At 34.3% G+C, this 72089-nt stretch overlaps 2 protein-coding genes across 3 annotated transcripts; one reads left to right on the top strand and one right to left on the bottom strand.

The window, feature by feature from the left end:
• Positions 1 to 33334: 33334 nt before the first annotated feature.
• LOC111391624 lies at positions 33335 to 34127 on the top strand. The gene has a single exon (XM_023016877.1). The coding sequence runs from the start codon at positions 33456 to 33458 to the stop codon at positions 33918 to 33920; it is 465 nt and encodes a 154-aa protein (XP_022872645.1). The 5' UTR covers positions 33335 to 33455; the 3' UTR covers positions 33921 to 34127.
• A 26359-nt stretch (positions 34128 to 60486) lies between these two features.
• Positions 60487 to 71335, bottom strand: LOC111386916 (citrate synthase, mitochondrial). 2 transcript variants are annotated; one of them, XM_023011428.1, is made up of 20 exons: positions 71245 to 71335; positions 70883 to 70942; positions 70623 to 70685; positions 69634 to 69675; positions 67401 to 67466; positions 67200 to 67265; positions 66934 to 67047; positions 66649 to 66712; positions 66060 to 66142; positions 64171 to 64220; positions 64010 to 64087; positions 63737 to 63865; positions 63574 to 63616; positions 63305 to 63391; positions 62448 to 62549; positions 62233 to 62340; positions 62076 to 62126; positions 61557 to 61630; positions 61030 to 61081; positions 60487 to 60933 (listed from the first exon to the last, which is right to left on the bottom strand). In XM_023011428.1, the coding sequence occupies exons 2-20, from the start codon at positions 70934 to 70936 to the stop codon at positions 60841 to 60843; spliced, it is 1419 nt and encodes a 472-aa protein (XP_022867196.1). In that variant the 5' UTR covers positions 70937 to 70942; positions 71245 to 71335; the 3' UTR covers positions 60487 to 60840. The 2 variants fall into 2 exon arrangements, with proteins under 2 accessions (XP_022867196.1, XP_022867190.1); XM_023011422.1 differs by lacking the exon at positions 71245 to 71335 and having other exon boundaries at positions 70883 to 71081.
• Between the last annotated feature and the right edge of the window lie 754 nt (positions 71336 to 72089).

The following is a 72089-nucleotide window of genomic DNA, read 5'->3' as shown; positions in this document are numbered from 1 at the left end:
AGGATATTGCAACATTTGACGGCCGTTGCAAAAGACGGTCTATTGCAACGTTTGTCTAACGTTGCAATAGACAGGCCACATTTTTTTTTATATCCACGCTTAAACACTACTAAAAATTCTGTTCTTTGATTGATAAGTCATTCAAAACTAACAAGCATGTACCATCAAAATAATAAACTAACAAACATGTACTTATTAAATTTGTAAAATATTCAACACATAATATTTTCCAAAATTAAATTAAAAGTCTCCAAACATGTACTACAACAATGTAATTAGGAAACTACAAAAATCGAAAATTAATCTTGAAACCGTCTTCATGTTACTCGATCAACGGCCAATGGAACAATTTCTGTCCAACGAGCCTTGCGTCAATTTCACTTGAAAAAGAAACTTGTTGTTGGAGAAAGATCGGCCTGCAATCAACGAGTTCCGTACAAGTATTTTTAGCCAACAACCACTAAATAACAAATAAACATTCAAATAGCAAAACTTCTCATTTTCATTGAGACATACTTAATTGTGAAAAATCAAGACAATCACAAAGGCATTTCCGGCTTAGCACAAAATCATGTAGCCCACACATTAACAAATTACTCACTACAAGAATTCTAGCCTCAAATCATGTTTCGATCATTCAATAACAAAAGACTTATTGAATAAAACCTAAGAATTAAGCCAACTAACCTATTAACCCTCACTGGCAAAATCTCACTAACTAACCAACCATTACATGTAACCACTTTAAATTTACCAACCAAAACTAAATACTATTTGGGATGGAAAGAAAATGGAAATAGAATGCGTATATGTTATAAATCCAGAAAATATACCTTAATCCAAAAGTCTAATACTGCTCTTTGGCCAAGCAATAGTACTTCCCATGGCTTCATTAAGAGTGCGGAATTCATCTAACAAAGGCTATTAGAATTCGAGTCGATCTTAGAACTCTGAATACTCAAATATATTTGCACCTCGTGAGCGTAATGAAATTTTAAATCTGATCAAAAGATATCTCTTTATACACGAGAATAAGAAACACGACTAACTTATAAGTTGAAAATTCTAATTACGGTACATTGATAGATAAAAATTTGACTATTATGAAATTACTTCGATTAGAAATTCTAATTTATTTAACTTTTTGATTATTAACCAGGATAGTAACAGGTACGGACAAAAAACTTTTAACAAAAAAATTAAAGAATTGTAATTAACTTATTTATTTAGCAGGGTGATTTTCTTTCAAAAGATTTTATCACAGTATATTTGTGATTTTGATATTCATGTTGCAAAATGATATTATTGGTTCAAAGGTCTATACCCTATGAGGTTACACCAATGATACCTAACCTTCAAAAATTGGTGCAAACAACCCAAACCTTCCACTTAATGGTGAGAATTAGTCCTTTTGGACGACTTCCATTTAATCATCAAACCTTTGATAAAATTACTAAAATAATCTTATTGTTAGTTAAATAAAAATTTTTCGTTTGATAAAAATACTCATTTTTAAAAAGTGGCTTTGGCGGGGGAAAAAGGAACGTAAATTATTTTTGGGACTTCCTAAAGAACTGGGCTTAAAGAAGCGGCCTCTTGGCTCTCTCCTCAAGTTTGATTCTATATTTACTTTATGATTTAGGAGGAGTTTCTTACAGACAAGAACCTTTAAATTCATCATTCTTCTTTCTTAGACCTTGATATCCCTCTCTCTTTTTTATTTATTTTTTTTTTTTTGCACTCTTAGACTGGCGAATATTTTGTGTTATCACTATTTTGCTTTACAATCACCTTCCCTGGATTTTATGTTGGGGAAAGGGAGAGCTTAAGCATTACAATTCACATATGGACTGTCATGGATGGGGACAAAGTCGTTGCCGTGCGAAGGCAGGTCCCTCTCATACTGTCATGGGCTTTAAGCATTCACAAGTGCCAGGGAATGACTCTTGACAAGCTCCATACGGATCTCAAGCGTGTTTTTGACTTCGGGATGGTCTATGTTGCACTTTCACGAGTAAGACTCTTGAGAGGCCTTCATTTGGCAGGTTTTGATCCCTCAAAGATTAAGGCACATCCAAAAGTTTTGCAGTTCTATTCTAAATTTTCTGGTAAGCAGGATGAGCAAGGGGAGGATTCTATAGCTGACAAGAATTAATTTTTTAGCATAAATTTGCTTAGTTTTTAGGATAAGATGCTTAGACCAATATCATAGTTCTTGAATCAAGTGTCATTATCAAAAAAGAGCATGGCCTTTTACATCATCTTGATTGGAACATAATATTCATGTGAAGATTTAACGACATTCCAGGTTATGGCCTTGACTAGCTCGCAAATAGCTGATTGCAACACTTTGCTTACAATGTTCTGCATTTACACAATATATTTGCTAATGATGAAGGAAGCTTCATCTTTTCTTGTGCTCAGGTAAAAATTTAATTGTAATTCACATAGTTAAACAGCGACATCATTTAATTTCTCATACCACAACATAGTTCTATATTTCAATTATTCCTCGATCAACAGCATGTAAACACAAAGAAAGGCACTTTCGTGAAAAGGGAAATCCACTTGGTATTATGGAATCATAGTCTTAACATCTCTGGTACACATTAGTTAATTCAAAAACTAGAGCCTATTTTAGAAACAATAAACCTAATTCAAAGATTGTAAGTAATTATTAAACCAGAGACCAATATGATTTACGTTTGTTTACCTATATATTTAAGAGTAAATCGAGACTTCAGTGGACAGGACAGGAATCACCAAATTGAACTTGAGGGCTTCATCAAATATAGAATGCATTCATTTAGCAATTCAAGACTAATTTCATATGTTAAAATGAAAAAAAATACAACAATGTCAAAACACAAAACACAAATAAAAAAAGTTAAAGAATAGAAAAAATTGCAACAATATATAAAATACAAATCAGGGGGCTTCACCTTCTTCTTCTACCGTCGAATTGCCGGTAGAAATGTGGACTCCAAGCTCTGCTGTTGGCTGCCGTGTTCTAGGGCTCGAAGGTGATACCAGTTGCATGAGTGCATGACCTGCGTCTAGGGCTCGATGCTTGATCGTTGGAGGCCAGTGGCGGTGGAAATGTCAAATGTAGAATCGATTCGTCCCTAAGCAGTGAGCGGCAGATCGAGATGTCACTGAGAAGCTCAACTTCGTGTCGAGGCCCACAGAGAAAGAAGGAGTAGAAGTGGACGAGAACTTGGGAAGAATGGATTGAAAATTGGGTAGGATTCGTTGGGATGGATTAATGAAACCTTTAATAAAAAGGAAAAACCTTTCGCAACGTTTTTTTAAATGTTGCGAAAGCCAAAACCTTTCACAACGTTTTTTGCTTGCGCAATGTTTTAAAAACGTTGCAAAAATCAAAACCTTTCACAACATTTTAAAAACGTTGCAAAAAGCAAAACCTTTCGCAACATTTAAAAAACGTTGCGAAAGGCAAAATCTTTTTTGCAACACTAAATAAACGTTGCTAAAAGCAATATTAGCAACATTTATTTACAAAATGTTGCCAAAGCTCAATTATATTAACTTTTGGCAACATTCACTTATTAAAATGTTGCCATAGGCCCCTTTGACAACACTTACTGATAAATGTTGCTTTTTTAATGTTGCAAAAAGTGATTTTTGTTGTAGTGGGTGGTCATGCAATAGCATATTGTGATTGTTCAAAACTTGTAGGAATGCAAAATACATAGTTTGCTCTGTAACTAATGTAGTTCATTAGAACCCCTCCAATTTAGTGTTTTTGGAAGGTTGCAATTTGGTAGAAAACCTACTAATTTGGGTGATTTTATTTGGGTTTTGATTTTTTTTTTTCCTTTTTTTCAGTGCCACGTCAGTCGGGATGTAAAATCTGTCAACTATCCCTGTTTATGTAGCGCGATCGTAAATGGTAGATGGATGATGGTTTCAAGTGCATTTTCATTAATTCATTTGTCCTAATTCCCAAAGCAACAATATATTGATTATATAATTATTTTCACTATTTGTTGGTAAATAACTCGGACTAGTAAATAACGTTCATAAACCTCTCAAATTTAGGCGCTTGTTTGATAGTCTTGCGTGGTTATCATGGTGATTAAATTGTTCATGGTCCCATCCACTACACATTAAGTATATTATGAATCTCCATTCCCAAATTTAGATAAATTTCAATAGAGACATTATGATATTATCAAAATAAAGTGTTCGACTCTATTTATTAATCATTTTAAATTGAAATTTAATGCACTTAACAATCTAAGTATTCAATTTATAATAATAACCGTGATCATGGCATATTTTATTGCTTGATTGAAATCTAAATAAAAAAAATACTTGTATAAAATAAATCAAATATTTAGATATTCAAAAAAATAAATAATCAAAATATACCCTCAAGCATATATACTACATAAAATATCATCCTCAACAATCATATATATGGTCATAAAATTGTTGATATCATTCAATGAAAAAAAAAAATTTGGTCGTTCCTTAATTGACAAAGAGGTGTTGACAAATGTATTCAAAGATAGAAAAATATATTTGATCATTAAATGTATTATTTCAACAATTAAATAACAGGCCTTAAAAGATTTCTATTGACAACTGATTCTTTTTTTAACAATCACTTGTTTGGTTGTTGTATCAACGTATTTTCGTTAAAATACAATGAAAACAGCCAAATTTTAGTTGCCTTTCATTTCAACAACGAAAAAAATGGTCGTTAAAACTTAATATTGATAACTAATTTTATTTCAACAATTGCTTGATTTATCGTTGTATTAATTATTTTATCAACTAAAATTTAGTTGCCTTTTTTTACAATGTAACCTTTGAAAATTTTAGTTGGTAGGCTTTTAGTAAAATGTTCTCCAAGGTTATATGTACATGCTATCTAGATTGCCCACCACTATATCTCCTTGTTGAACAATCTCTCCAATGAGGTGATACATGTATGTGTTTTCCACATTGACGATTTCTCGGTTCCTTAGAATTTTCTACGGTCCCACTATATCACAATACAATGTCATAGGTTGTGATGTTGAGTGAACCCCTTTTGCCATTACTTCATGAACTAGACGACCTCTTTTGTAATGTCTCGAAATTTCATTGAAAAGATTTTTATTTTTTTGTATACTATATTTTAATGTTTTGAAATTTTAGGGACTAAAGCATATATAAAGTAAATTTCGATATTATTTGGCTTAAAATGTAGATAATGACGGAGCAATAATAAGTATATGAATATTGGCCTCGTTGGATAGGTCGTAATTAATCATACATGTTATACTCGAGAAAAAGTTATTTTGGATTAGTGGAGCCTAAGTTATCAAGGTCCAAAGATATAACCTTAAATTATTATTATTATTAATTGAGTATGCATTGGATTGGGTAGTTCATGTGTAAAATGTAATCAAGGTGCAGTGTTCTATATCCCGTTTAATTATTTTTTTACATGTTGATGAATTTTGTACTCATAAAAGTTAAAGTTATGATATGAAATGCTATAATATGAATGATATGGCCATTTTCGGTACAATGATATGATATGATATAACATGAGTTCTTATCGGATTTTCGTACATGTTTTGTTGCAAATGAATATACGTAATTTGCATTTTAAATAGAATTTCGAATTTAAAGTTATTTTTCTTCCTATCGATTTCATTGTTAGAAAGTGACTGTATATGCTTTTACTATTTCGTTCATCTCAAAGATTAGCTTTATGAAGTTTTCTGTGACATTCTCATAAATTATAAAAGCATGTGGTCAAAGCAAATGTCACATCGCCTTTTCTTCACTTGTCTACCTTGGATTTCCCAACACATGATGAAAAGAATTGGAGACTTCCATGTTGGTAGGGAATGACAGTTCTATGCATACAGTGTGCATTTTTCTCCTTTCTGAATTTAGTTTGTGGTTTCTAGTTACCATGCGAATCCAATTAAATTGATTATTTGTAATAATTGTAAAAGGAATTTATAACACTACTTACATAGAAATTAGTGACAATTATTATTCATTCATAAGAAATTAACAGATTGGTAAAAATTTATTTTTAACCTTTAGTAGTGATTTAAAATACAATAAAAAATTTGGGCCGTTGCTGTTTGGTATCAGAGCATAGGTTTAATTTCCTGTAGACCCATGTATATTCTCATAATTTGAAAAAAAAAATGGAATGTGAACAGTGACGTCACTGTTCATAGTGTACAGTCTTGAAAAAAAATTATATTTATTGTTGATTGTTTAAATAGTTTATGTGTGTATGTATTTACATTTGTAGACTTGTTAGAAATACTTTCCTTAGAATAAATTTTATTTTTAGCCACAATAATCACTAAATTATTTAGTTACTAGATTTTTCAAATGGGTGAATTTTATAATAGTCATGCACTAGTATGTGATATTTTCTAGTAGCTAAAATTTCGATGTAATCCCCATGTAAAAAATAAATAAATATTAAATAAATAAATAAATTTTGATGATATCACGTTTTTAATGTTACGTGTAATATAATGTATATTTGTTTCTTTGCGTAATATTTGGTAAAGGTTAATATTTTTCGGAAGATTTATGAATTTAACGATAATAATAATTTAAAGTTATTAAATATATGAATGATCTTTGGCATTCAACGACCACCAATCGACCACCCTCTGACGACCCTAAAGTATGTAAAGGGGTAAGAAGATAAATGTACTTAGACAATTTGCATAATTTAAATATTTTAAATTGCATATCTTTAAATTTTTAAGGTTATTTTTCTTGTTAAATTTATGATATGCATACGATAAAATAAGTATAACTTGTTAGACTTAGTACTGGAATGTAACTGGTAACTTTAAATTAAATTTTAGGAAATGGCACCACCTACTCACACGAACTTGATGCGCGATTTACTACGAGAGGTACAAGAACTTAGCTGACAGAGCCAAGCATCCCCGCCACAGAATATACCGCCACAACAAAATGCACCTCCATTTGTCCCGAGAGCTATCTCAGCGGTTGAGCAATTTCGTAGGTACAAGCCTCCGACTTTCGATGGTGGTTCTGACCTACTGGCGGTTAAGGAGTGGATTAGAGGTCTGGAGTGCATCTTTCGACACATGGCTTGTACGGATATACAGAAAGTGCTATGCCCAGAATTTATGTTTGTTGGAGCAGCTAGTCATTGGTGAGAATCTGTCTCACTCACGCACTAGGACGGAAGAACAGCAACGTAACTTAACTTGGGAGTAGTTTAAGGATGAAGTAATGGCAAAATATTTTCCACAGGCTTTGAGAGACTTCAAGGAATCAGAGTTTCTACAGCTCAGGCAGGGAGACTTGTCGCTTACTGATTACGAAAGGTAGTTTGAGCAGTTCTCAAGATATGCCCTGCATTTAGTGGATACTGAAGTTAAAAAGATTAGGAGGTTTGAAAATGGACTGTGCCCAGAGATCGCATGATCATTATGTCCCATTGTTTCACATCATATCGTGAGATGTTGGAGAGAGCCCATTGTATTTCATATTAGAGGACCATATTTGGATAGTATGCTTAGCAGAGTAGGGAGTCATTGGGAAAAAGAAAGTGGAGTGATCAGAACAAGAACAGTCTAACTGGTAAAATAAAAGGCCAAGCACAAGAGTTTGTATTGGTGGGATGAGTGGGAGTATTACACCCTATCCCAAGTGTACTAAACTCCACAGGGGTGAGTGTTTGCTTGGAAAGAACATGTGTTTCTTGTGTGGTAAGCCGGGACACATTGCTTTCAAATGCACAGAGCCTCCGAAGAAGAAGGATGATGATCAAGACAAGAACAAGAAAGGAAATGCTCGAGTTTTTGCATTGAATTAGCATGAGGCGGAGCAGGATCCGAAAGTAATAACACGTATTCTATTATTATCTTATGTACCTACTTACGTACTTTTTGATTCTGGGGCTACCAATTCTTTTATCTCTGCATCATTCGCTGCTAAGTCAAACTTTGTATTTGAGAAAACGAATTATGAATTAAAGGTTAGCATTTCTTCAGGAAGAACTCTTTATACAAATCGAATGACTAAGTCTATGAAGTTAGAGATTGATGGGAAAATATTACAAGCAGACTTATACCTTTTGGAGATGAAAGATTTTGATGTCATTTTTGGCATGGATTGGTTGGGACTTAATCACGAGACCATTCGATGTCACGAGAAAGAAGCATTATTTCACAGACCGGGAGAGGGAGAATTTCGTTTCTTCGTAGCAAAGTTTAAGTCTTTACCTCGTCTTGTATCGGTTATTCAAGCGAAAAAAATGTTAAAAAAAGAGTCATGTCAAGGATTTCTAGTTAATATCACTAGTCCCCAACATACAAAAATGACTGTTAATTATTTTAACATTGTACGAGATTTTGTAGACGTATTCCTAGAAGATTTACTAGGCACTCCATAAGATAGGCAAGTGGAATTTACAATTTATTTGGTTCCTGGAGCAATACCAATATCCAAGGCACCGTACCGAATGATACCGAAAGAACTTCAAGAATTAAAGTTGCAATTAGAAGAGTTGTTGGGCCAAGTGTATTTCCTTGGGGAGCTCCTATACTTTTTGTTAAGAAGAAAGATGGGAGTATGAGGATGTGCATTGACTATCAAGAATTGAACCATCTGACCATAAAAAAATAAGTACCCATTGCCAAGAATAGAAGATTTGTTTGACCAGTTAAGGGGTGTAAGTTTCAAAGATCGACATGAGGTCAGGGTATCATCAGCTAAAGATCAGGGCAAACGATATACCAAAAACTGCTTTCAAGACTCGTTATGGACACTATGAATTCACTGTCATGCTTTTTGGTTTAACCAATGCTCCAGCGGTATTTATGGATCTCTTGAATCGAGTGTTCGATCAGTACTTAGATCAGTTCGTCATAGTATTTATTGACGACATACTTGTATACTCAAAGGATAAGAAGCAATATGAGGAACAACTTCGAAAGATACTTGAAACTTTGAAGAATGAGAAATTATATGCCAAGTTCAAGAAGTGTGAATTTTGGCTTGATCGCGTCGGTTTTCTTGGTCACGTGGTTACCGCCCAAGGAATTGAAGTAGATTCTGCTAAAGTGGAAGCAGTAACAAATTGGCCAAGGCCGACCAGTGTGGGTGAAGTCCACAGTTTCTTGGGATTGGCTGGTTATCATAGAAGATTCATTGAAGGCTTCTCAAAACTAGCAGGGCCAATGACTCAGTTGACAAGAAAGGGTGTTAAGTTTTAATGGACAGAAAAATGTGAAAAATGTTTTCAAGAACTTAAATAGAAACTAGTTTTAGCTCCAATATTGACGATACCATATGGCTCTGATGGATTTGTGATTTACAGCGATGCCTCCAAACAGGGTTTGGGCTATGTACCAACGCAGCATGGAAAAGTAGTTGCTTACGTCTCGAGACAGTTGAAACAGTATGAGCAAAACTATCCAACTCATGACTTGGAACTTGCAACAATAGTTCATGCCTTAAAGATATGGCGTGATGTGATACGGGTTTTGCCAAAATGAACCAAAGCATTGGAGTTTGATTGGAAGAAACCTAAACCAAGTTTGGGTCTTCGGGAAGCTAATACAGGTGGCACAATTGATGGATTGAGGCATAGAGCATACTATGTTGAAGTCCATGAGCTAAGTGACAACTTTCGTGTTGGGGTCGAAGTCCGGAAGCCTATGAAACAACGTGATTCAAGCAGCCGAAGAAGGGACCAAACCATAACTCCATGCGATCGTGTCCTGTCGTAGGCATGCGGTTTCACAGGTGGCTACCGAAACTCGAGAGGCGGCAACATCTTCAACCATGAGACAGCACCAAGTTCTACCATGCGGTCGCATGGGCAAAACTGAATACGCGAATTTCCAACTTTTGCGAGAATTTTAATTTGATTCAATTTCTTATTTTTGGCAAGTTTCATTATTTTAGGACTCTAGAATTTCGTGGTTTCCTTGTTTCCTAGGTTAGTATAAATTATTTTCTATCTTTCATTATTGAACAGACTTTGATTTTAGAATTAATTCAGAGAGGTGATTTGCTTCCAAATCTTTGTTCTTCAGGACTTACAACTTATCAAGGGATCTGGTTGGCGTTTCTCATGGCGTTCGCAACCTTGGGTGAGTTTCTTAAATTGTGTAATTAGGAGGCCTTCGATTTAATATATTGTTGATTGCCTAATTCATCGTTTAGGAATTAAATTCGTAAACTTCGAATCAAATTGGCATTCTTGGAATTGGTGTTACTCTTGTGTGGGTCCGATAGTGTTTGTTGCTATCCGAGTTCGCATCAGGTGGTATCAGAGCTTAGGCTCCAGGTTCGAAGTTATATCTTTCAATTTGTCTTGTTTAGTCAGTTTCGTTGTTTTTCTTTCATTCTTGTGTTCTTCATCGTTCTTCGTTAGAGTCTTATTTTAGATCCGTCAAAATACAAAATAATAATAATAATAATAATAATAATAATAATAATAATAATAATAAATTCAAAGTTGTTTTTGGGTTCATCTAGAGTCCAAATTCAATTTCGTTTGTTGTGTTAATGTCCTAATCATTTTTCCTTCGTAAGAGTCCACACAATTTTTTTTACTGTTCACGTCTGTACTGTCGTCACTGTTCATGTGTCAAAAAAAAATTTTTTAGTCCCTCCAAAAAAATTATTTATTGTCTTAGTCCTTTAACTTCTTGATTATTGAGTCTTGAACAATTAATTATTATTCCACGAGTTCAAAGCCACCTATTGTTCTTGAGAACACAGACTGGAAACAACTGAGAGGTAAAAGGCTGAGTGGTGAGATTATTTGAGGGAAAAAGCCTAAATTGAGTGATTTCCAAGCGATATAAAAAGTGAGGAATATAAAATTTAGTATTTAAGATGTCTTGCAGCGAAAGGTCAAACTCAAGTTGGGTTGGTACTCGAACAAATATGCCGGAGGATGTGATGTGTAGGTTTGAGCGAATGTTGAAGGATATGGGTGATAGGATAGAAAGGATTGATACATCGGTTACCAATTTGCGTATGGAACAATAGGTTGAGGTGCCTAATGCTAAGAGACCGGGACGGCGGGAACCGAGGGTGGAATTGCATGATGAATTTAGTTACAGTGGTGATGTGGATGACGTTGGGATCAATGGAGTTGAATTGGGTGGAATGAGGAATAGAGGAGACATGTTTGAACGTCGAGGTCGAAATAATTATGGAGATGACGTGGATGGAGGTATGGACAACATCAAAATGTCTATTCCGCCATTTAAGGATAGAAGTGACCCAGAGATGTATCTAGAGTGGGAGAAAAAGTTGGAGCTTATCTTTGAGTGTTATAATTATTCGGAGGAGAGAAAAGTGAAGCTTGCAATTTTGGAGTTCACTGATTATGCCATCGCTTGGTAGGATCAGGTGATCACTTCAAGGCGAAGGAATGGGGAGAGACCAATTTGGACATGGGATGAGTTGAAGGCAGTTATTAAGTAGAGGTTTGTACCTAGCCATTACCATAGGGAGCTTTATCAATGGTTGCAGGGGTTGTACCAAGGGTCGAGAAGTGTCGAGGATCACCACAAAGAAATTGAAATTTTAATTATTCAGGCTAATGTGGAGGAGGACTAGGAAGCCACCATGGCGCGTTTCTTGAATGGGATGAATCGGGACGTTGCTAATTTGTTTGAGTTGCAACACTATGTAGAACTTGAAGACATGTTGCATGTGGCAATGAAACTGGAGTGGCAATTGAAGAGGAAAGAGTCGGCTAGGACTCCATCGGGTCATAATTCATCTTGGAAGCCTAGAGGGGAAGAAGAAAGGTTGATGTGGCTATGGCAAACAATAAAACCAGCACACCAAAGGCGAATGAAGAGGTTGTTGGCAATACTACAAACAAGGTGGGTTTACAAAATACTAGAAGTTGAGACATTACATGCTTCAAATGTTCAGGTAAGGGGCACATTGCATCTCAATGTCCTAATAAAAGAGAAATGATTTTGAGTGCCCACGGGGAAGTGGTTAGTGATAGCGATGGAGATAGGATGCCCAAGCTAGATGATGTTAGTGGTGGTGAAGTGGTAGAGTATCCGGTGGACGGTGAAGCACTTATGGTTATGCGCGCACTCAATACTCAAATCAAGGTGGAAGGAGAGAAGCAACAATGGGAAAACATCTTCCATACCCGATGCCATGTTGCAAACAAGATATGTGGGTTAATAATTGATGGGGGGATGTTGTACAAACGTTGCTAGTACTAGGTTGGTTGAAAAATTATGTTTAACTACAATTAAACACCCTAGGCCATACAAATTACAATGGTTAGATGACCGTGGAGAGACTAAGGTGAATAAACAAGTAGTAGTTAATTTTTCTATTGGGAGTTATAAGGACAAGGTGATGTGGGTCATATTTTGTTGGGTAGGCCATGGCAATATGATCGAAGGGTTAGACATGATGGGTCTAGAAATTGGTATAGCTTTGAAATGGGTAGAAAATCTATTACACTTGTACCAATGATGCCACAACAAGTGTATGATGATCAAGTGAGGTTGAGAGGTGAGAATGTGAGAAAAAATAAAGATAAACAAAACGAGAGCTCGAGAGAAAATGGAGAGGTGGCTAGGAATGATAAAAATCGAGTGGGGCCACAAGAAAGAAAATAATGAGTGCTTGAGCGGAGAGAAAATTATAAAGCGAGTTTTTTCGAGAAAAAATGTGAGTCTGAGCGGGAGTTGGAGAGGCCTAACACATCCCTCCCTATTTTGTATAACTCTTTGATGCAGGACTATGAGACGTTGATGCATTCGGATTTTCGTTAAGGGATAACACCTTTTCAGTATCCAGTCGATGCATCGCATTTGTAGAGCATCATGAACTTCAACGATAGGACTATCTTTTATGGTGTTACGGGGTTCAAAAATATCAATCAAGGAGTGGACAAGGGCCAAGTATTTGACCAGGTGCATATTCGAGGTCGAATTCTCTCGAAGAGGGAGGGGATGATGTGATACGGGTTTCGCCAAAACGAACCAAAACATTGGAGTTTGATTGGAAGAAACATAAACTAAGTTTGGGTCTTCGGAAAGCTAATACGGGTGGCACAATTGATGGATCAAGGCACGGAGCATACTATGTTGAAGTCTATGAGCTAAGTGACAACTTTCGTGTTGGGGTCGAAGTCCGGAAGCCTATGAAACAACGTGATTCAAGTAGCCGAAAAAGGGACCAAACCAAAACTCCATGCGATCGCACCGTGTCACAAGCATACGGTCGCACAGGTGGCTACCGAAACTCGAGAGGCGGCAACATCTTCAACCATGAGACAGCACCAAGTTCTACCATGCGGTCGCATGGGCAAAACTGAAGACACGAATTTTCAATTTTTGCGAGAATTTTAATTTGATTCAATTTCTTATTTTTGACAAGTTTCATTATTTTAGGACTCTAGAATTTCGTGGTTTCCTTGTTTCTTAGGGTAGTATAAATTATTTTCTATCTTTCATTATTGAACAAACTTTGATTTGAGAATTAATTCAGGAGGCGATTTGCTTCCAAACCTTTGCTCTTTGGGACTTCAAGGGATCCGGTTGGGATTTCTTATGGCGTTCGCAACCTTGGGTGAGGTTCTTAAATTGTGTAATTAGGAGTCTTCAATTTAATATATCGTTGGTTGCCTAATTCACCGTTTAGGAATTAAATCTGTAAACTTCGAATCAAATTGACGTTCTTGGGATTGGTGTTACTCTCGTGTGGGTTCGATAGTGTTCGTTGCTATCCGGGTTCACATCATGGCGTCATTATCTTTATGGTGGGAAGTGTGAAATTTATTAAGACCACAAAAGTCTCAAATACTTTTTCACACAGAAGAAATTGAATATGAGACAGAGGAGATGGTTGGAGTTAGTGAAAGATTATGACTGCACAATTCATTACCATCTGGGTAAGGCTAATGTTGTTGCGTATGCCCTAAGCAGAAAGACAGGATCACAGTTAGCAGTTCTACCCACGGTGCAGAAATACTTGATAAGGAACTTTGAGAAACTAAGATTAGAAGTTATCATACCGTCAACTCAGACTACAGCGATGATTAAAGCATTTATGATTCAACCTATACTTCGGGATCAAATTAGGGAAGCGCAAGATAAAGATCCATATCTACAGAAGATAAAGACTGAGATTGGTACAAACAAGCATATAGGATTTGAAGTATCTACAGATAAAGCATTGCCTTTTAAAGGAAGATTGTATGTACCTAAGAATGAGAGTATAGGAAATGAGATATTGGAAGAGGCTCACTCCACCCCATATTCGGTACATCCATGTGGTTAAAAAATGTATTGAGATCTTCGAGATACATTTTGGTGGAGAAACATGAAGAGAGGAATTGCTCTATTCATTGAAAAATGTATTATCTGTCAACAGGTCAAGGCAGAACATCAAAGGCCATTAGGACTACTGAAACCGTTGGATATTCCAGAATGGAAGTGGGAACACATAATGATGGACTTTGTGGTAGGCCTCCGAGGTCAGCAAAAGGTCACAATACCATCTGGGTAGTGGTGGATCGTCTGACTAAGTCATCCCATTTTCCACCAATCAATGTAAACTTCAACATGGAACAGTTCACATAGTTATACATCAAAGAGATAGTCATATTACATGGAGTCCCAGTCACCATTGTTTCAAATAGAGGCCCGAGGTCACATCTAGATTTCGGAAAAGTTGGTAGCAGCCATGGGGACGAAGTTGAAGTTTAGCACTGCTTATCATCCTCAAATGGATGGACAATCGGAAAGAACCATCCAAACTCTGGAAGATATGTTGAGGGCATGTATTTTAGATTTTGGTGGTAGTTGGGAAACACACCTACCTTTAGTGGAGTTTGCTTACAACAATAGTTTTCAGGCCACTATAGGTATGGCCCCATATGAAACTCTTTATGGTAGAAAGTATAGATCCCCAATCCATTGGGACGAGGTTGGGGAGAACAAAAAGTTGGAACCTGAAATCATTGGACGAACAGTTGAGGCAGTTGATAAAATTAGAGTAAGGATAAAGGCTGAACAAGACCGTAGAAAATTTATCGGACAGGAGAAGAAAGGATTTAGAATTTCAAGGGGACGACAATGTTTTTTTAAAGGTAGCACCAATGAAGGGCGTATTGAGATTTGGAAAGAAAGGGAAGTTGAGACCGTGGTTCATTGGACCTTTCAAGATCCTTGAAAGGATTGGTGTTGTGGCTTACCGACTTGCCTTACCACCTGAAGTTGTAGCAGTGCATAATGTGTTCCATGTTTCAATGCTCAGAAAATATGTCCATGATCCCAATCACGTGGTAAGTTACCGAGCCTTGGAGGTACAAAAAGATCTATCATATGAAGTCCAACAATGATTTTGGATAGAAAAATACATCAACTCAAAAATAGAGAAGTTCCCCTGGTCAAAGTATAATGGCGAAATCATGGGCGAGACGACCCAACATGAGAGAAGGAAGAGAAGCTTAAAACCAAGTATCCAGAGCTCTTCGATTAACTAAGTTAAATTTTCGAGGACAAAAATATTTAAGAAGGGGAAATTGTAATGTCCCGAAATTTCATTGAAAAGAATTTGCTTTTTTTGTATACTATATTTTAATGTTTTGAAGGTTTAGGGACTAAAGCATATATAAAACCCCTATTTTTTACCCATTCTTTTCTCATTAAAATGAAAATTATGACCGTTATCCATCACATCAAGCCACCAAATTTGAATTACTATTTATTATGTAGGGTCCATAACGACTATATTTTTCATTCTCATTTTTGAAAAAATGATAAACAATGCCCCCAAAGTAAATTTCGATATTATTTGGCTTAAAATGTAAATAATGACAGAGCAATAATAAGTATATGAATATTGGGGTCGTTGGATAGGTCGTAATTAATCATACATGTTAGACTCGAGAAAAAGTTAATTTGGATTAGTGGAGCCTAAGTTATCAAGGTCCAAAGATATAGCCTTAAATTAATATTATTATTATTATTATTAATTGAGTATGCATTGGATTGGGTAGTTCACATGTAAAATGCTTGGTATAGGATATGAAGGTGCAGTGTTCTATGTCCCATTTAATTATTTTTTTACATGTTGATGAATTTTGTACTCATAAAAGTTAAAGTTATGATATGAAATGCTATAATATTTATGATATGGTCATTACCAGTACAATGATATGATATGATATGACATGAGCTCTTACCGAATTTTAAAGATATGAGACGTTTAGATCGGGTCGCGTTGGAACGTGGTGGTTCGATGGTGTGTTTGTATCTTGTTTTGTTGGATAAAGATTTAAGTTAGCACGTAATTTTATTTATTTTACAATTATTGCAAAAGACATTTATTTATAAATAAATTTTCGTAAATGTTTTGTTGCAGATGAATATACGTAATTTGCATTTTAAATAGAATTTCGAATTAAATGTTATTTTTCTTCCTATCGATTTCACTGTTAGAAAGTGATTGGATATGCTTTTACCATTTCGTTCATGTCAAAGATTAGCTTTATGGAATTTTCTGTGACATTCCCATAAATTATAAAAGCATGTGGTCAAAGCAAATGTCACATCATCTTTTCTTCACTTGTCTACCTTGGATTTTCCAACACGTAATAAAAATAATTGGAGACTTCCATGTTGGTAGGGAATGATAGTTCTATACATGCAATGTGTAATTTTCTCTTTTTTGAATTTAGTTTGTGGTTTCTGGTTACCATGCAAACCCAATTAAATTGATTAGTTGTAATAATTGTAAAAGGAATTTATCATACTACTTACGTTGAAAATAGTGACAATTATTATTCATTCATAAGAAATTAATAGATTGGTAAAAATTTATTTTTAACCTTTAGTAGCGACTTAAAATACAATAAAAAAATTTAGGTCGTTACATCTTTAGCTACTTGTAGGCATCTATATCAATTAGGGAATAAAAAATACATGATTGGTTTATACTCTACCAATTGATGGCCACGCTTTCCTATGTGAGTATTTTTTATGTGGCCTTTCTTAAAACCTTATCAAATTGAGAGTTTGAATGAGTTTAATCCACTGGAACCAAATCTTTACTTGAATAGAAAAATATATCGCCTCTCATTCTTCAAATATACTTGAGTATATGCCTTGATGTAGTTAAATGCTCTAGTTCTAGATTAGATTGATATAGACTAACGTAGCATACATGAGGCTTTCTATCACATGTGTATAAGGGATCTACCTCATATGCTCCACCTCACTAGGAATCCTTAAAAATACGTATTCCATGTCTAAAGGATGAATGTCCTTTCTTGGAATCTTACATGGAAAATATTGACAAATGCTTTTTTAATATATAAAGCTTGAGACAACACTATTTGCATGTTCTTATGAGCCCTAGGGACCAATATACCTAGAACATAGTTGGCTTATCTATGTCCTTTATATTAAATTGTTGAGACAACCATTCCTTTGTTGATGACAATGCTTCTACGTTATTCCTAATGAGTATGACATCACCCAACATTAAGTAAAAGAAAAGTTACTTATCACATTCTGATGCATTTGTGGACGCAATGCTCATCTATATTTTCATCGAAATCATTAGTCCTAATAGTTTGATGAAATCTGATATTCCAAGACTATACATTTGTTTAAGCCTACAAATGGATTTTTTTGTAGCTTGCATGCTTTTTCTTACAGCCCTTGTTGGGCAAATTGTTGCCAAATGACCTCTCATACAATAATGTAACTTGGTATATTTTCTCAATTGGCATTGACCAAATAACCGAATATAAAGTCAACACCTCAATGAAGATGACCCGATCAAAAAAACAAATGGGTCATTAGAAGCAACCTAATTTATTTAGTGATGCTCATGGCCCAAACCCTTTCTCCTGGGTTGGCTTACTTAGTGATACTGAACCCACTTACTCAACTATATTAGGCTTCGGCCCATTGTTGTCACCTAATGTGTGTTATATATATGTATCCCTTTCCCCACTTGGTTTTGATCGTGAGCTACCGTATCCCTTTCTTTGTGACATTGTATCTCCCATCTCCCTCTTCTCATCTGCCTTTGTGGCCATCCTTTTGTGGTTGTGTTTACACCCTTTGTGGGTAAACTTTAGCAACCGAAGAAATAATCTGGTCAGAGCATTTTTGGGCCGATTATTTTTATTGAGGTCGTTGATGTAGGTGAAGAATTGAGCTCGGAGCAACCTTTGGAAACAAATCTTCTGCTATATATTTGGTATCAAAGCCATTGGTGTAAGTTTTTCAAACCAAAACTCGAGCAAAATCGCCCAAAATTGATTTCCTTTCAAAATGACTAAACCTGCAATCTGGATTTCTTGTTAAATCGAGAAGCTTTTGGGCAAACGGATTTCAAAGTCTTACTATACAGGTAGAGGGTCCACTGGGTATGTGGCGCTTAATGGTGAAGACCGCCACGGTAGCTGCACGTGGGACTTTCGTTGACGGCTCATCGGGAGGATTCTAAAGGAGTTTCCTTGGGCAGTTTACTTGCTTTATCATTTTGAACGTACTAATAACTTTGTGTTTCAAGCTATATAGAAAATTTTAGACAATTTTGCCCTTGGACGCTCGGCTTGGAATCATTGGCCAATCGTGTTGGTACTTTTATTGAAACTTTAGTGCGAATAGCGGTGGCTTTAAAGTAGCAATTCACATCTCTCGAATTTATGGAGCTTCAGATGTGGTCCACTCTGATAAATTGGCTTATCCTGGTTAAATTTCAGCTAACGCATTATTGTGTGCGGTGACAATAGGATAGGAGATTACTATGTGGGGTAACCATTACTTGTACTAGAAATTAGGAATTACTTGCTTTTATGTGATTGAAGTATTTATTTTGAAAAAATCTCTTTAGTATCTTTGTGGTTCTTTGGTTGAAATTGTTTTGGTTGACATACTTTTTTGTTGCATCATCAATTTCATTAGAATACCTAGACCGTAGCTATTTGGACGGTAGCGGATCTTACGAAACCCTAGAAATCTAGAATGGTGTATATTTTTTGTACCCTAGGATTGTTTTGTGTATGATTATGTGCATTTCTGATTCGATCATGAAAAATGACAACTCACAATTTTGATTTGAGAATTTTTAATGGAAAATGTGATCTTTCAATATGACAACAAAAGATTAGAACTATTTTTTTCCAACAAAAAGTTTCAAAGGCCATTGAAGGCAATTACTTTGTTGATTTTTCAAAAGAACAAAAAGAAGAAGCTGATAAGCTTGCTTATATTTCAATCATTTTACAATTGTCTGATGCTATTTTGAGAAAAGTGCGAAAACTAAAAACCACTAAAGAACTTTGAAAAAAGTTGGAGGAATTATATTTGCTCAAATATACTCCAAATAAGCTTTATTTACTTGAATGTTTTTTTAGCTTTAAAATGGATCTTTCAAAAGATCTTGATAACAATTTAAATGTGTTTATCAAGCTTATTTGAGATATTGTCAATAGTGAAAAATGGTCTTTGAAACCTACAAAGCTATAATCTTGTCTAACTCTATACCTGTTACTTATAAGGAAGTTAAGAACGCGATTTAGTACGATAATGACACTTTGACACCCGAAATTATCATTGACTCCCTGAGAAGTAAGAAGATGGAGATTAAAGTTGAAAAACATGATAGGAAAGGCTATAAGATTTACACGATGAGGGTAAAACTCAATTTAGGTAAAACAATCGTGATGGGTTCCATAGTGGTGGTGAGTCAAGTAATAATTGATGTAAAAAGAAGGGCAATGGTAGGTCTAGATCAAAATCTAGGACCAAAGTTAAGAAATGTTATGGTTATGGGAACACGGGGTGGTACGTGCTATTGTAGACACCCCAAATTAAAACATATACTTCTTAAAATTAATACAGTAGTGGAAGTAAGGGTCGATCCCACGAAGAGTGATTAATTTATTTTCTATACTAGATTAACTAAAATGGGGGTTTTGGTTTTGAAACAATCAATTATTAAGAAAAAGAATTAATATTAAAGCAAATCAATGAATTAAATGAAATCAATATAACGAACCTTGATCTAAGTCAAATCCGTCGTAGAAAATTTACAACTAGTCATTGATCCACAAATAATTATTTGCTCACAATTTTAGCATTCATTGTGGGAAAATCATTTTCTATTTCTGAAACGATTTCCTATTTCTCCTTAGTTTTAATTAATTAGAAAGAATCGATCTAGTTAATCCTAATTATCTAACAATCCCAGACAAGCGTGAAGATTTAATTCAATAATTGTTTCATTTAATTCAATAATTGTTTCATGAACTAAAGAAATAAATGAATTAGATAACACAAGCACACGCAGTTGCATTTAACATAGATAAATATTCTTCCTAAGATTTAATAATTTTCGAAGCAGCAAATCATTACTCCTATTTACTTCACAAGTTAAATTTATCAAACAATTACGGATTTGATGTTTAGCTTAGCTATAGATTGTGGAGAATAATAAACTAGTGTGCATCCTAGAAATTAAACACAACCACCATAAAAATAAGTGAAGAAGAATATTTGATACTAAACAGATGAATTAAAGAATAAAAATCAGGTAGATCTCACAGTTATAATTGTTCCAAGGCTTCCGTCTCCTTCAATCAAGCAAAGAGAATTAGTTAGAGATCTAGAGCACAAAAAGAGAGAAAAGTGGGTTGGGGGCATTATCTAGGTTTGGACGAATTTCGGGGGTTAATATATTGTGCACAAGATTTGTTTTCACGAGTAGTTGAATGAAACTGGAAAACTAAAAATTGCATCCCGGATTTACTTAATGCGACCGCAAGGATGAAACTTGTGTTGTCACAAGGAAGAAATATTTTTGGCCACAAAATTCTCTGAATGCTTGTGTGCAATCGCATGGATTTTGAACCATATGAATGCATGGTTCAACCATTTTTTTTTTTGCCCCGACAGTTTTTAGTATTTTGGTCATAACTTTATCTCCCAATATCCGATTGAGGCAATTGAAAGTGCGTTGGAAATCTAACAAAAAGAGATATAATTTTGGTTGAGGTAAACTTTTTCGAATTTAGACGTTTACTATGCCAAAAATAAGTCTCAAACAGAGGCTAGAAATCTATAGCATAACTTTTTCGCCTGAAAGTTAATATGTGATAACACTTCGACTATATTTCATCTTTTTGACTTATTTCCTCATCTGATTGATCCCTAGCAATCTTGAATCTTCATTCCATCTCCCATCTCATCTATGGATTATTTGCAACTTGGTTCTTGAACTTTTACTTTCTTCTATAAGGGTACTAAGTACATTTAGCCGTTAAATAATTACAGCACAAGTATTAATGGATGAAAATTACGACATTTCATGTCTTATCATGGGGCATTTTATAAAAGACTATTGAAAAGAGAAAAGTAAGCTAAAGGGTAAAAGAAAGATGAAGTAAATGTGTTGGCTTCTGCTTCCAATGTTGATGATGGTGAAGTTTATAGATTACAAGTTTTGTTGGTTACTTGTTGAATTGAATCTAAGTGCCAATCCTCGTTTGAATAGTAGATACTTGATTTTGGTGTTTTTTTTTTTATGTAACATCACAAATGGATTGGTTTAAAACCTTCATGAATCAAATGATGGGAATGTTGTGTTATGTGACAATTCTACTTATACCGTTGTTGAAATTGGTGATATTATCTTAAAGTTTGATGCTGGTTTTTTATATACTTTAAAAGATGTTAGGTACATTCATGAACTGTTTAGGACTTGAAAAGGCTGGCTTCACCTTTAAAATTGGAAATGGAGTTCTAAAACTAGTTAAGGGTGCACTTGTCTCCATTAAAACTAAAGGTATGCTTAAATATGTGCATTCAGACATGTGGGGTCCTATTAGTAATCCCACTTCAAGTTGGAATATGTACTTCTTATCTGTCATTAATGATTACACGAGAAAAGTGTGGGTTTATCTTCTAAAAAATAAGTATGATGCTTTTCACAGTTTTAATAATTGGAAAAGACAAGTTGAAAATCACACTAGAAAGAGGATTAAGTTTTTGAGAACTGATAATAGTCTAGAGTTTTGTAACATTGAATATGACAATATGTGCAAAAAAATGGAATAATAAGACATAAGATTGTTTCTTACACTCTCTAGAAAAATGGGTAGCGAAAATGATGAATAGAACCATACTTGATAAAATGCGTTGTATGATATTAAGTTTTGGTATCCCAAATTCTTTAGGTGAAGTTGTTATGATTGCTTGTTATTTAATTAATTTGACTACATTTGCTAAATTGAAAAATGGTACTCTTCAGGAAAAATAGTCTGGTAAACTAAGTGATTATTATATACTTAGAACTTTTAGCTGTGTTGCATTTTCTCATCACAGTGAGGGGAATGCTTGAATTAAAAGCCAGAAAATGTGTTTTTCTAGGTCAACCCAAGAGTGTCATGGGTTATAGGTTATGGGACAGAATCCAAAAGGGGCGTTAAGATCATTGTGAATAAAAATGTCATGTTTAGTGAGGTTGAGATACATTGTCTTAAGATTGAATTTATACCTGTGAATGAAGAAGAGAAAGGTGAAGAGAGAGATATTAGTTGAAGGTAGAGTTATAAAGACTTAGCACATATATCCATGCCACTCCTAATGAGGTGGGAACTCAAGTTTAGCAACCTGAGGTGGAGAATAGAGAAGACGTAGTGATAGAAGAGCATCCTGAGAAATAGAACCCTTTAATCGATTATAATTTAGCTGAGGATAGAGATAGAAGATAGTCGAGAGCACCTATAAGATTTGGATATGAGTCTGAGTTAGCTTTTGCTCACCTAAGCTATGATGAGTTAGTTGATAGAGAGTCAAAAACTTTTGAGGATGAGATTAAAAGTTAACAATCTGAAGAGTAGTTTAAGGCAATAAAAGAGGAGATGAGTTCCTTAGAAAATAATTGAAGTTGGGAACTAGTACCTAGACCTTAGAATAATTCTATAGTTAACTGTGAGTGGGTTTCTAAGGTTAAAGAGAGTACTAGCACATCTGAACACTTAAGATTTAAAGGTAGGTCGGTGGCCAAGGAGTATACACAAAAGGAAAGGTTGAGTATAACGAGATTTTTTTTCACCAGTTGTTAAATACACCACTATTAAAGCTATGCTTGCATTAGTTGCACAATTTGACTGGGAACCTAAACAATTTGATGTAAAAATTGTTTTTTTTCAATAGTGAACTTGATGAGCAAAACTTTATTAATCAACCAAAAGGTTTTAAAGATAAAATAATACCTAATCATGTGTGTTTTTTAAAAAGGCCTTTATATGACTTAAACCAATCACCTAGATGGTAATATAAAAGATTTGATTCTTTTGTACTCATTATAGGGTTTTAAATGAGTAAACTAGATCATTGTTTGTATTTTCAATATGATGATGTTAATAATGATTGTCTTTTTATTACTATATGTGGATGATATGCTCTTAGCTGGTTCATCACCTAAATGGATAGGCAAGATAAAAACAAAGTTGAATGATGAATTTGACATGAAAGATTTAGGTAAAGCCAAGAGAATTCTAGGTATAAAAATTGAAAGAGATAGGTCAAATTCTCCTTTGTTTTTGCATTAGTCCTTTTATGTTTCAAATGTACTGAAAAGATTTAGCATGCATGATTGCAACCTCGTACATTACTTTTAGCTAATCATTTTATATTATCTAAAGATCTGGCTCCATGTGATGAAAAAGAAATAAAATAAATGAGTAGGATTCCATACTCTAATGTAATTGGATCTATTATGTATTTGATGGTTTGCATTAGATCAGATTCCACACTTTAGTGTGATTGAATCAGAATATATTGCTACCACTAAATCAATTAAAGAAGTTTTGTGGCTCAGAGATTTATTTCATGAACTTTATGTTTTAAATGATCATGTTATAGTATATTCAAATAGTTAATCTTTTATACATCTATGAAAAAATCCTATTTTTCTTGAACACACCAAGCACATTGATATTGGCTACAATTTATTAGAGATATTGTCTCACAAGGAGTGGTAAGACTTGCAAAGATACATATACAATATAATCTTTCAAACATGGGCACTAAGATATTGCCATTGGTAAAATTTAGAAGTTGCAAGGACTTTCTAAACATCAGTGGAGGTAACTAATTTTCAATTTTATCGGTTAACACTTTTGGAATTGGTACTAACAAGTAATAATGTTTCCTTGCAGGTTTATTGACACCAAGGTGGAGGTTTGTTAGGCAAATTGTTGTCAAACAACCTCCCGAGTAATGATGTAACTCGGTATATTTTCTCAATTGGCATCGATCAAATGACTGAATGAATGATGCCTCAATGAAGACAACCCGACCCAAAACCAAGTAGGCCATTAAAAGTAGCCTACTTTATTTAGTATGCTCATGGCCCAAAACCTTTTTCCTTGGTCGGCTCAATTAGTGATACCGAACCCACTTACTTATCTATATTAGGCTTGGGCCCACTACTATGACCTAATGTATGTTATATATATACAACCCTCTCCCTACTTTGTTTTGATCGTGAAATTAAATCGAATGCAGAAAATTTTTTGGCCGAAGCCCCAAAGGTACCATAACCCTTTTAACACCTAATTTCCCGTAGAGCATCCAATAAAATAGATATAGCTCGGTTGCACTATAGAGCCTTTAAACCAACAATAAAAGTTACAAAGTTACAACAACATTCGGATACAATTTTCAAGGACTTATCTCTATCACAAGCTCAACAAATTTGCCAGAAATCACACAAGAAACCACAGATCTCTTCTCTTAAAATACAACACGAGAACCCTTTCATTCTTTTCTATTTTCACTCAAGAAAAATACAAGTATCAATGGCTAGAAAACATTAGAACAAAATCTCGAATGAGATTTCAAGAGAAAGAATCTCATATTGAAACCCTAGCCAATGAGAGTTAAAACTCTCTAGAACATTCTCTCACTAAAGTTAAGAAAATGAAGAATTTCATCCATCTCACACTGAATCGGCATCCAAGAATATAACCATACCAATAGATGCATTCAATCTAACGGTCATTACTTGGATAGATGTTAGCATCCGGTGAAACTTTCCTACTTACAAAAAATGTGCTTTGATAATACGTCTTTCCTTCTGAAAATTAGAGAGCACATCAACCAAGGTTCGATTCTCAACATTCTCCACCTTGCTACCTTAATTTTTAGGTCATAGTGCAGCCAGGGCTCCAAGTACCTATAATCATCACAACGTATCAATAGATAATATCTTTAAACAATTCCTAAACTTGTTTAGAGTTATTATCTTTGTTCCCATATCAGAGGGATTAATTGAGTAGAAACTTTGCCAGTTTTCAAAATTCCTTTCGAAATTATGTTTCTTATAAAATAATATTTAACGTCTATGACTTTAGTTCTAGCATGAAACATGGGGGTCTTATGCAGATGTATAGCATTTTGGTTATCAGAATACAAAATTTCATTTTCACCAACAAAATCAAGTTCTTTTAGCAGTCTATTTAACCAAATACCTTCTTTAGAGACACCAGAAGTAGCAATATATTTCGCTTCAGTTGAGGACAAAGCTACAATCTTTTGAAATTAAGATTTTCAACTAATTACAGTACCACATAGGGTAAAGAAATAGGATGAAATTGATTTTCTATTATCTCTATTTCTAGCAAATTTTGAATCTGTATAGAACTTTAAGATTACCCCTTCTTTATTCATTTTGAACACAAGACCATAGTTTGATATACCTTGCAGATATCTTAAGAGCCATTTTAAAGAATTCCAACGTTCTTCGCTAGGGTTACTCATTAATCTACTAAGTATGTTAATACTAAAAACAAGATCAAATCTAGTCTATACCATCAAATATATAACAAATTCAATCACATTCTTATAAGGAATTTTTGACATTCTATCGAATTCCTCACTAGTTTTAGGGCAGAAATTAGAAGAAAGTTTAAAATGATTAGCAAGTGACAAAATTATAGGTTTGCAATCAAACATGTTAATTTTTTTTCAAAATTTTATCCACGTAGTCACGTTGATTCAAAAATAACATGTTTTTTCTTTGTTTCTAAAAATCTGCATTCCAAGGATCTTTTTGGCAACCCCAAGATCCTTCATATCAAACTTAGAATTAAGTTTCTATTTAATGTACTCAATTTTAGATTTATCACAACTGGCAAGTAGCATATCATCAACATAAAGTACTAAGTATAGAGAATTTTTACCTCTATTACCTCTATAATAAAGGCATGTATTATAATTGTTTCTTTGAAAAACAAGTTTTAAGACAAAAGTGTCAAATCTTTTATATCGTTGTCTTGGAACTTGTTTTAAATCATATAAAGATTTCTTTACCAGACATACAATATTTTCAAAGTCACCTTTTATAAAACCAATAGCTTGTCTCATATAGATTTTTTCATCTAAATTACCATAAAGGAATGTAGTTTTGACACCTAACTGATCAATTTCCTACTTAAATTAAGCAACAATTGCAAGAATGCATCTAACATGGTGTACTTAACAGCAAGGGAGAAAATTTCATTATAATTTACACTCTCTTTTTCTGTAAAACGTTTTGTTACAAGTCTAGTGTTATATTTTGTTTTTCACTTTTTCTTCTTTTATTTTGTAAATCCATTTACAATCAATCAATTTATGATTCTTTGGCCTTTCAAACTAGTCCTAAGTATTGTTTTTAAGGAGTGAGGACATTTCATCATTCATTGCAACTACCCATAATATGTAGCCTTTTACATTTTCACCATAACCCAATAAAACACATTTGAGTGATCTAGGTTTTAATTTTCCAAAATTTTGATGAGCATATGCAGCACAACCAAATATTTTTAGGTGTGAATAGATAACAAGATTTTTAGACTACACAGATTCAAGAATATCAAAATTTAGAGCACTAGTGGGATTTTTATTAATAAGGTATACAGCAGTTTTTACAGCTTCACCCCAAAATAATTTAGGTAAGCCTAAGCTCAAAAGCATGTATCTTACCTTGTTTAATAAGGTCCTATTCATTCTCTCAACTATGCTATTTTATTGAGGGGTATAGGGGATTGTTTTATGTCTTAATATGCCACATTCTTTACAGAAATTATTAAATTCATAATTACAAAATTCCATACCATTGTTAGTTATCAAAACCTTTATTTTATTGTCAGTTTGGTTTTCAATTTGTGTTTTTCAATCCTTAAAAACAGAAAAAGTTTCATCTTTTAACTTTATAAGAAAAATAAGATTTTCCTTGAGTAATCATCAATGATTAAAAGATAATATTTAAAGCTAGATAGGGTGCACACAAAAGTAGGACCCCACAAATTAGCATGCAAACACTAAATATTTGTTTAGATTTATGAATTCCAGGCTAGAAGATAAGCTTGACTTGTTTTCTTATTACACATTGTTCACAAGAGCCAATATCACCAAGATTTTGATTTTCAAACACTCATTTATTTTGTAAAGCTTTTAGACTTTTCTTGCTAATATGGCCAAGTCTTTCATACCATAATTATGCAAAGGTAAAGTTTCAATTAAAGCAGCTGCAGTCAAGCAAAGTAAAGGTTTTGCTTTAAGAACATAGAGACCATGTCTCTTAAGGGTACTAATGATTAAGTCATTGCCCTTAAAAATTTTTATATGTCCTTGACCCAGTTTAGTGTCATACTCCATATCATTCAACATTCCTAAAGACACCAAATTCCTTTCTAAGTCTAGAGCATTACTACTTCTTTCAAAAATAGGACATTACCATTTTCAAGTAACAGTTTTATGGTCCTGTCCCATACAGGTCATATTATTACTGATTATAACTTGCCCACCAGTTTTTTTTCAAATTCAAGAAAACAATTCTTATTTGGGTACATGTGGAAAGAACACCCTAAGTCAAGGATCTACTCATCTCCTAGCTTCTTTCCAACATTAACAATGACCAACCCATTTTCAACCTTGTTTTTATTGTAGACTAAAGCATCATTCCCATCATCAACTTTCTTTTCTTTTGTTTCATTTTTCTTTTTATAACAGTCTTTAATAAAATGGCCCTACCACAGTAGAAATATTTCTTATCCTTAGCCTTGTTTTTCACTCCATTTGTTTTTACTTTCATTAAAGGTCTTAGAGTAATAATTAGGTTTACTAGAAACCTTTCCTCTTAACAACAGAGTATCGCCATTATGATTCTCTTTAGTTTCATATTTAATTTCTAGTGCTTTATTCCTTAGGGCATTCAAAATCACATCAGTGGTAAGTTTAGCCCTCCCATATTCTGAAGAAACCTTGATGTCTCTATAAATGTCACTAATGGAGTTCAACAAAACTACATCCAGTTGATCTTTTGAAAGTTTTTCATAACAGTTGGCTAAGTCTTCGGTCAATTTAGTGAACCTATTCAAGTTGTCATCCAAATCAATTGAGGGAACCATTTTAAAAGAAAAAGTGTTGCTTTAACAAATAACATTTGTTTGGGATAGTCTTAGTTACATATTGGGTTTTAAGTTTGGTCCAAAGTTCAAAAGCAGTTTTGATTTCACCAATAGTTCTTATCACATTATTAGATAGGTACAAGAAAATATTACTTTAGGTAACCTCTTTAAGTTCATTTTTCTTTGTAGGAACATGTCAGGGGGCCAACTATCATCTAAGGCCTAACATATCTCATTTGCATGAGGATAGCTTCCTTCTTTTGACCCCACATATTAAAATCACATTTTTCATCAAATTGTATAACCTCAAACTTAGTAGAAGCCAATTTAGTACAACACAGAGTACACATGTATCAGTCAAAAGAATACAACACAACAAGTTTTAATCACGTATCAGAGTAACAAAATTTTTTTTTACTAGTTTTAACACAGAAAGGGCATGGAAACCAAATCAATCTGAAGAACACATTATCAAAGATCACAAAATTATGCTTCAGTGATTTCTCCTACAAGATCATCCTAATACAGACTCGTACTAGATTTATTTCAGATTCCCAAGGCCTTTGGACAAAGATTAGTTTCTAGGGGATCTCAGTGTATTGTAAATCAAGGGAAAAATCTAGACATCTTATATTTTGAAAAGCAAATTTTACAAAATTGAAAAGATCTCACCCAGTGAGTTTATAAAAGACTCAATATCCTTCAATTCTGCTAAGTAACATATCCAAATTTATGTGATCCAAGATGTAGGAATCATGAGCGTAAGTCCGAATGAAGACCCGTTGATTATTATGCGATCAAGAGTAAAACAAGTTAAGAGGTTATGGGGATGCTCGTCAAAGCCACTATTAATGACACCATGTTCGGGATGCAAAATTGAGCAAGTTTCATGTTGGGGTTGAAGGCCGAAAAGCTTTGGATCAATGTGATATAGGTGGATGATATGGAAGATATGGAAAATGAGTAGTGTGGATTAAAATGGATATAACTTTTAGCTTGGGTGTCGGATTTTCGCTCATGAGAACAATTCAAAATCCACACGAAATTTCGCACGAGAAGAAGGAAGTCAAAAAATAAATATGCGATCGCATAAGCTGTTACTGAAACAAAACAAAGGCTGACTATTTGTTCTATGCGAATGCATTGATTTATACTATGTGACCGCATAGTACAAATTTCTGGATGCATTATCAATTTTTGGTAACTTATCTAGTTTCCATAAAATTTGATTCTAATTATTATTTTTGGGTATTTGAAGCATAATTTCCATCCAAAACAATATTTTTAGGGTTGGTATAAATACTTTCTCATATTGATTGTAAGAACAACTTTTGACATTATTGAGAATTAATTTGAGAGGCAATTCTTGATTTCCAGTTTTGTTCTTCTTAGAACAATTTTGAACTTATCAAGATGCTTCCTTGTGGTGTTCAAATCCAGGTATGAGTCTTTGGTTGCGTGATCAAGAGGTCTTTCATATTTCTATTATTGTGGGGTTGCTTGGTTTGTCATCTTGGGATTCAAATCCATAAACAGGGGTTAATTCTTGGCTTTTCCAAGGTTCGACAATCTTTTGTGGGTTCATTAGTGATCGTGCTAACCGGGTTCGCATCACAAATATTAGATCCACTGTAAATCGGTCCTTTCTTCCAAGATCCATGTATCTTGTACTCAAATTAGTGCTCTAATACCACTAAAAAGGCCCAAACACAATATTAAACACAAGATATAGTTGTTCTATATCACAGCACAAAGTAAAACTCGCAGAAATTAAATCGAACACAGAGAATTTTTCGGCCAAAACCCTAATGGTTCGGTGACCTAATCTCCTGTTGAGCATCCATTAAAATTGATATAGCTCGGTTGCACTGTAAAGACTTAAAAGTAGTAGCAAAATTGACAAAGTTAAAACAATATTTAGATACAATTTTTAGAGACTTATCTCTATCAAAAACTCAATAGATCTACCAGGAATCACAAAAGAAACCCCAGATCTCTTCTCTGAAAATACAGCACAAGAACCCTCTCGTTCTTTTCTATTTTCACTCAAGAAAATACAAGTATTAATGGTTAGAAAACATTAGAACCAAATCTCAAATGAGATGTTCAAGAGAAAGAATCATATACTAAAACCTTAGCTAGCGAGAGTTAAAACTCTCTAGAACTTTCTCTCATTAAAACCAAGAAAATGAAGAATCACATCTGTCTCACACTGAACTGGCATCCAAGAATAAAACCATACCAATAGATGCATTCAATCTATCGGTCATTACTTAAGACAGATGTCAACATCCAATTGAACATTCCCACTTACAAAAAAGGTGTTTTGATAATACGTTTTTCCTTCTGTAAATTAGGGAAAGAGTTTGATTCTCAACAAAATTCTTTCTTGTCATATTTCAGTTGTAATAGGAAAAACCATGGACTATTGGACAACCTATAAACATGCATGATTATGATCTTACTTCCGTCTTACTCATATTTCCTTTTGGCACATGTATTGAACATCCCAGCATGTGAATGTTACACAAGTTAGGTTTTTGATCGATTCTTGGATTTTTAGATCAAACCAATGATCTGATTTGATTTTTAAAACATTTGTTACTTTTTACCCTTTCTAATTATTTCTAAACATAACGTAATTTAAGGTGCCAAACATGCATAATAGCCTCAATGATTTTCATCAAAGTTTGAAAAGTAAATTGTAGAAATGTACGACGGATAGCAATTTCCTACGAACGGTGGGCATGGATTCATCACTAATTCCCATTGATCAGGAGAAAGACTAATCGCCTAAACCTCTTTTAAGCTTCGGCTAAACACTTTTCTCATTGAAGAGTTGGATGGAATGAAGCTTCTTCTCTCTCTCTCCTAAAAAAAGTCTGCCCACCAACCTTGCTTTCTTTCTCTCTGTTAAGGAAATTGGTAGTGATGTGTACAAATTTTGTACGACCCGATCACTCACGACCTCATGCTCAAAGTCATGATAACTTCAAAAACTCTTCTAGGGCTAGTACATCCTCGAGTTTATGTGATTGGGCTCGAAGTCACTCTCTCTTTAGATTAGAACATCCTAGGGCTCGTGTGAGTGTGCTCAATCTCGGCCTTGAAGCCTTTGGACATATCGTGTCCCTCATTATCCTTTTTTCCTCTCTTTATATCTGGATGTTCCTAATTTTGGTATTCCCCATGATCACTCCCCAATGAGTGAGCTCAAGGTATTCTGACGTACGTGTCTCCATTCGTCGGAGTTAAGGCTCCTTGGGGACAACCTGAGGAGGTTATTTAGTTCTATTAATGAAATAATTGATGTTGGTAATCTAATAGGACTCTATCATCAAAGTTTTTTGCTTATCCGAACACTCTATCTCACAACTTTTATCAAATTACAACTTTTAGGTATGGAAATACTCTCAAACAGTTTACAACGCTTTAATCAAATAAGGATGCTTAATTGACCTATCCTAGGAGTGCATTACTTAATCCTACTACAAGTGTACTATATACCTCTATAAATATAAAGCCTCGGATCATTATTTAGGTATGCTTTTACATTCAATTTATAGCCTTATGCTTATATGTTTCCCTCTCGCTAACTTAAGTATCGGAGGGCGACGAAGTCATATCTTGTTGCTTTGTTTCATGTACCGGAGTTTTTGTCCATGTGCTTCTTTTGTCCTTAAGCTAGGGAATCAACATGTGCAGATTTTTGGCAGCATCAGGTAGAATATACAGAAAGTTAAGGATTGGCTATAGTTGTATCGGTCCAGCTCTTTCTTCTCTCGTCTCAATCAAGAAAAGATAAAATATCGATGTTAGTCTTCTTAACATATCAAGTCTAGAGTGCAAGGTCTCCATCATCTACATGGACTTACTTTTCTTTCAATTTGTAGGAATTTGATAATATATAAACCGAAAGATCGGGGTATGTGAATGTGTATCCAAGTAATAATTGAATAATTAGAAATTTCTCATACGCTTACCGTTAAAAGGATAACAAGAATCTGTAATTATATATTCCAATAGTGAAAAGTCAACGAAGAAAAGTCAATGCAATATGCTGGCTTAGCAGTGTCCCAAGAATTAAAGAACACAGTTGGATAAAAAAAATCTAATTGATGACCACGTCAACGAAGAAAAGTCAATTCAATGTGCTGGCTTAGCAATTTCCTAAGAATTAAAGAACACAATTTGATTTAAAAAAAAAAAAAAATCAATTTTTTTTTAATAATCAAGTGATTCTCCTAATGTTTTTTCTTCACGCGATCAAAGTCATGTTTATTTCTAACTTTTTAAAGCTATATTTAGCTTTAATAATTTACCATTACTGGGAAAAAGAATTTCTTATGCACAACTTTATTAAAGATAGAATGTGAATCGCTATGTTGATTTTTCCCATGATCTCGTCAATTTATCATGTTTGGGCGGACAACAAAGTATTATAAATTAATGTGTATTATGTTTGGCATATATTTATAATTTTTTTTTTTTTGTAAATATTCAATTTCTTTACACACTTGAGAGATCTACAAGTACTATTCATTTATCCACAATTCATGTATGTCTATTTAATATTTAAATCATTTATATACAAGTTTCATACATACTACATAAAGATGAAAAACCAGAGTTTTATTAATAAGTTTAGTGGGAGAAAAAATGAAGTTTTATTAATGAATAGTTTATAACAAGTGACGACGACGATATGGCAGAAATTAATAGATCACTCACTATAAAACTGACTTTTCGACAAGATAATGAAAAATCGAGCTCGCAGAATGTATCCCTATACATAACAGCTGGTAGGGCAATGCAACTTGTCACATATATTAACCCTCTATATCTATATATATATATATATATATATATATATGGGCCATTTCATGGCTGCTATTCGTGCGATTACTATCTTCATGATCAATGCCTTAATATTCCTCGCTCTCTTCAACACACTTCTCATCCCTCTCACCCCTTGACTGTCTTCCCAAAACCGATGTATTCGAGTAAATCATTTTCGTGCAATGCATGTGGATCAATAGGCAATGCCTTCAGTTTCAGTTGTGCACACTGTGAATTTGATCTCCATATTCACTGTGCAAAATTGCCAGCCAAAATACTTCTTGAAAAGCACCCGCATGAACTCAATCTCTTATTCCACTTCCCTTATGAGGATAAAACCGTTGTCTTTGAATGCGATGTTTGTCAAGTTAAGATGAACAGAGATCATTGGTTGTATTATTGCGCTGATTGTGATTTTGCGGCGCATTTAAATTGTGCTACAGGTAAAGTTGCTCGAAAGGAAGAATTGAGTAGTTCATGTAATAAATATTTGAAGTCTGCTACTCGCAAAGTTGAGGACATTCAGGCAGTCGATAAAGCTCAAGAAAGGGTAATGGCAGCTAGGGTTCAAGCTCTGCTGATGGCTCAAGGGAGGAATGCTGCCCTCGATTTGATCTGACTCTGGATCTCGCCGCCAAAAGTATTATTATTATTACTATTGATATGCTTTTAATGTTTCAAAATAAATGCCTCTCACTTCTCAGTGTCGGAAATGAGAGTTTCTATGTGTTTTGTGAACTTTAATTATGTTACTTTCAAGTGTAAAATGGTCCCAATGGGGCTTAGTTTAAATAAGTTTGCCTCTGTTCAATTTTCTACTTATTTATTTCTTTTGTGCAGTAACTTACAGAATTCTCAAACGTAGCAAATTAATCGATGATTGTGTAGTAAGATAATTATGTTTCTGAGTATATAGATTAAATAATATTGTGACTTTGGTGGGATAAATTGTATAGGAGGTCACCCAACTTTTGCTTCAACTATAATTAGGTCATTGAATTTCTATTGGCAACAAGCTAATTAGTTAACTACTAGCAATTAAATCACCCAAATTTTATTTCATCAATGTATTTAACATAAAATGTTTGAGTGATCATTAAAACTAACTTTTACATACTTGTCCATCCACATGAACTCGCTACATCAGCCATTTAGCCCTTGTCTCAAGCCTCCTTTCTTCCCTCAAAATACATTATTGAACAGTAATTTGATCTCATTTCAACTGCACATTTTTCAATAAAATAATATTACGCTCCAATAAAAAAATTTCCTTATTTTTAAATCACATATTCTCTATCATAACAGTCTCAAACAACCCTTTAAGAAACAATTAAAAAAAATAAAGGACAAAGCTATTTGTACATTAAGTATTACACCCCATTTGATAGAAGTACATGGCTGAAAATTTTAACAATAAAGGGTTCGTTTGATTGTAAAGATAAAATTTGGGTAAAAAAAAGAATTCCAAGGAATTCAATTGCCTTGAAATTGTTTTCCAAGAAATTGTAAATTATTGTGTTTGATTGGTATAATTTTCCATGTGAAAACTGTTTTGAAATAAAAGTATAATTTTGTGTTCGTTTGACTTTGTTTTACATGAAAATTATCAATTAAAGGGAATTTTTTTTACAATAATTCTTAAAATTTGTTTCCATTACCCAAAAAAAGAAAAAAAAAAAAAAAACGTCAACTACCTTTCCCACAAAAGCTAGAAAACTACAATCTCCAAGAAATCCAAGAATTTAATTTCCATGGAAAATATAACACTATCAAACAAACAAAAGTTGAAAATTGGCATTCTAATTCCATTTTCCCTAGAAAATTAGTGCCTAACTAACGGTGCCTAAAACTTTGTGTACAGTCTTCGTTACATGCCATTTGAAAGAGTGGCATGGCAGCTGAATTATTTGAAGCAACCTGCCTCCTTTTTTTCCCATTTCAACACCCAATATTCCACACTATATATCAAAACCCCAAAATCTCATCCCTATCCCACACTCCAAATCCGAATATTGTAGAAATTGCTACTTTATTGGAATTCTGGCGTCGTGGTCTAAATAATTTTCTGTTGGAAATTATGTTGGTGGAATGATACCAAATTTACGGGTACCGTATATGCATTTTAGATATCGTATATGCAGCATACTGTATATGCAATATACCGTATATGCAGCATATCGTATATGCACAGATTGTATACCGGATTTGCACAAACTTGATTTTACGCATACAATAAGATTAATACCTGGTTTTCTCATACCGATTTATAATATTAGTTAATTGCAAAATAAACTAAATTATTATAAACCACGATATATTAATCTAATTTAGAACTAAATTATATTAAGTTATGTAAAATACGTTAATTTAATAAATCTAAATGGGAAAGCTGAAAATTAACAGAAATTTCAGAGAACAAAAAAATTAACAACATGTTTATAATTTCATATAAACTTTTAACCTGAGACCTGTGTAAACACAGTGTCCTTAAAACAGATTCGCCCTCTCACCGTACGTACTTGAGTTTTAATCCGAGCGTTTGTTTTTCAGAATACAACGGTATATAGTAGAATCTAAGCACTGCAGATACTACTTTAGCGAACTGATCTAGTATCCGAACAATATTACTACAAGAACAAGACCTTATTGGACAAGGAATGTAGAAAAGAAGAAACTGTGTATGCAGGAATGTAGATGAGATTTTCGAATGTGTTAGATTTGCTGGAGAATGAGCTTTTTTATAAGCATACTACCCATTAACATTGTGACCATTGGGAGTCCATTGGAATTACTTCCCATTAACACTGTGACCATTGGGAGTCCATTGAAATTTTTGCAGTTTAGAAACTCAAAATTCATTGAAGAAAGTCAAAAAAAATTGGCAAAACATGAGCTCTCCAATGGGGCCATTTTTACCTTGTTCAGTCCGACATTTGTGTGCGCAGGTCGTGCCCGCACCCAAGTTCAAGGTTCGAAGGCCATTTCAGTTTATGATTTACACCCCCCTGCGCGTGCATGTGGAGAGAGCTTCTATGCTACACATGATTACACATCTCCAAAGCATAGCCATATATAAAGTGGTTTGAGTTTCCTTGATTTTCCTATGTGGGATAAATGCATTTTTCCCACAAAATCAACTTCCAATGACCAACTTTGAGCTCCAAATTTTCATTCACCCGAGCTTCATTTTTGGCAAATAAATACATGAAATCGATGTTCTCGCGGAGGACAACACATATCAACTTTGATATTCCACATTGGACCAACGAGTCCCATCGAAAATTGTGCCAAAAGTGAGCCGCTCACTCAATTTTTTCCAACAATCCCCCACATGAATGAAAATTGGGAGAGACACGAAACGTGAGATACAAGACTTGGTGATAAAGTTCAGCGGTAGAATTCTGCATAGGATAGGTAGGTGTTACCCTTTGAACCTTCCCTTGTGAAAGCATATTTACTTCACTGGCTGACCAGTAGACGCGATGTCCTTGAACTGTTCTGCCATTTGTGTAAACGATGATATTCCTCACACAGGATTCCTCCTAAAATAATCCAGTTCTCATTATTCGTTTTGGCTATGAACATATGCCTGGTTCTGTGGGAGTTCTTAAGAATTGAGCCCCACACAATTCTCTTAGAAGCGGTCCCACTTCTCTCTCACATAGGTGATTTCTTATTACAAATAACCGCCATTACTTTGCTCGATTTACGACGCATGAGAATCATTACAAGCATATTGCTTAACCTTCATCCTTACGGGTATCACTGTTACATCATAGGAATGGACAGGAGGTAATACCCCCACAGTGATTTTATCATGTCTTTATAGTTAGGTTTTCCCATTGAACCTAGATCTTGGGATCTCCAGTCAATTAGATTGTGTTTTCCTTTGTAATGACTTATTCTTTCAAGGGCTTAAGTCTCATTCCTTTTGATGATTTCATAACTAACTCTCTATTTAACCCTTTGGTTAGCGGATCCGCAAGGTTATCTCTTGACCTTATATAGTCAATAGTGATAAGTCAAGTTGAGAGTAGTTGTCTTATGGTATTGTGTCTACGATGTATATGTCTAGACTTGCCATTATTTATGTTACTCTGTGCCCTTCCTATTGCCGATTAACTGTCACAATATATGCAAATTGCTAGCACAAGTTTTGATCATCTTGAAATATCCTCTAAGAAGTTACGCAATCATTCAGCCTCTTCACCACATTTATCTAAAACTGTAAACTCAGATTCCATCGTAGATCTGGCTATAACCGTTTGCTTAGAGGATTTCCACGATATGACAGCACCACCCAATGTGAACACATATCCACTTGTGGATTTTGAGTCTTTTATATTAGATATCCAATTAGCATCATTGTATCCTTCAATGATTGCTGGATATCTAGTATAATGTAGTCCATAGTCACGAGTCTATCTTAAGTACCTTAGTACTCTTACAATTCATTTTCAGTGATCAGCTCCTGGATTACTCGTGTATCTACTCAGTTTACCGACTGTGTAGGCTATGTCTGGTCTAGTACAACTCATTAAGTACATTAGACTTTCGATAACTCTCAAGTATTCTACTTAAGAGATACTTTCTCCTCTGTTTTTAGACAGATGTTGACTCGTATCTATTGGTGTTCTAGTCAAGCCAGTATTATCCTTATGAAATTTTCCTAAAATTTTGTCCACATAATGTGACTGACTTAGAACAACCCCATTTGATGTTCTTGAGATTTTCACTTCAAGTATAACATCAGCTAAACTCATATTTTTCATGTCAAATCTCGGGTTTAACATATTTTTAGTGGATTCAATCATCTTATTGTCACTACCAACAATAAGTATGTCGTCAACGTAAAGACATAAGATGACATATCCATCTTTAGTGTCTTTGACGTAAACACATTTGTCACATTCATTGATTTTAAATCCACTCTCAATCATGACATTGTCAAATTTTTCATGCCATTGTTTTGGTACTTGTTTCAAACCATATAGTGACTTCACCAGTTTACAAACTTTCTTTTCCTGTCCTGGTGATGAAAATCCCTTAGGTTGTTTCATGTAAACTTCTTCTAAATCTCCATTTAGAAAGGCAATTTTAACATCCATTTGATGTACTTCAAGATTTCGCAAAGCGGCAATCGCAAGTATCATCCTAATAGATGTTATTCTCGTCACTGGAGAGTACGTATCAAAGTAATCAAGGCCTTCCCTTTGTTTATAGCCTTTAATTACTAATCTGGCCTTATACTTCTCGATAGTTCCATCTACTTTCATTTTCCTTTTGAAAATCCATTTGTAGCCAAGTGGTTTGCTTCCTGGAGGAAAATCCACTAGCTCCCATGTATGATTTTGCAGTATGGAATCTATTTCACTTTCAATTGCTTTTTTCCATTGAGGTCTTTCCGAGGAATTCACTGCTTCTTGATAACTTTAAGGTTCACTTTCTAGCATATAGGTCAGAAAATCAGAACCATAATATTTTTCTGTCCTTTCCCGTTTGCTGCATCTAACCTTGGTCTCTTCTTCTAATTCTTCGTTCTAACTATTTTCAGTCATTGTCTCATATGTTCGTTTAGAGGAGCTTGCTTCCTTTTTGGATCTGTATGGAAATACTTCTTCAAAGAATGTAGCATTCTTTGATTCGATTATCCTGTTTTTGTGTATGGCTGGAATTTTTGAATCATACACAAGAAAGTGATACGTACTACTATTATGTGCATAGCCAATGAAGACACAGGCTATAGTTTTTGGGCCTATCCTTACCTTCTTTGGTGATGGAACAACCACTTTAACAAGACACCCCCATACTCGCAAGTGTTTATGGGTAGACATTCTTTCTTTCCATAACTTATAAGGGGTCTTTTCCGATTTCTTTCGGGGCACCTTATTTAAAAGGTAATTTGCTGATAACATAGCTTCTCCCCACATGTTCTGAGGTAACCCAGAACTTGCGAGCATTGCATTCATTGTCTCTTTTAAGGTACGATTTTTCCATTCAGCAACACCATTTTGTTGCGGTGAATAAGGGGCGATGGTTTCATGTATGATTCCGTGTTGTGCACAGAATTCAGCAAATGGTGCTTCATACTCACCATCTCGATCACTTCGCATCACCTTAATTTCCTTATTAAGTTGATTCTCAACTTCATTCTTATAGAGAATAAATTTCTCTATAGCTTCATCCTTGCTTTTAAGCAGATATACATAGCAGTATTTTGTGCTATCATTGACAAAAGTAATAAAATACTTGTTGCTACCTCTTGTTTATACAAGTTTTAGATCTCACACGTGGTTCTGTGTTCTGTTCAATTAATTTAAACGATGACCTTATCAATTTTGTTTCAACACAAGTTTCACACTTATGTTTGGAATTGTTATTGAACTTAGGTATGCAGTTAGAGTTAACTAGTCTTCGTAAAGTATCATAGTTAACGTGTCCTAGTCTACCATGCCACAAATTGGAAGACTCAAGCAAATAAGCAGAAGAACTTGCTTTATTCATTTTTGGTTTCACAACCATTACATTGAGTTTAAACATATCGTCAGAAATATAACCTTTTCTGACAAACATTCCACTTTTTGAAAGAATGACTTTGTCTGACTCAAAAACAATGCGGAAACCATGCTTATTCAATAGCGACGCGGACACTAAATTCTTGCAAATTTCCAGCACATAAAGCACATTGTTGAGAGTCAGTTCGTTTCCCGAGGTCATCTTCAGAACCACTTTTCCTTGACCCTTGATTTCAGAAGTTGCTGAATTTCCCATGAACAACTTCTCCCCGTTCTCAACAGCTTCGAACGTATCAAACATCTCTTTATCAGAGCACACATACCTTGTAGTACCGGTGTCAATCCACCACTCTTTAGAGTTTGAACCCATCATGTTTACTTCAGAAATGACTGCTGCGAGATTCAGCTCCGACACATCTTGTGCCATGTAGTCAACCACGTTCGTTTCTTTCTTGTTCTTCGGTAATCTACACTCCGAAGACTTGTGACTCACTTTGTCACAATTGAAGCATTTCCTTTGGAATTTCTTCTTGACAATTCCACCTTTTAGTTCTTGCTTGGTTCTTTTGCCACCGGATGGCCCATACTTGTTTTTGTAGTTTTTACTACTTTGACCAAGCTCCACAACATTGGCTTTGGCCACACCAGGATTGAACCACTTCTTCTCGGAACTCTTGTTGTCTTCTTCGATTCAAAGTCTAACAACGAGTTCTTTGACTTTCATTTCCTTTCGTTTGTTTTTCAAATAGTCTTGAAATCTTTCCACGCGGGGTGCAATTTTTCTATAATTGCAGCCACCTGAAAAGTTTCACTCAACATCATTCCTACGGCATGAATTTCGTGAATGATCACTTGGAGTTCTTGCACTTGACTGATAACAGTTTTGGAGTCCACCATCTTATAGTCTAGGAATTTGCCGACTATAAACTTTTTAGCCCCGGCATCTTCAGTTTTGTATTTCTGGTCCAAGGACTCGCACAATTTTTTAGCAGTTTTCATGGTGCTATACATATTGTACAGCGCATCTACTAGGCTGTTCATGATATAATTTTGGCATAGAAAGTTCGAATGCTTCCAAGCATCAAGTGCGCTCAATGCTTGCACATCTCTCTCGCTCTCATTAAGTTTTGGAGCAGTTTCAGTCAAGAATCTCGCAAGATTCAAGGTGGTCAAGAAAAAAAGCATTTTCTGCTGCCACATTTTGAAATTCGAACCATTAAATTTCTCCGATTTTTCTCTATGATTAACTGGAACAATTACAGTTTGGCCAATTTGGCTCACAACATGACTTGGCATTCTAGTCATAGTTTGAGCCACAACGGAGCTTGGCCCTTGAGCCACTTTACAACCCACAGCCTGATTTTCAGCAAGAGCAGTTTGGATCACATCCATGTTGGTTGGTTCGGTAGCCATTTTTGAAAATGAAACAAATATTAGTTTCTAATAAACAACTTGTTTATCTCAATAAAATAAAATAAACAATTTATTTACTACCAATGTGTATAAAATCTGTTTTAAGTTTGTTGAGAATTATGTTAGTGGAATGATACCGAATTTACGGGTATCGTATATGCAATTTTAGATACTGTATATGTAGCATACCGTATATGCAATATACCATATATGAAGCATACCATATATGCACAGATTGTATACCAAATTTGCACAAACTTGATTTTACGCATACAATAAGATTAAATACCGAGTTTTCTCATACCGATTTATAATATTAGTTAATTACACAATAAACTAAATTATTATGAACCACAATATATTAATCTAATTTAGAACTAAATTATATTAACCACAATATATTAATCTAATTTAGAACTAAATTATATTAAGTTATGTAAAACACGTTAATTTAATAAATCTAAACGGGAAAGCTGAAAATTAACAGAAATTTTAGAGAACAAAAAAAGTAACGACATGTTTATAACTTCATATAAACTTTTAACCCGAGGCCTGTGTAAACACAGTGTCCTTAAAACAGATTCGCCCTCTCACCGTACGTGCTTGAGTTTTAATCCGAGCGTCTGTTTCCCAGGATACAACGGTATATAGTAGAATTTGAGCCCCGCAAATACTACTCTGGCGAACTGATCTAATATTCGAACAATATCACCACAAGAACAAGACCTTACTGGACAAGGAATGCAGAAAAGAAGAAATTGTGTATGTAGGAATGTAGGCGAGATTTTTTAGTGTGTTAGATTGCTGGAGAATGAGCCTTTTTATAGGCATACTTCCCATTAACACTGTGATCATTGGGAGTCCATTGGAGTTACTTCCCATTAATAGTGTGACCATTGGGAGTCCATTGTAGTTTTTGCAAAAGTCATTGGAGAAGCAAAAAAAAAATTGGCAAAACGTGGGCTCTCCGATGGGGCCATTTTTGTCTTGTTCGGTCCGACATTCGTGTGCGCAAGTCGCGTCCGCACCCAAGTTCAAGGTCCGAAGGCCATTTCGATTCGTGATTTACACCCCCCTGCGTGCGCACGTGGAGAGAACCTCTATGCTAAACATGATTACACATCTCCAAAGCATAGTCATATATAAAGTGGTTTGAGTTTCCTTGGTTTTTCAATATGGGATAAATGTATTTTTCCCATAAAACCAACTTCCAATGACCAACTTTGAGCTCCAATTTCTCATTCACCCGAGCTTCATTTTTGGCAAATAAATACATGAAATCGATGTTCTCGTAGAGGAGAACACATATCAACTTTGATATTCCATATTTGACCAACGGGTCCCATCGAAAATTGTGCCAAAAGTGAGCCGCTCACTCAATTTTTTCCAACATTTTCGGCATCGACATCAATCCTCTGTCTCCAGACCCCGTCGTTCATCCCTAGAGGCACCTGACATTCATCCCAGAACTGAACCTGAGTAAGGCGAGGCATTCATTAGGTTGAAAAAATGTCGGACAAAGGTATGTTGTCTTTATTGAACATTTTAGTACCATAAATGTATAGGTTTTCTCCGTAAATTTTTGTATTTATTTAAAATAATGCTGGCCAAGTAAATTTATTTTAGTACAAATTGAAGAGTATTTGAAGTTATTATAAACTGTATTAGCAAGTTAAACATGAAAAAACTTAGTTCGAGATGTTGGCATGCTGTGACATACACTTACCTTCAATTTTCGAGTTGAATTAATTAAAAATGTATCAAATACGAAGGTAGTAAAAATGATGGCCTGATGTACTGTTAGCGGTGAAATTGAGAATTAAATTTCGAGATGTAGTTATGAATACGAACGTTGCCTACGGCTGTTGATGTGTACAATTAGCCTGAAACTCGTATTATCGAACACGATGATTTAAATGGTTTGTTTACTAGTGATTCATTATTTTTTCACCTTTTTGAAATGTGTTTGGCGAATATCATCTTGGCATGTCATTTTTTTTTTTTTTGGTTGGTTGCAAATAATTGTGGAAGATATGAGTGACGAAAATTTGATACAATCTGATAACGACAACATGATGGACAATTTGAACACAGAGGATGATGAATTTCAGTAGTGGAGAGGACAATTGTGCTCGAAGTGGGTATGACATCCATGATAGAAAAAGAAATGTTTGATTTATATAAAAGATATGCTTACGACGTCGGGTTTCCCATTTGAAAAAGGATGACAATGGGATTGTAAGATATATAACATTAATATGTAGTTGTGAAGGCCGAAGTACCACTAATATAAGCGGTTCTTTGAAATTGCTACCCACCGTTCAGATAGGATATAAGGCAAGGCTGACTGCATCTTCAAATATATGCGGAAGAAGGCAAATTAACATAGTCTACCTCGAACACAATCCAAAAAAAGTATGTCAAAGTCCAGGCTATATCGATGTAATCAAGAACTGGGTGCACATATTAAACGACGAGTTGATGTCAACGATGTGGCTTGAATTCTCCTACACAAAAGTTATAATTCTACAGTAGTTGGGGCAGGTGGTCATGAGAACATGACTTGCTTAAAGAATGATTGTCAAAATCATATTTAATAAGTGAGATGGTTAAAATTTGGAGGGGGAGATGCGACAGCAATACAATCATACTTTTGGAACATACAAACAAGGTGTAGGGGATTTTACTTTGGTATAGATTTGGACAAAGAATCCTGGCTATAGAATGTTTTTTTAGGTTAATTTCCCAAATAGCCACTAAGGGAGCGGTTGGTTTGCATTTTTGTTTTCTGTTTTCAAGAATGAAAACAGAAAACTCTTTTTGCTTTGAGGGACCATCTTTGAATTATAGAAAACGTGTTTGGTTTGCCATTTTGAAAAACAGTTTCTCAGAATAGAAAACTAGAAAATACGTTTGGTTTAAAATTTTTAGAAATTGCTTTATAGCATTTTTTCAATTAATTTGATTAGTAAAACATAATAATTTTAAGCTGATACATTAACGGATAATATATATTTTAAACTTAGTGAATTTATTATTTTTTCTTGCTACAAAAATAAAATAATAAATTTTTAGAAAATTTTTTATGACATTTATTCAACTAATCTGATTATTTAGTAAAATATAATAATTTTAAGTTAATACATTACCAAATAATATACATATTTTAAACTTCGTGAATTTTCTATTTTTTCTTGCTAAAAAAATAAAATAATAAATAATAAATGTTAAGAAATTATTTTATGACATTTATTCAATTAATTTGATTATTTAGTAAAACATAATAATTTTAAGTTAATATATTACCAGATAATATATATTTTAAACATGGTGAATTTACTATTTTAAAAGTACTGCTGAATATCCCTAAAAAGAAATAAAAAAATAAATTCGAAAACGACATGTTTTGAGCGTTTTATGTGTTTGGGTTTTTTAATTGAAAACACCCAAAAAAAATATAAAATAAAAAAAAATCTTTTTGTGTTTTCAGTTATAAATTTTTCCTTGTTTTCAGAAATCAATTTTCAAAAACGAGCGATTAAATGCGTTTTGAGCGTTTTTGAAAATTAAAAATAGAAAACAGCAGATGGAACACCCCCTAAACATTGCAAAACAAGTCTCAAAAGGTCACTGAATTTCAAAACTTCCCTAAATAGTCGCTGAACTTTGTAAAAAGTTTGTAGGAGGTCACTAAACTTCAAAACTTTCTTAAATAGTCAGTGGAATTTGCAAAAAAATCCTAGGAGATCACTCAACTTTGCAAATTGAGACCCCATACATCACTGATTTAGTGACCTTATAGGGACTTTTTACAAAATTTAGTGACCTCCTTGAAACTTTTTGACAAGTTCAATGACTCTTTAGGAATATTTTGAAATTCAGTGACCTCCTGAAAATTTTTTGCAAAGTTCAATGACTATTTAAGGGAGTTTTAAAGTTCAGTGACCTCTTAGGAACTTTTGGCAAAGTTCAGTGACTATTTGGGAAATTAATTCGAATGGGTTTTTTGGGCAGATAATAGGAGTAGAGAAGCATAGAAGGAGTTCAATGATGTTTTTTGGGTGCTCGTTTTGTTGGAGTGAATCATCATGGATTATCAACATTTTTTGGTTGTGGTTTGTTGTCGAATGAAAAAACAAACACATTTGTCTGGCTTTTTAGGACGTAGCTGCTGCGTATGTATGGCCAAGCACACGAGATAATTATCGACCAGGATAAGGTCATGCAAAAATGCAATTGAGATCGTGCTTCCAAATACAAAACATAGATAGTACTTGTGGCACATTACGAAAAGGTCACTTGAGAAGTTTGGATACCACATTGACAAGCGTTTTATATTCTTTGCAATCCATCTATTGGTTTATGATTCTCAAAATGTTGAATAATTTGAAGAAGGTTGGGGAGGAATGATCGAAATGTACAACTTGCAAGAAAATAATTGGTTGATCAGGTTGTATGAGAATAGATTCCGTTGGGTTCCTTGCTATTTGAAAACAATTTTCTAGACAGAAATGTTAATAACCCAACGGAGTGAGAATATGAATGTGTTTCAATGATATGTGTCGTTGAAGTAATTTGTGGAACAGTATGAGCAAACACTGTGAAATAAGGTAGAAAAAGAGTTTCAAGCCGATTTCAAATTGTATTCTCAAATGGAGCAGCAATTTCAAGCTGTTTATACAATTTTCAAATTCAGGGAAGTTCAAGATGAGTTCATTGGAAGGTTTATTGCGATCCCATTTCGGCGTCAAAGGGGTGTTCAGGGACTATTCATGATATGCGTGAGGATGTAATGTATCACGAACGAAGGAAGAGAAAAACATATACAATCACATTTTGGAGAGAAATGTGACATTATTTGCAGTTGTCATTTATTCGAGTTTCAAGGAATATTGCAGACATACAATATCAGTTTTGATCCGTAAAAATGTTACATTTGTGCCAGACAGGTACATCATGCGAAGTTGGAGGAGAGATGTGCGTAGATCCCACACGGAGATCATAGTAAACTACAATGGATTGTTAGCACTCCTTTACAGTTGAATTATGACAAAATGTGTCAATCTTTTGTTACGCTTGCAGATATGTAGCAGACGTTGATGATGAAACAATTGGAATAATGGAATGGGTCGAAAATAAGAAGCAAACGTCAATGATAATAAGAACGATTATAAATATGAGGAGCTGCGGGGTTATATTTCATTCCATCACATTAAAATGGCAACATGTTTAAAAGAAAGACAGCTGTTCGAATGGATGATATAAAGCCTTTTGGATTACAATATTGAATCAAATCTTCCGTAGAAAATAAAATTATAAATGAAAAACGTAAAATGGAAAATCAGAGTTGAATTTAATATCAACGTTCTCAGCCGCAATCTTTATCTCTACAAGTCCTAGTCCAAGGACATCTCCCAAGCATACTATGTTTCCCATGGTTCTCCTTCCATTATCTTTTCTCATAATTGCTTTAAATCCACCATAATCTATTTGTCCTTCCTGCAATTTTGTTTACAAGAAAAAAAGTGTGACGGATCTATTTATAGATAAAATGAGTAATATAAGTATGCATTTTATAGCTACACACCTTATTTTTACATTAACAAGAAATACCTATTAGCCGTGTCCAATTATATTCATCCAATATCATAAGTTTATTCCGTCTTGGTTCGCCAAATGATGGTAGTAGTAGGGCAGCCGATTTAATACTGTGGAATATGTAGTATGTAAACTATCATATGCACGAACATATAGTAGGTACTTTTTGAGGAAAAATTTCCTCGGGCATTGAATATAACATTTTTTGAACACGGAGAGATTATATTTGGTTAAGGTATGGGTTATGTAAGTGTACGACTTCCCTCGTGAACCTGCACGAAATGTATACACGAACAAAACATTTATTCACAATTTGCACGACTACTGTAAATATACTGACCAATGAAAATTGTGTGGAAATGGGATGTTGTGGTTGTTGAGCTCCCTTAACGATGTGTGACACATCCCCGAGATTACTTCGGCCTACCTGTGATTTCTTTCCTTTAGTTGAAGTGGACTTTCCCCACATGATAATATAAACGATATGAGATCTATCTTAATTTCTCACATTTTCAATCGACATAAACATATTAAGACATACCTTTCCTTTGAATTCGATTCCAATGGGCTCTGCTTTTGAAGTTTTTTTGGTACACCCTTTTTCTCTTACACTGCGGATCACATAAAGACTCAAGCTGGGCCCTTTCCTTTTTTATCTCCTTCAACACTTGCTTTAGTCTTTCGGACTGTCACGTTCACGAAAATATTCAACTCTTGTTCGTCCTTTGACTGAAGTAGAGATTCGAACATGCTACAAACATCATGAACGTTGCTTGACTCTTCGCTGCATTCACCTTTCTTAACCCAATTCCAAAAGCCACATTTGCCACCGCAACATTCGAACGACTTACCCCTCTCAACCTCGAAACACTTCACGAAGGCATGTTGACACCATGGGAATAGATTACCTTTGTTATTATTATGTAGATCTTTTATTTAGAGGAATTAATTCATTTAAATGGTATCAGTATAGCCATCAACAAACCAACGTCTAAATGTCTTCCTCCAATTCTTCAACCCAATCTCCCTCTGTTTTTATTGAATTCAATTGTATATGTACAGCAGTATATATATAAAGAAATCTTACAACCAATCTTTATAGCTATACAATATTAACATAATGGCTGGAGCGAATCTTCCTCATTTGTTACGTTCCTGATTTATTGAGATTGCATCAAATCTGCTGTTGTGATTAAGCTCTTGATCTACTGGTGTTTCATCAAATTTGCTGCTATGATTAGGCTCCTGATTTGCTGCTATAATTTCACCAAATCTGTTGCTGTAATGTAAAGGAATTAATTCATCTGTTTTTTTTTTTTATTGAATTCAATTGTATATGTACAGCAGTATATATATAAAGAAATTTTACAACCAATCTTTACAGCTATACAATTTTAACATAATGGCAGGATCGAATCTTCCTCATTTGTTACGTTCCTGATTTGTTGAGATTGCATCAAATCTGCTGCTGTGATTAAGCTCTTGATCTGCTGGTGTTTCATCAAATTTGCTGCTGTGATTAGGCTCCTGATTTGCTGCTATAATTTCACCAAATCTATTGCTGTAATTTCGGTTCTGATCTTCAGCCTTGAATTCAGTTTTGCTGACTTCATTCTCTACACGCCCCCTCAATCTGGAGGGGCGTGTAGAGAATGAAGTCAGCAAAACTGAATTCAAGGCTGAAGATCAGAACCGAAATTACAGCAGCAGATTTGGTGAAATTATAGCAGCAAATCAGGAGCCTAATCACAGCAGCAAATTTGATGAAACACCAGCAGATCAAGAGCTTAATCACAGCAGCAGATTTGATGCAATCTCAACAAATCAGAAACGTAACAAATGATGAAGATTCGATCCTGCCATTATGTTAAAATTGTATAGCTGTAAAGATTGGTTGTAATATTTTTTTGTATATATACTGCTGTACATATACAATTGAATTCAATAAAAATAGAGGAATTAATTCCTTTACAGTGAAAAGAGCAACAGCCTCCAAATCTCAAAGACAAATAACAATTTCGAGAAGAGAAGAAGAGAGTGATATTTAGGTAAAAACATGATAGGGAAATCTGCAGTTCTCTAGGAACATCAAGGAGCTACCTATCTCGAATAACTTCATTCGCCCAGTAATCGACAAATACAATAGAAAAGGAAACCCCATGTACCACTTGTCTAATTTGTGTATGACACAACATGAAGTTGAAATAAGCAAGCCCCACACTAAAAAGCCAGGGATTCCACTTAAATCTGGACGAATCGGCCAAAATATGTACTGTAGATTACCATTATTATTTATTAAGAGCTGGTCAATTGAAATAAGATTTCCTAAGAGCATTTGCTAGAAACAGGTTGGGACAAGCTCTAGCTGCACGATTAAATGATATGCGGCAGGAGGAAGGAGAACATCTAAAAAGCTGCTTCTCATGTTTAGTGTCAAATTGACAGCTTGCTAAATTATATCGAATGAGAAGGCTAGAGATGCCTTATGGAATGGTTTGCTAATGGAAACTCCCTTCTGGGGTGATGTCCATAACCAAAATCCTACTTCTTCTACTAGTTGGTAAATCTAATCCAAAATGAAATTCAGACAGAAAACACTATCACCAACCAAAAGTAGATAGAGCAAGTGCGAACTAAGAAAATTAAAGGTAAGACATACACTTTAAAATTACCAAAGCAATGATATTCATATTTCTTGGAATCCAGGTACAAGGTGGTTCACTCGATATCATCAACCCCACATCTGCTGCGACCAATGCCTCTTCCACAGATTAGAAAGCAAAATTCTTGCAAGATACATCACAATACGGATCACAATACCGATGAATTTTATGAAGTATTAAGAATGATCAAGTTGCAAAATCAATTAAGGCCTTGCAAGGAATGACTGGAGGGAGAAAATCACCTTACCCATCAAAAGGACGAGCCGGGACAAGTCGAACATGGCAAGGCGAACAAAAGGCCAATGCTCCTAATTTACTTCCTCGGATCAAGGAAATTGATACCATAATTAGAGGCAATTACATTGGTGGAGATACATTAAATAAGTAGATGGGATATAACAACACAGCTAAAAAGTCCATGCATGAGGTACGCTGGATTCGAGGTAACCTTAAACCTATATCTCTTCTAATTATCTTTGACAGATGCGGTGAACATGAAGTCATGTATCCCCATTGTAATGTCTTGGTAGTTCATGCTATAATAGCTCGTAATAGCCTAAGCCGCGTAATGGTAGATAACGGCAGCTTTACTGTACTATTTGAAAGCATTTTTCACCAAATGCAAGTTAATAATCCTTGTTTACCAATGTTCGAACATATATATGGTTTTATCGGGAAAAGTTTGATTCAAGGAGACAAATCACACTAACGGTTAAGCTTGGTGAGGAGTTAGTCACATTTCAAGAGTGCATGTATTTCTTAATCATGGACAGTAACTCTACTTACAACAAGATCTTGGGAAGACCTGCTTTAAAGAAACTGAAAGTCATGAATTCAATCCACTACATGTGCCTGAAAATTTGAACTCCTTGAGGTATAGCCTATATAAAAGGAAAATCAATTTGACGCATGGGAATTTCATTTCAACGCTTTACAGAAAGCAGTAGTACCATATTAATGGTAGAACGAAACAAAAACATGGATGAAAATCCTTTCTAGTAAAAATTATCCCAAACCATACGTAAACTATATAATTCAAAAATAAGGTTGTCTCATTTTAATTTCACAAATTAGGTTATAACAAAAATCGATTAAATTAATTAATAAAAATTAAAAATATCATTTTTTAATTTAATCATTATTCTCTTCTTTCTTTCTCTCTATCCTTTCTATTGTCTCTCTAAATTATACCCACCTAAATCTCCAATCATAAAAAATCCCGAATTACATAGTGCCATCATCTCCATTGTCTTCAAGTGCTGACCGACACCTTCCATTATCTCCACCGTCATCAAGTCATTTACTCATCGATGCTTTCTCGATCGATCTCGATGCGCAACAATACCACTACGAGGCATTGCGTAGAGCAGTGACACGTAAGGTGCACAATGACGTCGAGTGATTGTGCTCATTGATGCCTCTCGCTGCGTCATTGCAAGGTGCACAAACATGGTGGTGGTGGTGGATCTAGTTGGAGAGCAAAGAAATGAAAAATTGGAAGTACGTCATATGAATTAAATAGTGTTGGTATTGGTACAGGTGTTGTGGTGGTGATGACCATTTATATGTTAACTGTAACACTCTCTGATTAAGTCTGTGTTAATTATAACCGATTATGATCAAGTATGTGTTGATTGTGACTGGATATGACCAAATTAACAATAATGTGATTCATGGCACGACAGCAAGTTTGGGCAAAGATCAGTTGATGGTTGAAGAAAGGCCTAAGACTAGGTCGCGATTGAAGATGGTTAAAGAAGTGATAAGACTAATTGCTCAAACCACAGTAGACAAAACATTGATCATAACAATCAAAGGGACAAATTTCATGCTGGTCTCGAAAAAAAAATTTTGGATCAACTTAATTCAAGTCACGGACGAAGAGGATGCGAAATTACACTATACGACTGCATAGTGCAACGAGACATGCGATCGCATGCATGGAGGCAGAAAATTTAGTGGCTGGGTTGCAATGTTCTATAAGGTTGCATAGTACACTTCGGTACTCAAATTCTTCAACTTTCGCAAAAATCCCCTATTAATTTTTGAGAGATTTATTGAGAGGCATAATTCTTTCAATCTTTATTCTTTGTTGAACTAACTCCGGAATTATCAAGATTGGTTTCTTATAACGTTCAAATAATCCAAGTGAGATTTTTTTAGTCTTGTGATCATGGGTTGAACATATTGTCGACGATTATGTTAGTTTAGTGGTTCAATATTTTTGGATTAAACTCTAAAAGTTGATTCGTGACTTGCTTGGGTTTTAATTAATCTTTTGTGGGTTTCATAGCTACTACTGCTGCGTGGGTTGCCATCAATTGGTACCAGAGCTTAGGTTCCAAAAAATCAAGGTCATGTCCTTTAACTTTTTTGTTTTAGTCTTTTGTTCTCTTTTCTTTCATTCTTCAGGTTCTTCGCATTCTTCATCTTTTGAATATTTAACCCAAAAAACTCCCCAAAAAATTCAAAATTGTTTGTACGCTAATTTTAGCACCCAAAATTGTTTCTTTTTTTGTTGGTATTGTAGTTGAATTTTCGAGCAAAAAAATTGGAAACTGCCAACAGTATACAATTTCATCTTTTTTTGAGTAAAAAAAGAGCATCCAATCAAAAAAATTCAAGAAACACTTTCTTCAATATTAGTTCCCATTGAAAGTGTTAAAATTGCTTTGCTTCTTTTCTTTTTTTCCTTGAGTCTTCTATGTTACAATTTCTCACTCACATTCTAGTTTTAATTCTTTAAGAATAAAACTTGGTTGAGGTCTAACTAATTCTTTAGTTAGGTGAAAGCATTGAGTGAAAAAATGCAAGAGTGGTAACACTAATAGAAGGAAAATTCAAATTCGAGGGGCACACGAGTGTATAAATGTGAGGCAAATATTACTTTAGATTTAGGATGTCTAACAGAGACAACTACTTCAAGCTGGAATAATAATCAAGTCAACATATCGAATGAGTTGATACGACGGTTCGAGAGGTTGTTTGAAGATGTGAGAGATAGGTTAGATAAGCAAGAGGTGTGGGTGGAGAGACAAGAACCATTGTTTGCTAATTTACATGGGAAACAACTTAGAGGAGTTCCCAATACAATGAGACAAGGTAGGCGAAAGCCTCTTGCCTAGGATGGAGATTCGTGGGGAATGTGAAGTGAGTAATGACATCGATGAGGATGCATCAATGGATGCCGAGTTAGAAAGAATGAGGGATAGAGGAATTAAGCATGAAATGAGGGGTAGAGATCTTGTTGGAGATAGAGTTAATAGAAGTATGGACAATATTAAAATGACAATTCATTCGTTCAAGGGAAAAAGTGATCCAGAAGCATATTTGCATTGGGAGAAAAAGATAGAATTGATATTTGATTGCTAGAAGTAATGACATCTAAGAGGAGGAATCGTGAGAGGCCTATTAATACATGGGAAGAATTGAAACCTATTATGAGGAAGAGGTTTTTGCCTAATCATTACTATATGGAGCTTTATAAAAAATTGCAAAGCCTCTATCAAGGTTCTAGGAGTGCGGAGTATTATCATAAGGAGATAGAGATTGCTGTGATTAGAACGAATGTTGAGGAGAATAGGGAGGTCACTATGGCCCAAATTTTGAATGGTTTGAATAAGGAAATAGCTAATGTAGTGGAATCACAACATTAAATGGACTATAAAGGTGGAAAGGCAGCCGAAGAGAAGGGGACATCTAGATATCTATCAAGTTATTCGGGTTCTAATCTTTCTTGAAAATCGAAGTGAGATAACAACAAGGGAGATGTGGCTGCTTCGAAGAGCAGAACTGAACTACCGAAGGAAAAATAAGAAATTGCTAGAAAGGGGGCATCCAAGGTAGAATCCTAACCATCTAGGAGTCGAGACATCACATGCTTTAGGCACTAGGGATTGGGACACATTGTTTCTCAATGTCCAAACAAAAGGCAATGATTTTGCCAGGCAATGAAGAGTTGGTGAAGGATAGTGAGGATTTCTATGAAGAGTACATCAGAATTGGAAGAAGTTAGTGATGGTGAGAAGGTAAAGTGTGTAGTGGGTGAGCTATTAGTTATGAGGCGAGCTCTTAGTGCTCAAATTAAGACGGATGACTTGGAGCAACAAAGAGAGAACATATTTCATACAAAGTGCCATATCAACAAGGTATGTAGCATAATTATTGATGGGTGTAGTTGTACCTACTTGATGAGAAATTGTGATTAACCAAGTTAAAGAATCTTAAGCCTTACAAATTGCAACGGTTGAATGAATGTGGAAAAGTTAAGGTGAACAGGAAAGCCTTGGTGAGTTTTTCAATTGGGAGATATCATGATGAAGTGATGTATAATGTAGTCCCTATGCATGTTGGGCACATTTTGTTGGGAAGGCCATGACAATATGATAGGAAGGTGATGGATGATGGGCATAAAAATAGGTACAACTTTACTAAGGATCGAAAATTTATTACTCTTACGCTATTAACACCGTCACAAGTGTATGAAGATCAAATTAATCTGAAAAGTGAGGAAGAAAAAATTTGAGAGAAACAGAGAGCAAACGAAAAGATTGTAAGGTGGCTAGTAATGAGAAAAAATAAAAGAGCCACAAGAGAGAAAAGAAAAGAGTCTTCCAACAGGATAGAAAAGTAAAAAAAAAAAGTGAATTTCTTTACAAAATGGAGTGAGTTTAAGAGAGCAGCAGTTGAGAAGCAACCTATGACCTTATTAGTTCATAAGGTGTCACTCCTCAATCTTGAGAAATGTAACACACACATCCCTAGTTGGGCTACTTCTTTGTTGCATGAATTCAAAGACGTGTTTTCGGAAAACATGCCTAGTGGGTTACTACCCATTCAAGGCACTGAACATCAAATTGATTTCGTAGCTAGAGTTGTCATTTCAAACAGGCCAACTTACTGAAGTAGTCCTTGATGAGACCAAGGAAGGCAAGTGGAGGAATTGATGAGCAAGGGGTATGTGATGAGAGTATGAATCTATGTGCCGTGCTAATGCTACATGTACCAAAGAAATATGGAACTTGGAGGATATGTATAGATTGTCGGGCCATCAACAATATAATGGTAAAGTATCATCATCATATTCCTAAGTTAGATGACATGTTAGATGAATTACATGATTCATGCATATTTAGTAAAATAGATCTTAAAAGTGATTATCGCCAAATTAGCATGAGGAAAGGAAATGAATGGAAAACCACCTTTAAAATTAAATCTTGTATGAGTAGTTAGTCATGTCATTTGGACTTACTAATGCACCTAACACATTTGTGCAATTAATAAATCATATTTTGAGTGCATTTATCGATACATTTGTAGTAGTTTACTTCGATGATATCTTAGTATATAGTAAGGACTTAAATAAGCATCTAGGACATTTAAAATGTGTGTTTGTAATCTTATGAAAAAAATAACTTTACGCTGATTTTAAAAAAGTGAACATTTTGTATTGAAAAAGTTGTTTTTCTTGGATATGTCATTATTGCAAAAGGGATAGAAGTGGATGAGGAGAAAATTGAGGCCATCATTGAGTGGCCAACAATTAAAAGCATAATGGAGGTAAGAAGCTTTCACGGTCTAGCTAACTTCTATAGGCTTTTTTATAAGACTTTAGCACAATTGTCACTCCACTCACGAAAATCGTCAAGAAAAGTGTAGGATTTTAATAGGGTGTTGAACAAGAACGGGCATTTAATACTATTAAAGATATGTTGTATAAGATACAAGTTTTATCACTTCCTAACTTTAGTACTACTTTAGAGATTGAGCCCTCGTTTGGCTCCATTAATTTTCATTCCATTACATTCTATTTTTCTCTCACATATTTTCAACTACACAATCTTCCATAAAATAATATTATGCATAAATCGAAAACTTTTCTTTCTTTTCCAATCACTCGTTTTTCAAGAAAATACTATTCCACCCGTTTGATTTCCAAAAAATGGGGGACAAACAGGAGCTGAGTGTGATGCCTTAGGGATAGGTATTGGACCTATCTTGATGCAGGAACGAAGGCCAATAACTTACTTTAGTTAAAAAACTAAGTGAAGCGGATCTCATTTATCCTACATATGACAGAGAGTTGTATGAACTTGTTTGGACGTTAAAAACATGGCAACACTATCTTTGGTCAAAGGAATTTATGATTCACACAGACCATGAGTCCATAAAGTATTTAAGGGGTCCCAATTTGATCACAAAGATGTATTACTAACCTATGTGCTTTTTTGATTCTCATTAATTTATTTTAGGATTTACTACAGGATTATTTTCAACCATACATTTACATAATAAAATATTCCACATATTCTTCCAAAAAAAAATTTCTATTTTTTAACCACACAATCTCCTAAAAATACTATTCGAAACTCATTTTCTCTCCAATTAAAAAAAAAAAAAATTCAAACAGACATTAAACATGATTACACACAACACATATAACACATTTAATTGATCAAATTTAATAAACTTGTTCATAACTCTTGAATTCATACATAATTGAATAAATTCGAAATTTTATACCAATATCAAAATCTTAGTTCAATACCTGTCAACTCAAATAATTCAATAATATCCTGTTTTTGAAAAAAATAAAAAATAAATAAATAAATAAATTTGTAACTATAAAAAATATCATCACGTGAAAAAATATTTTGAATTGTTTTAGCTATTTCTTTGGTTTCAATTTTCCCTACTTTTGGTTAAATGGCACCATATTGTTGCATGTCCTCTGATTGTGACTCATCTTCCACATTTCATAACTTGCGATTTCTCACATGCTAACTTCTTCCTATTTGTAGTAAGGTGTCGAAAACTTCTCTTTTGATTAGGGACATATGACCTTTATACAATAAACAAACGTACAAACTCACATTCCTACTCACACATATATAATAGCAAGTCACATTCAATTCATTACGGCTCACATCTAACATGTTCATAAATTGTCAACACAGACATAGTCACAAAGAGTCACATTTAACTCAAAAAATTGTTACAAACTGTTTTACAAGATAATTATGTTTACAATAGCACTTTTTGAACAACATGCTCAAAATTCTCAAGCTAAAAATAATGTCATACTAGTGGGTCACAACATTGAAAATAGATGTCCCAAATTCATTATAATTGAAGCACAGACCTAATCACAGATAGTCGCATTTACTACAAAAATGGTCACGAACGATTTTTTTTACATGACTATGTTTAGAAAAACACTTTTAAATCAGCAATTTAAGAATTATGAAATTAAAAATAATAAATTCATACTGTTGCTCACAACATATCACAATTCACTCCATCATAATAATTTGCTCACTTAATCCAAGCAGAATAACAGCAAACTTGTAAACGTAAACACAAAACCAAGCATGACCCATATAATTTTATTAGTATTTCAAACCTTAAAAATCATTTATAAGTGAATTTTTGCTACAAAATCAAATAAAAAATTGACAGCATTTTACAGTACTCGGTATTAACTCAAAAATCAGAACAAACCAAAGGTCAACCCATTAATCAACTGCCATAAACCAAAGAAAGGACTCAACTTACCGACACAACCAATATCTCGTACCTTGATATATATTGTTTGAGCACAAATGGAGTATCAATCGCTTTACTACGTCAACCATTTCATGTGATTTGATTCTGTTGGAAGAATTTTGTGAATAGTGACGTCGAAATAAGTATAATGATGGTGACAAAGCCGAGGCAAGAGTTGGACTCTTTGTCCTTAAGTCGAATTTGCCCTGCAACGGTGCCTACGGATTTCGGCAATCGACTCCCAAGATACAACGGTTACACTTGTGTTTGTAGCACTCCAAAACACAAGTACAACGAACCAAATGTAGGCTTATGTACTCCAAGGATGAAATGAAAGAAAATCAAAATAAATGAAATGATTTTGATTTTGGATAGAAGAGAGGATGAGAGACGTTTTTGCATATCAAAACTGTGAGGAATAGGACACCCAAAGGGTCCTATTTATAGACCATGAAAGGGTGTGGACGAAATGGTTGAGACCAAACCATGCACCCTTTCCAAACAATGCATCTTTATGAAAAGGTGTCTATTCATTAATGGTTGAGGCCTTTTTCGTAATTTCTCATTCATCCGATATTGGTTTTCGAAATGCCAAATATACCCTTCAATACATGCAGAGAAATCAAAATTCTCTTTCGGGGGCGTTGCCCCCGACCCCCCACGAGGGGCGCTGCCCCCTCGACCCCCGCGACCTGACCGGGCAGGTCGATCCCCATTTGTGCGCCCCGAAGCGGTGAAATGGCAAACAATTTTGCCTAAACGGATTGAGTCGAGCTTTTGAGTATTTGGCCGAAGTCGATACGAACTTTAATCGATTTTCAATTCTCGATTTATTTAACCAATATCCAACAGATTCATCAATTTTGTGGCCTATCAATGATTTAGGGGAGAAATTATAGTGACTTAGGAGGGAATTTGGGAATCGGTATCTTTATTGAGAAAAAGATAGTGTTTTGATTATAATTGGAGTGAGAAAAATTTATATGAAATAATTACTAATTTTAAGGATCCGTTATATAGTTTAATTTATCCTAATTTAGATTATATTTCCTATATTATATTACATTTTTATATGGTATGCCACCTGAATTTTGAAATTATTTTTCAAGATTGTTAGTTATGAAATGCTTTTCTTATAGTCTAGCAGTTATTTTTTTTTAATTTTTTTTCAATTATTAAACGCATAAACAATTTAATAAATTTAATTGTCAAAGAAAATTTCGTAATTAAATAAATTAATAGCAATTATATTTATAATTATTTTATTATCTTATAAAAAATATAAAGGAATATAAAAAAACAATTTTGTGAGTGAAATTGACAGCTTCTTGTCAACGCCTAAGCATCGCCAATGATTCCCATAAACATCTCGAAAAAAGGTGTATTGGTGATCAACAAATAATATCGTTGTCGATAATTATGGCTAAATCAAAACATCAATAGCACACCGTCAACGATCAATGACATCTCGTAAGTGGTTGAAGAACCATTGTAATCTCAACAACATTGTTGTTGATAAACGTGACGACATAATCATCAACCATTTAATGTTGACGATTCCCCGCAAATTTTTCGTTATTTATTTTCTCCATAAATTTTAATTATTATATTCGAAGAGATCAACAATTTTGCCTAAGCCCCAAATCACTTTAGTTGCCTCTTTATCAAACACGAAATTTCTTTCCTCCAAATTTTCATTTGTTCTGATTTATCTCCAGAAATATATTGAGCCTTGGCATCGTTTTAAGCTTTTTTCTTCTTGTTAATTTACAGTAACTTACCGCAGCCCTTATGCCTGCAACTGAAAGAGCATTTGTGTATTATAAAGTGCATATAAAATCAATGGAGATTGGATAGAAGTAAAATATACTTATACGAGCCGGTCTATGCATAAAATAATAATTTTCTATAGATAAAAGTAAAGACATGATTTTGCATTGATCATTCTAATACTTGGTGTACATTCTTTTTGACCACTTCAAAAAAAAAAAAAAAAAAAAAAAACCCTATTTTTCATCCAACAATCTTTGACAACACACTCTTCAATCAACAAAGTGATACAAAGTAATGTATAAATTAGCAAAATCCTTTCAAAAAACTAGTAAATGTCTGACTTTTAGTTTAATTAAAAAAAATGATAATAACTTAAGTCAAAGTTAATAAATTTACAAACTTTTCAAACACACAATTCATAATCTTTATCAAAATTTACTAAATCTAATTTGTACCCAACTCAAAGAGGGACATCATAATATGTGAGGACCTTACAATAGCCAATAAATTTGATTGAGGACAAAACATGGGGTCTCAAGGATAGAAACATTTTATACACCAAAGCATCTTAACCTTTGATGAAGGCTCATAAAATTATTTGCATAGCCTACATCCAGCTTATAAGTGAGAAATTTAATGGTCGTATACAATGTTTTGAAAACCAACCCGATCATCAACCTGGAAAAGGGGAAGGGTTAAAGGTCAAAAGGTTCGGCCCTAGTCGAATCGGGATCAAACAAAATGCAATAAATACATACAAAAATAATAAAATACTATGAAAACAATAATTTTTTTTATTTTCATATTAATAATTTGTTAATTAAATTCACTATTATATAATTTGTTAACATTTTTGTTATATCAATATCCCATATTGAAAGTTCATGAAACCATTGGAAATAAATGCATTTATAAAATGCACTATCCCACATTAGAAGTTTATGAAATCATTTGAGGGTGGTGCATTTATAAAAAGAGATTGTCATCTAGTATTTTTCTATGGGTCTTTGAATTGCTGTTTATAAAGCTCATTCATGAAATTGAAATTTAAAAAATAAATAAAAAATTTGGGAAAAGTGCAAAATTGTTACCGGTTTGCCGGTTTACAATTAAATTGGCTGGTCCAATGAGTTTTAAGCAGTTTAGTCATAAGTGGTTAATCGGACATTATTGGCCTGATTTTGGGCCCAATTCCCCATTTTACCGGTTGAACCAGCTGGATCGGCCGATTTTGATAACATTATTCGTATATCATGAAAATTCTCTCTCCTCTACATTGTATGAATGCTCATTCTCTTGAACATCCTTCTCATTCCTTGGCGCCACTTCCACCCCCATTCTAATCCTACAGTGAAGGCCCTCGCATATTGTGATTTTGATCTTCATGTGCAGTGTACATCTTTGCCTAACACTCTTGTTCTTGATAAGCATCCTCTATACACTGAAACTGATACAATACTCCTTATGAGGATAAAAGCACTATGTTACAGTGTGATTCATGAAGCACGATCACTGATTATATTGCCTTGTTTTGGATTTCAATTTCTTTTGTAAAATTATAAGTTGATAGAAATGAGTAGAAATCTAGTACAATTCATACTGGATAGCAACTGCATAATTTATTAAAATTACCGTACATCACTTCAAATGTGATAATATGTACCCAACAGCGTGTATGGTCAAGAGTTGAACAAAAATTAACTGATATTTACCTCATAATGTCAGCAAAAGCCAAAGATAAAATCATTATGATATCAACCTATCACTGCACATGCTCCAATCAACTTATGGGTCCATGAATTGGAAAATCGCAACTGCTGAACTCGAACAATGAATAATGAGGGAAAAAGAACAAACAGCTTCTTAATTCATGTAATTTCCCGACTTGAAAATAGATTAACGCAGAGACGGACATGAAGTGAGATACCACTTGACCCCATGACATCGTTTCTACCACACAAGAAAATGCTCAAGCAATTATTATTACAAAAATTGTTAACAGTACTCTAACCCGGCAACATTTCTTTCACTCTTAAGCAGCTTTCTTGCAATAATTTTCAAGCCATTCCATTGTAACACTCTTTGGCCTCTCAAGTGGCAATCCTAGAGCCCGGTCCCATATAAGCTAAACCAATGGAAACTTAGATTAGTACAAACTCATAATAAAAATTACAAATAGAAATTAAAATACCGGAAGAAGAAAGAGTATAGGAGAAAGAACCTGCGAGCAAATACCAATTGCCCTTGATACACCAAAGAGAACAGTGAAGTATCTGTCAAAATTGAAAATAAAAGTGTCATTATCTTCATGTTCTCATAATCGAGAGAGAGAGAGAGTGATGAGGACATCCACCCATATTTGTTTTATTTTATTTGGACTCTTATTTATTTTGTTTATTTTAGTTGGACTATTATTTTTGTTAGTGTACTTATATAATGGGATTGGCCCTCTCTTTAGGGTTTCCTTTTTTTTTTTTTTAGGGTTTTGTCTTGTTATTTAAATTTAGTTTGCCATGTAATTGAAACAGCTGATGAATGAATAAATGTTTGGTGGCTTGTTGCGAAATTCCTCTCTTCTCTATTTTCTTCTATTTCTTTAGCTGATTATTCTATCATTCTTCCTTTAATCTCTTCTTCATAGATCTGTTTTCTTTCTCCATTAATTGTGTCAGTTAGTCCGGCATCACACACAGAGAGAGAGAGAGAGAATGTACATTCAAGCGCTGAAAAAGAGAACAGAATATATACCTTGCTTCAGTTAATCCATAATGGTTGAGCAACACTCCACTGTGGGCATCTACATTGGGCCAAGGGTTTTTAACCTACAAAGAGACAGATCCCAGGAACAATGCTTCATTAAGTGAGGTTTGAAAAGAGAAACTTCAGATCACTGACCAATGAAATTTCTACTACAGCAGAATGTGGCACACAAAATGTATTCAAAAGCAAGCACAGCAGAATGATTGCATTAACAGGACATTTGAATGATTTCTTTAAAGAGTGCTGCAAATATAAAAATCATCATCGAGATTCATCTAAAATATTTATAATCACAATAAATGCCTGAACTATTCTCCATAGAATTCCTTAGACTGCAAGAGAGGTAAAAAGTAAATCTAGACATCAATCGAACCAAATTTCCATATTGAAGATTATTTAATCTCATATTCCTCTTTTTATCACTTTCAACATATATAAACAATTCGGTCAGAGTACGAGAGAAATTTCTCAAGGTATAACAACTAATAGTAACACAGCATCATTTACCTTGCCAAGTTCTAAGAGTATAGGAGGCACTACTTCATAAAGATTTGAAACCTGCACATAAATTCAATCAAGAGAAGAAATTTTAACACCTCATAATCAACATGCTACACCATATAAAGATACAGCCACATTACAATATCAAGGTTCAAGTGCAAACCAGTTTGAATAGCGGATCATCGGGCAAGTGCTTCAGTGCAAACTCTCTCTGGCACGTGTATCTTGGATCTGTCTTGCGCAGAACTCCATGTCCAAATCCAGGAACAACCTGCAATTTGGAGAAATGGGTGAAAAAGTTGTACACAAAGTTGTTTAACATAAAACAAAATTGTGAGACAAAAAACAGAGGGAAATGGAAAAATTCAACAATACTACCTTGCCGCTGTTCAATGTTTTCCAGACATAGTCTTTCAAGTTTTCTTTGGTAACATTCTCTCCACACTCCTCTACCACAGATTTAATCCATAGTAAGACTTCCTGTAATAATATATAAAACACAAGCACAGGAGAAGTAATTTTATCGGTTTGCTCATCATAGATGAAGGGATATTATTTTAATGAGAATCCAATTTGCAAAGAGAACTCAGAATGACAGGAATTGATCACAGTTTTCTTTTCGGCTTTGGGTGATCCACTTAGAGAAATTTCACTAATGGGATTTCTGTCTCCCGGCCATCGGGTTTGGCTTCAAGTCTGGTTATGGATCATGATAAAACGGGAATAGTAGCTAATACTTAATCAAATATAGAACCAGCCACAATCTTTTGGCATTTCACAGCCACATCTTTACAATAAGCTTTGGATGCAGCAGACGGATCAAGTAAGTTTGAGCTGATTCAAGAATAATATGAAGTCTGACAACTTAAAATCCAAACAGCAACCAGGTTAGCTGCTTAGGAACTATGGCTGTATGAATAGGAGCTCCCAAGAGGACTATTTTGCAGCCCCAAAGGATTAAATTTTCCCATTGTCGAGAAAAATAATTTGATGATAACTACAATTGTTGCATGCTCCAGTAGAAATACAAAAGGCCATATTATCTATCGAGGAAAACTAGGACTTCTCAATAACACAAGCAAAGCATTGAGAACTTCTTCGCAAATTATAGTGTAGGTGGAGTTTAGCGTAAAGGTAGATGATGACATCAGCATCAAGACATCAACAATTATATTTAGAAATTATCAGCATCACATTTTCAAAGAACTACAGATAATGGTAAAACATTCATGCACCTGATTAGCCAAACCATGAAGTGGACCGGCTAAACCATTTAATGCAGCAGCAAAGGAGAGATAAGGATCTGAAAGTGCACTGGCGACCTGGAAGGTATAAAACAGTTAGCGAAGCAGTAGATAAGCCCTGAACAAATTTCCATATTGTGTCAAGAGTGTCAAAAGAGACACTATAAGTTCATATAGGCAACTTCAACCAGATGCAAGCATTAGCAAGCCATTGACATTACAACATTTACAAAAAGATCATATAAAGACCCATCACTTACTAAGTGACCAGTATGAGCACTAACATTCCCGCCTTCATGATCACTGCATCACAGCATATAAATGTCAAAGGACATTATCATCTGATTAAACAATTAAGTAGAACTAATTCCTTTTTATATTACGAATATTGACAATCTATCTTGTCATGACACTAAAACCCACCTGTGGATGGTCACATAAAGCCTCATAAGCTCTAGCATGTCGGGACTATCAAATCCCAGCATGTGTGCAAAATTTCCACCATAGTCTAGGGAATCATCCATTGGTATAACTTGTTCGTTCTTGTACATCCTTCACAAGTTGAAAGAAATGTAAATTGAAACACAATAGATTCTGTACCAATTTATACGAGGACATTAAACAGAACTCAATAAAGGATGTCCACATATATGTGCTTAGATTTCAACACAAAAAGATATGATGCAGTTATCAAACCTTCTATAGACATAAGCAGCTACAACTGGAACTTGAGCAATCAAACTTAGGGAGTCCTCATACGTTGGTTCCCAGTACCTAAATGGGATGAAACCTCAAGCTTTTGCATTAAAAAATAGAAATAACTTTTATTCAGAATACAAAACATCGTCAAAGATCACTTTGATTTGTGGATCCCCTTTTCATATGCCATTTGGAATTCACTTTGAACCTGAAACGCAAGAAATAATAGGAATTTTTCAGTTGACATCTCTTACATAAAACTAAGAACAATGAATTCCTCATAAAAACAAGAAACATAAACTGGTGTACCAAACTGGAACAATCTTTAGCCAAAAATTATAACAACTGCAGAAAAATTCAAAATATACAAGAAGATAATAATAAAACAAAGAGGCAAGGCCATTGACTAAAAACTGTGCCATGGCTGATCATTTTGTATGATATAGTCACAAGTTATGAGCACAGTTCATCCAGCACAGCAACTAGTTAATCGGCCAACAAATTTAGGAAAGGAATTAACAACTAAGGACAATGATAATAAATTCCACAATGACAAATTTAATCATGATCAATGGCTCCAACTAAAGTCCTTTTTATTGTCTGCAAGTCTGAGAAAGTTTCCTTTTAAATGAGAAGTGACATTTTTACCATGAATTTCTTACCGGAACAAGACATGGATTGCTACCAATTATAATTGTTAAACCTATAACAGTCATCTGTAAAAGCTGTATTGGAAAAGAAGGAAGGGGGGGGGGGGGGGGGGGTTTGTGGGGGGGGCTTATTAGCCGAAGCTTGTTTCTCCTTTAATAATTCGTGTGGTGCGCAAACTTGCATCCTTCCCCAAAAAAAAAGAAAAGAAGAAACCAATAATTAACATGCTTCCTTTGTCTTTGGCGTCTTGTCATGTTCTTTACACTCTTTGACTTCTATTCTTCGAACTTCGGACTTCTATTTTTTATTTTATTTTTGAACAATACAAATTCAATAGTTGTCATTCATACTTTACTTTTTCTATTTACAATTTGTTAGAAAATCTAAAATGATTTCGTAATTGTAGATAGATTTTACAGTTACATAATATTTCCGGGAAGACTGATTTGTTTCCATGTCTAGATTCTATTAAGTCAATTCTGTGTACAATATAATGTTTCTATAGTTTTCTTCAAATGGAAGGAGACAGAATTTCTTTCTCTTAATATCTTCACATTCTTTTCATGGACCTAATTCCCAATATAATTGATTTGAACTAAGGTTGACCGTGTAAATTGGGAAACATAAATAAAGTTAATTTGTTCAAAATCTACATAATTTTCCTACTCTATTTTTCATCCACATAATCCGTAGGGGACACAACCTTTAGGCTAAAGAGCCTAACGTCCTATTATTTTTCTGTCCTTCTAGGCTAAGAGCCTAAAGTCCTATAACCTGCGCCATCAATACGAGCCAATGTCGAAAATCTTTGAACATTCTACTTTTCATGGATAGCCATCAAGCAGCCATAATAAGACTCAGGAACAAAGACAGGACTCAGTTATTCCTGAAAATATAAAACATGAAAGGCAAAGCCACGAAACTAAAACCAAGGAAATTTAATATATGGGATTAGTCCCACTGGATGCATCTCCAACCCAGATATAGTAACTCAGATTCGTTGTGCAAATATATGAAGCCTCTTGTTTCCATTTCACTATGTCAGCTTCCAAAAATGGTGGAGATGAGATGAATCAGAATAGCAATGTATCATTTTTATTGGTTGCCAGGAAAACGATCTTTACTGTCAATACCTTTAACATCTTTTTTTGACTAACACCTTCTACTTGCACTTTGTATTGACACCTTTTCTTAACACCTACTTGTACTTCAGTATTTTCGAAACAACTATGATAAATATGCAACTTCGAACAGAGCAAGAAAACACTTGAAAATGCATATAAAGAGATGAACGATCAATGAACATTTTAGGATGACCAAATACATCAAAACCAGGTTGTAGAACCAAAACTCATCAATGAATATTACAGCCAGAGAAAATAGTAAATCAGTCTACCTGAAGGGCCATCACACCAGTAGCAAATTGAGTCATTGGATGAGCATTAACAGGTAAGGCGTTGATGGTTTTGTATACATGATCTGCAATAACAAATGTGAATTTACAGATGAAGACGTTTGAATAGGTGACAAAAGCTTCGGACTACAGCTTTAGCCTGTCAAACAGACATATACCACACATAAATACTAAAAATCCAGGAGGAAAAAGAAAAGCACAACTGCGTATTATGATCTTATGTCACAACATTTGACAAAGTTCTACGTTGGCTATCAACCTACTGCAATCCTACTTTACCTGAGCTCAGGACTGGCTACAAGATAAAAGAAAAGCACACTATGAAAAATAGAAAATTAAAACACAAAAACAATCAACAAATTAGTTGGCGTTGTAAATTAACTAACAATAATGAAATGAAAGTATCATCGACTACAGTGGCAAGACAGAAATTTCAGTGTCTTCAGATATAACCCAAATGAACAGGTTGGCATAGTTAGAGTTGGACAAATAGACATTAGACAGAAATCATTGAAGAACCATCACGTGATCAATTCTAAGCGGTAAAGATAGTATAAAGAGTTAGAAGAACCTGGGACGGTAGCACGACTTCTCAATTCCTTTGATAACGAATCTACTTGCTCTTTTGTTGGTACCTAAATAAATTTTGAATAGATAACACAAGATTAACATCAAGCCAGTTATCGGGCATAGAGGAACATGAAAGCAAAAAGGCTGAAAAGGTGGTTCAATAACAAATCACGACCTTCAAAAGCAGCTTTTACCTATACAGTCAAGATTACTCAAGAAAAAAAAAAGTGCGATCCTAAAGGATTCAGTATTTCAGACATCATTATAAATATCAATGAAATCCCACCTTTCCCGTTAAAAGAAGCCAAAGGAGGCCCTCAGGCATTGGTTCTCCACCAGGCTTTGCTGCAGGTAATACCTTCTGGCATTCAGGAATAGACAAACCTCGGAAGCGAATTCCCTAAGAAAAGTTTGAGGAAACAACAAAAAATTAGAAAGTAAATATTACACCATCTTAGGTTTTAGACACTAGTGACAATTCTACATGCCCCTGTATCCACCCACTGCACGATTATCTCATTAAAAGCTCAAAGTGACACAAGGGATGCGTACCTCTTCTGGATCAAGTAATGAGGTTTCCCATAACAATCCTGTCATTCCTCTCATCCCACCAAGAACCTTTCAAAAAGCACAGACGGAGAGCAATCAATTCCTCTATTATCTATTTTTCTTAAATACATGACAAAAGTAGTAGATGTATTCCAATTATCCATTTTATTAGCCAGAGTAGAGTGGAAACAAAAGAGAGGATACCATATCAACAGTTATGTTCCCTAGCTGAACCTTTCCATGCTCTGATTTGATTTTCTTTAGACGCTCCTGTGACAAAAATAGGGGTAATGTGATCAACCTCTTTTTTTAGTATTATTTTTAAGTTAGAACTGAAGGCATGAATTGTTATAACCCATCTCAATTAGCCAAAAATTAAAAGTTGACTTGTCAAAGTCTAAGTCAAATAGGGACTAAAATGAAATAAATTATTTTATTGGGGTTTATTTTACAAAATTGACAATATTTGAAGGTTTAAGATGAATAAAATAAGATTTTGGGAATCTACTTATATATTATTGAAAGTTAAAGGACTAAATGTTATATTAAATGGAAGAAGAGGGACTCCCTTTGCAAAAACTAAGTTATTGGCCATTTAAAATCCATTTTTCATTTTCATAACCACAAAAAGCTTCATGAAACGGGGCAGAGAGGCTGAAAACCGAAAAAGAAGGGAAAGAGCAGAGAAAGAAAGGAGAAAGAAAAGGAGAAAAAGAAAGAAGAAAGGAGGAAGAAATTAGGTGAATGTGTTTCCACAATATATGACCCCACATGGTTATTTTACCCCACTCTGTACTGGCGTGAATGTGTTTCCACAATATATGATCAGTTATGGTAATTTTTTGTGAATGTATTTCCATAGTGTATGATCAGATTATAGCCTTTGTGCAGCTCTGTGCGCATATGACCAAAATTTCAAAATCTCAGAATTTAATAGTTTTACCATGTATATCGATATTATCGATACATGAGTAAGATTATTTCGAGTATCTTTTTTGTATGATTTTTCAATAATTATATAGCTTATCACATTTCAGATTACGGAACTTTGTTGATTCCATTCATAGAATAAAGATTTCAGCTTACAATGTTAAGTAATGACAGTATTTCATGTATACAAGATTATTTATATTCACTATACATATGTTTGTTTAGAATAAAGAACAAAAGTTGTCAACATTCAATCATGTTTCAGTTTTAAAGGTTATTACGAAATTTCAGACTTTCTTAAAGTTGTAATAGCATAAGCGTCTTCAAAAAGTTTGGATAAAAGGAAAATTATACTTATTTGTGAAATATCCATTCACTAAGTTATAAGCTTATATATTTTGTTACCCTTTTTTTATCAGATAGTAACTAAGTTGAGCAGCATTGGAGCCTATTGATCTACCGAGTTGAGCCAAACATTGTCATCAGTTGTATGAGTCAATCTGTCAGTCTATATAGTTCATATTTTTGTGATACATGAATCTTTTGTCGAAAAATGTATCAATATCAAGGGCTCGCTACATTTTTGTATATGTTATACATTTGGAGTCTTCTAATCTGTGTAAAAGCGTAAATTTCATTCCAGTGCACGTCATTTTGAATAGTTTGTGTTTTGAGGGGCTGACGTACCCTATTTTAAATTATATGCATAGATTTGAGATAATTGATTATTACTCAGGTGATTTTAGTCCATATTTCAGAAGAAACTCTGTTAAAATTCTGTTAAAAATTCGTCACAATCAAAGCAAGACAAAGTTGCATTGAAAGTAGGTCCGACACTTAGCTGATATCTATCATCGACACACGGCACGTGTCGAATCCATTAAGATGATTTGGGATAGGTCGTGTCATAAATCAAGAAGAGAATATACCAAACTCCATAGACAATCAATTAAGGATTTATTAAAAATAACAATCCCAATGACAAGCATCCGTTTGGCAAAATTTATAAATCATTTATAAATTATCAAACTTAAATTTCAACCACACATTTCAATAAACCCATACGTAGTGCCCACCATTAATTTCTATTTATTTATAAATTAAACAATTTACAAATTCTTCCCAAACAAAGGCTAAATTGGAATTTGCAACAAGTTCAAATGGAAAGAAATCGATAAAAACATTCCCAGAAACAGAATTTTGTCACTTAAAGCATGTTTGTAAGTGTTTATAAACGGTCTAAATTATAAATAGATATAAAGGAGTGAGAGATAATTGAGTAGTACTTATGGGTCCCACACAAATAAAAGGTGATTTGACCTATTATAAGCAGTGTATAAACATGGGCTTAGCCTTGTTAAAGTACAGGGTTTTAAATGAAGGTAGTAAATATGAGTTTGTTGGAGTTTTAACTTGCAATGGACTATTATTTGGAAAGTTAAGACAAATGTCAAGTGAAAGAAGTATAGTCACTAAAAATCAAAACTTTGGGGCCTAATAGAAGTACCTGCTGCTCTGGAATCAATTCTTTCAGCTGAGAATGAAGGTCCTGCAAGTGAGGCAATAGTGATATAAATTAAAAATTTCTTATTAAGTTGTTCCACTTCCACAACACAAGCAACAGTCATAAAGATAAAAGAAAACAGAATTAGAAATCTTAATCATGAGATTGTAATCTAGGGTTCCAACATTCTGCAATTCTCCAACCCAATGATCCCACTTCTATTAACATTTCCACACCACAAAATTATTATAATCACGATATGACATTGAGCCTCCAAATTGTCAGATGTACACATTTTATCACTTGTAAAGCTAATTTCAGCATCTAATAAGCATTTCTACAATGACAATAATCATTAAAATTGCCACACCGTCCTTCCAAGCATTTTCGCGACTGATTCACCAATTTCATAAGCAGCAGGACTGTCTTTTAACTATATATTTTTCCTTATACCCAGTTTTTGCTACTCTCAACTTAAGGATCTTCCTCCTATCCCCACTAAATTGGCAGTTTTTACACAAGAAAAACAAGAGAAGAAAGTAGAAGATAAAAGCATCTCATATTTTCACTATTTTGAGGATGAGACTGGGAAGACAAACTACTGGCTTTAAGCTAATAAACAATTTAAAAAATTGGAATATCTGATTTTCTTAGTCTTTCCCTTCTACTATTGTAATTAAACAGAGAATACTGTTTCTAAGCATTCCTTTCTTCCCTTCCATTAATCCCAGATTTACAGAATCTTCCAATTATATTGGGCATAGCAGAAATTAGAAAGATATTTTAAATGTATTTTTTTTCAATTTCCTTTCCTCTTGCTTTATTGGTACAACAGAGGCCTGAAAGACACAAATTGTAACTCCCGGCCCTCTATTCCGGCATGCCAACTAAGAATTAAGTTTGCAAAAACCAGAATGCTAGCCAGACCAATTAACGCACATTGATCCACAAGGAAATTGCATAAGATACACCAAAATTGTACAAAGGCTTACAAGATCAGAGAAGGTCTGGACTTGAAGCCAGCGTACTGAATCTCGGAGGCTAGGATGTTGAACCTATTATACAAAATAAATACAAGATAAAAAATAACCAACTAAAAATTGACAACAGATCGATCAGGTAAATGAAATCAAAAAGTTCCAATTAAATCACATCAAATCAACTTTTAGCTGTTTACCGCATTCATTCTACATTAAAATAACTAAATTTGTTGCAACGAATAGACAGCGACCGATTAACAGAAAATACTTACAGCGCGCGACCGAAGCTTGGATAATAGAGAAACGCCGCCCTTAAAGAAAACCATTGTTCACTGCACCAACTCAAATATTTCAATCGAATCAGATATTTATTCGATGCACAATCTACTGTAGTATTGAGCCAAACAGTTCCAAAATGAGTTATTAATTATTCAGCAGATCAACAAAAAAAAAAAATATGAAGTTTAAGGCCCCGGGATTTTTTGCCCCAAAAAATTGATTTTTTGACCGTTATTTTACTATTCAAGTCGTAATTTTTGACTTCTTCTCTCACATGTGGACCCTACTTTTCTTCTAACAGTCAAAAAATTAATTCTTAAAATCGGGGCTAAACAAAAGTTTCATTGATGCTTACAGAGAAAAGTAACAATATCCAATTACTATTTATGAGTTTCTGTAATAAAAAGTTAGGCCGAGACCTAAAAATAAGGACAAGAAGAAAAAGTAAGAGATGTAAACGGAAATGCTTAAAATGATTTGTTTTTAATTAAATAAAAATTTGTGGCACTCAATGACTATTATACCCTCGTTTTTAATTTTAATTTAATAAAAGAAAAGAAAAGTAACAACAAATAGGGGAAAAAAATGAAATTCAAAATATGATGCAAATATTGTTATTAAACTCACCAAAGAAATCCTAAATCAATCGTTTTTCAATCTCTCTCTTTCAAATCCTTCTCCGAAGTCATGAAAATGGATGATTTTCATTGTTGGTTTGGAAAATATGGAACCAAATTCTGATTATGCTTCTGTTTTGTGGTCTTTATTTGTAAAAAACTACGTTTTGAATAGTATTTGTTGATCCCAAAAAGTGTTGTCAACAGATGTCAGTCTCACCCGCGCATACGTGGACGAATGTCCAACACGCTAAGACACGTGGACGGTCTAAAACGGACGGTTCAAAGGGCGTGGGAGTAGTCCAACGACACGGGACGGTGACGTTCAGAATCCAGCGGGTTATTCGTGATCTGATTGTACATTAATTACCAACCGGTGTTCGTAAATATATATGTAAATGTATATAAATTCGATTTGTGTATTGCAAGTAAAATGAGAGAGAGTTGAGTAAAGTGTAGTTCTTTGTATTGATTCTTACATTAGTCTTTTGATGTTACACAGGGGAAGTATTTATAGTGGTACATGTGAAATGGGAGCCCTTGGATGAGGTGGCACGTGGCCTCATCTCTTTGATTTAAACAT

Source organism: Olea europaea, chromosome 3, assembly GCF_002742605.1.
Source record: "Olea europaea var. sylvestris chromosome 3, O_europaea_v1, whole genome shotgun sequence".
NCBI classification, from domain to species: Eukaryota; Viridiplantae; Streptophyta; class Magnoliopsida; order Lamiales; family Oleaceae; genus Olea; species Olea europaea.
This window is presented reverse-complemented; position numbering and strand designations above follow the sequence as displayed.

Coding starts and splice junctions, on each gene's coding strand:
- LOC111391624 (XM_023016877.1), top strand. CDS start 33,456: ATGTATTCGAGTAAATCATTTTCGTGCAATGCATGTGGATCAATAGGC.
- LOC111386916 (XM_023011428.1), bottom strand. CDS start 70,936: ATGGTTTTCTTTAAGGGCGGCGTTTCTCTATTATCCAAGCTTCGGTCG. Junction 64,088..64,170: donor AAGGGGATCCACAAATCAAA/GTGATCTTTGAC, acceptor CATCCCATTTAG/GTACTGGGAACCAACGTATG. Junction 62,127..62,232: donor ATGATCCGCTATTCAAACTG/GTTTGCACTTGA, acceptor ATTTATGTGCAG/GTTTCAAATCTTTATGAAGT.